This window comes from Melospiza melodia, chromosome Z (genome assembly GCF_035770615.1).
Source record: "Melospiza melodia melodia isolate bMelMel2 chromosome Z, bMelMel2.pri, whole genome shotgun sequence".
Classification (NCBI taxonomy): Eukaryota; Metazoa; Chordata; class Aves; order Passeriformes; family Passerellidae; genus Melospiza; species Melospiza melodia.
Genome location: NC_086226.1, coordinates 81,644,531 through 81,714,717, shown reverse-complemented (window position 1 = coordinate 81,714,717; position 70,187 = coordinate 81,644,531). Strand labels below are relative to the sequence as shown.

Sequence of the window (70,187 nt, the reverse complement as noted above, 5' to 3'; positions counted from 1 at the left end):
GCAGCTTTTTCTCAGCTGCTTCACAGCTGGTGCTACATTCTTCTATTTAAAAATCTGTTTAAAATTCTTCCAGTACAAACTTTTATAAGTGAGTTTACCTCCCAACATTTTTATGGATGGAACTTGTTTGATTTTTAAACTTTTCAATTAAAAAATAAGAAACCAAACCCACAGCAGACTGATGTTGTGGCACAGTCCTCTGGTACCTGTTGGGAATGCAATCTGGGTTTTTCATCAGCCTGCCAAGTAGACGAAAGTGACTCTGTCTGCCTACAGCTCCCTCTTGATTGGAAATTCAGTTTCAAATAGGATGAATTTCTCATCGTTCTCTACACTCAAGTCTCAAGTCAGTAGCCTGAACAGGCTGAAAATCAAATTTATTTCACTTAAGAAGGAGCCAGGTTCTGGTGATGCCCACTGACAGTGATTTGTCTAAGACATGAATAAATTCTCATTTACATATTCAGCTTTTCTCTGGAACTTGGAGGCAAAATCAGCTCAGTGCAAGCTCCAAGGCAGTGATCACCCCTTGCTGTCACCAACCTCAGAAGATGCAGCTGAGGACCCTCAGCCACATGCAGGATCTGTAATGTTCTTGTGTGCACAGCAAACTGAATTCCAGGCCATCAATGTAATAAATATGTGGGTTTTCCTCCACTTGCAGGGTAATATCAGCATAAAGACAGGTTCTGTATATCACTCATCATGCTGCCTAATCTCCATTTGCAGAAAGACAGGAGGAACTGCAGTGGAGCTGAGTTCCTAATTCAGTAATGCCTGTTATACTACTCTAGGAAATGGGGTGGGGATAATAAGTGAATTACAGCTTGGGTAGAATCTCATTCCAGTCATTTACATGCACCAGCAATGACATCTGAAATGCATTTTCTTCCCAGACAAAAGCACTCATGGACAAGCTTCAGAAGACTGTGTCATCTGAGGGAAGATTTAAAAACCTGAGAGAAATGCTCAAAAAGTAAGCCTCCCTACAGTGTACAACTGTGTTTTGTTATAAACAGAGGATAGTTCATGGTAAAGATCAATTGGCTGTGATTAGGCTTTAATTTTTTTTTTCCTAATAACCTTTTAAATTCTAGGTTGGTTCTATTTGGCAATATGGTTTTGCTGCATATGCTGTGATTTAATACCCCTGATGGGTAAACATAGTAGCTCCAGAGAATTACTGAAACAAATTAAACTATTTTTCTGTCTGAACATTCCCTGTTGGGGTTTCACTTACACTGATAAACTCTCTCAATAAGTGTAAAGCCAGCTTTATAAATTGAAGTTTTTATGAAAAACAGAATTGTTCTAGTTAAGAATTTTAGGGTTTGGTACTAAGCCTGTGTCAGGTCACAGACTCATTCCTATGACAATAAATTATGATTCTGACAAAACATTATGAGAGGAACATAGAGATAGGACAAAGGCACAGGGATATTTCTTCTGCTGTGGCCTTCCAGCCTGCTGCAAAAACAGCCTGCTGCTTTTGTGCAGCAGTCCTTGAACATTGTTTTCTTTAATTGCTTTGCTGGATTGTGTTTGACATTCTGTAATTTTGGTATCCAGAATATTCCATGCCGAGTGTTCTACAGTTTATGTAGAACTGATTTCAGCCATACAAAAACCTGGATTTTTGTGAGCTTTGTAATTGGGAGCAGGCTTTTCAGAATTGAGTGGCATAAGTACCTCAAGTGATCTTGAGAGGAGCTGAGAACTGAACAGCCAGAATAATTAATGGCCTATTTTAAAGATGCCATTAATATTAGATATTGGGCAGAATGCATTCAATTTATCACAGGCAGATCAAACAGAACTCAGGCAGAGCCAGAGGAGCTGTTTGTCCTGGAAAGGAATACAACCCATGGAGTAGAACTGGGCAAATAATAAAGAGTTTGTGCAAGTTAGAGAAAAATTTGCAAATGTAGCTGCAGGCAAATAAGCTGGTTTGTTGGTTTACAGCTGTAACCCACCTGCTGTTCCCTACCTTGGGATGTACCTGACTGACCTGGCATTTATTGAGGAAGGAACACCCAACTTCACTGAAGAAGGCCTTGTCAATTTCTCCAAAATGAGAATGGTAATTTTCAGTTTCCTACATGCTTCGCCAACAGGTGTTTAATTGCATGAGTTAATTACTGATTTCACTGCAACTCCTCTGAATTTCCCTTTGGAGAAGCTGCTTTGGTGCTGTGCGCTAGAGGCAGCTGGGAGAGCAATTACTCGACCCAGTCTTCTATCCCCACCTTCTGGCAGGCTGGGTGCTTTCACGGGCTGAATCTGTCCCCGGTTCACTTTCTCAGAAAGGACAGCAAAAGCAGCTGCCTGGAGCTCGTGGTGGAGCAAGAAAAAGCTTTTTTAAATAACCAGAATTAGAGGAATGCAGTGATTCACCAGGAAGCAGTAATCACAATGTTCCTTTCAGAGTGTGCTCTGGTCTATCTGAAAAGCGCTTTAAAGTTGATGTCTCTCCCAGTGCCGTGTAATGCTGTTTTGTAACAGCTCCTCGGAGGGAGGCATGGAAATTTCTCCTCTAATCTCAGCTTAATGCCCATCTTAGGGCTACACTGCAGCAGTCACTCGAGGCAAAGAATGGGGAGGTTTCATTATGGGCAGAGTGTTTGCTCACTCGGGGCTGGCTGGGGAATAAATGTTTTCTTTGGGAAAGTGAAGTCCCGGGGAGCTGCTGGGAGATGATCTCTACCCTTCCCTTCTCCTGACAGAGGAGGAGTTAGCAGAGGCTAGCAGAGACAGAGTAAAGTCTTGCCAGGAATGAAGTGTTGTGGCTGTAATTGTGACAGGCAGCGATCTCTACCAGGTCTACAAGTAAATAAATGTGTACGCTTCTATAATGAAGTTATATTTTTAAATATGTAAGTTGAAGTTATATATTTATATATATATATATATATATATATTAGTTGAGTGGAATAATTTGGTGCAGAATTGTTGCTTTGTGTAGCTTAGCTGAAGCAGAGCTGTGCTTGAGCTGACGTGCTCGTGTTCTTTTGAAAGATCTCGCACATCATCAGGGAAATCCGCCAGTTCCAGCAGACCTCCTACCGCATCGAGCACCAGCAGAAGGTGAGGCTCCTGCTGCTCCTGAAATCAGGCTGTGGCAGCAGTGACTTGGGAGCCACAGCTGCCCCTGAGAGCTCAGCCTGGTGTCTTCTGCTCCCACGCGTGGAGGAGAGGACAGACAGACAGACGGACGTGTCCTTGGGGTGGTGAGACCCCCACCCCGCAGGACCTCTTTGTCTGATGCCTTCTAAAGAAGTGTTTTGCTCCTTTGGGAGGTCCCTGGGGATTGCAGCCTTGGAGGGTGTGAGGGGTTCAGAGGGAGGTGTGTTCCCCCTGCCCTGAGATCCTGGGATGAGGGTCAGGAGGTGCCCCAAGCATCTGCTGGGGCATCCTGCAATTCCCTGTCCCTTTGCCCTTCTTGGGGGTGATGCAGCTGTTACCAAAGCTGGTCAGTGCCTTCACAGAAGGCTCATCTCAGACTCCAAAAGAGCAGTTTGGGCTGAGGTAACCTGACAAAGGATTTGCTCATTCTTAAGAGGAATTAATCCTAATTAATTCTGGGGTACTGCAGGTGCATCTTCATGCCAGCAGCATTCCAAGCTGGCTTGCCCAAGGAAACAACACAAGGTCAGGACCCAAAATGTGCTGAAAGGGAAGGAAAGCTGCGAGGTTTCTGTGCCAGTTGCATGCAGCCTGTCCCTCTGTGTTTCCCCACAGGTCACTCACTACCTGCTGGACAAGACCCTCATCATGGACGAGGACACGCTGTACGAGCTGTCCCTGAAGATCGAGCCGCGGCTCCCGGCCTGAGCCCTGCCCAGCCCTGCACACAGCTCCGGGGGGAGCCGCGCCTGCCACCGCCCAAACACAGCCAGAGACACTCCTACCAGAGCGCCAGCTCTCTTTCCAATAAGAGTCTCACAGCCTTTCCCTCTCAGGCAACACAACACCTGTGTTGGAGGTGAAAGGCAAAGACCCTTCCTACCCGGCTTAAGCGATTTCTGCTTTGCAAAGATCATGTGTGGCACTAGGGACCATGATTTTCCTGGAAAACAGGAGACTTTCCTGTGAACAGGCACTCACTGCAGCCATCTCATGTGGCAAATCAAGGGTACAGATTTAAATGGTGGTAATGGACTCAGGTGTGTTAGGATAAATAAGCAAAGTGAGGTGGCTGGGTTGATGGCTAACTATGTGTTCACTGAGGCAGTAATGGCTGTGGTGTTCTCATTGTGTTAATTTCATTGAAAATGCAGGATTTTAGCACTCATCTACTGCTTTGGAGTGATATTAAGACAGCATCTAGTAACTTCAGATCTGCAGTTGTTCAAAACACCTGCTGTACATTTCATGCTACTCATTACAAAACATTTTCTTCTTTAAATGTCTCATCAGCCTTTTCTAAGGTGACTGATTGTATCTATAAAAAGTATTTGTAAATATGTTTTCCATCAGTGAGAGTATTTGCAGCATGGGAAGCAAATGGACTGGTGGAATAGTTGTAAATAGTTGCCAGCTGGGAGGGTGAGGGACCCAGAGGAGTGGTGCAGGGGATGGGGAGCACACAGCTCTGGAAGAGGCACTTTATTTTCCTGCACCTCCTGCAGCTTCTCTGACAAGTCAGGCTACAGGGCACATTCTGGACACACTGTGCAGAGAAATACTTGTCTGTCTGGCAGCAGGTGGTGATCAGCAGTGAACACTTGGAGCTGCAGTGGCAGTTTTGTTTTACGTGGAATCAGTGGTGTGAAAGATGTCTTTTTTGGGGTCGTTTTTGAGGGGGTTTTTTTTTGTTTTTTTGGGTTTTTTTCGTTCAGCCATTTGGCGATGACTTAGCTGTAAAACTGAACGTGTCAGTGGCAAACATTGAACGCCAGCATACACAAAGTATGTGTTTTTATCTGAGCTGGTAATTATCACTTGCTTTTGTTTGAGAAAATGTGCTATTTGTAAATGTTTTCAGAGCCTCTGGTTTTGTGACGTACCGGGTGGACAGATGTCATTTCTACAGTAGTTGTTGTACTTCTTGTATTTTCCTCATCAAGAGTGGCCTGTTGTATCTGCATGGGAAGTGAGCTCAAATGCTGTAAAGGGCATCATAGTATAAAACACAGGTGTTAGCACTGTCGAAAACAAAAATTGGCTGGAAAAGTGTCCTTACTTTTCCAATGATACTCAGCCAGTTGAAGAAATAGGGCTATATCACCGTATACCTCCCTTAAATCCTCTCAGGGAGACAGATGTTTAAAACAGATTGTGACTTAGGCCTATTTGATCTGACATCTCTTACACAGTCGTGATGCTTCTTAACGCTGGCCATGAACAATGGACCTGCCTGGCTTGTGGTTGTTGTCTTTATTTGCACTTTAATTACATTGCTGGCCCAGCCCAGAGCTGCACAACGAGTTCCATTTGTTCTGTCTGAGTGTGAGCGGCCAGCATCTACAAATGTACCTTAGCAACTGTAAATTTCATTAAGGTCCTTCTCCACAAGGACCATCTCCTTGTAAATAACTGCATGGGGAGGTGTCGAAGGGACTGGAAAATTCCTCCATTAGAAAAGCAGACAGCAGGAGAGAAGGACATGCTAGGAACACTTTAAATAGTTCTGGCTGATGGTTGCTGTAGAAATGTTACTTATAGAAGCTTTTTGTTGTTAAAAAATGTGTTTGTTTCTTCTGACTAATGATCGACAAGAAGCTGATTGCATCCCAATGCATGATATGAGGAGAAAAAAATCGAGCATGGTTTATTTGGACCACAAAACCAACTGACTGTGGATTCTCTGTGCAAAAGCAGTTACCATTCAGCAGTTCGATGAAACGCTTTGAAGTAATGGAGCAGCAGGGAAAACGTGGTCCAAAAAGTGATTTCTTAATGTTGTTTCTGTTGTTTCTCTGTTAACAAGGAAAACGTGTAACAGCGGTCAGTGTGAATGGGCATCTCTGTTGTACGCTGTGAAGTGCTGCTTTATCTGCCTGTACCCGGTTTTACCAAATCTCGATGTTCTTAGGGTTACAGGGTCCGAATGCTCGTCGTGCTCGTGTCCGAGTTCTTGCTGTGTGCTTCTCACGCTGCTCCGTGCATCAGCGCTGGCTCGCAGGGCTGGGCTGGAAATCGCTGCAAGCCGCTCGTTCAGCCCCTCGGGGAAAGCACGTCCCGCTCCTATGCCAAAGGTTGCCTCTTGCCCCGGTGGCCGGTTTGGGTCAGAATCGGGAGAGTTGGATGCTTGATCTGTGTTCGTAGCAGCAGCAGCAGCAGAATTGTTTAAAAATTGTCGTGGTTACGGTAATGTTTGACTTGCTGATGGCTTCACGTCGATGTTTTCGCTTGGGGATACAATGCTTTTGTTAAAGCACAGGGAGAAGCGAGGATGCGCCTCGTCGCCCACGGCCCCTGCCGGGGCTGCAGCGGTGAGCGCGGCTGGAAGCAGCTGTTAGCAGCTGTTAGCAGCTGGAAGCAGCTGCTCCGCAGCCCCCGCGGCCGGGCCTGGGCTCGGCGCTGCCCCCGGAGCGGCCCGAGTGCCTCAGCCGCGCCCGGGCTCCGGCCGTGCTGGGCGGGCGGCGGCAGCGCCCGCTCCGTGCGGGGCTCGCCCGGGGCCGGCGCAGCGCTCGGGGGGACGGGTCTCGCCCGCCGCGCCCTCCTGGCCCCGCCGCTCCGCTGGGGACTCCGTCTGTCTCTGGGCTCCCTCGGGCCCCGCGCAGCGTTCGGCCGCGGGAGCGTCCCAGCGCCTCTCCTGTTGCCTTCAGAGCCGCCAGCGTGCCCGGGGCTGCTGCGGGCCGGGCGGCGATGGGGATAACGCGCTGCCCGCCCGCGCCCGGAGCCGCACGGACACGGCCCCGAGCGCTGCCCGCACGCTGACGCTGGGTCAGAGTTGCCTTCACCCCCAGCCTTCACCCCTGCCCCGCCGCGTTAGTGACCGGGCGCTCGCGGTGCCGGCGCAAAGCCGCGGAGCTCTCAGCGGCAGCGTGTGCCCGTGCCGTGCCGTCCCTGGGCGACAAGCGGCACCGATCGCCCCGTCCTCTTTCTGCTTTCCTAGTTTTTAATACTGGTTATTGTTCTGTAGGGTAAAAAGGAACTTGATTATTTTAATTATTTATTAACTTAAACCGTGTTGATTTTGATTTCAGAACATGTTAATTATCCCAAATTTCCCTTCATGTGTATTATTTATTTTAAGGGTTTTACAAAGACGTTGTTTTGTTTGTATGGACATTCAGTCTTTCATCCTTTCGCTCTTAGCAACAACACTAAACCCCGATGATTTAAAACTCTCACCCACTGTGGCATTTTTACCCGCTCATAATTTCACTCACCAAGGGCAAAACCCTTCAGACCTCATTCTGATAATACCTTAGGCTTCACCGAGAGCTTTTCATAAGTCTTTGGGGATCTGGCTCTCAGCTATTTGCCTGTTACAGTTTTTGCCTCCAAAGGTCAAATGTCTCTGTCTAGGATGCTTCATGTCCAAAATGCTGCTCAGTGATGGTTGTTCTGTTGTACCTGAGGTAGTCTCTGAAGTTGTGTTTACCTAGGGCAGTAGATGTGTGTTTATTTGACAGATGTACCTATATGGAACGTGTTGCTTAGTGCACAATCCAGATGTTTCTGCATGTATTGCAACTTCTCTTCTGGCCCGAGGTTATTGCTTTGTATTGTTAGTAAGGCATACCAGGCAAGCTGTTGTGCCTGTGTGCTAATAAACATCCTTTTCTTTCCTGAGTTTCAAGAGTCCTCACTGGAATTTATTATTTTACCCCTCGTCATGAAAAATCCAATCTACTCCTTCTGAACTACCGAGTCTTTTAGAAAAACAAGTCATTAAAGGGGAAAAAAAGTGAAAATTTTGGGTCTGTAATGGGAAAGAATGGTTTGAATTACTGTGTTTTACTCTTCTTTTTCACTCATGATGCCTTGCATCACTGCCATGGACATCACTGGTAATAACTGACATTGGGTTTGGGCTTGTGTCTACACATCCCTTGCTTTCTCTGGGCTGCTGTCCTGCCCTGGATTTAAAAGAACAGTAAAAAAAACATATTTTATACACAGAAAGGGCAGAAAACACAGTGGTTTGTGAGTAGGTCCTGACCCTCCTCTTGTGATACAGGAAAACAAGTCACATGGAGAAAAAATAAGTTGCAAATTGAAGAAAATACTTGACAGAGGTTGGGAGTTCAAAACCAGGTCTCCAGCTGGTGTTACATGCTTCAATCACTGGTTACAGCTCTTCTGTGTTGAACTCAGTAATTTCACGAAAGCAGAAAGGTTCCTTTTAAACTCGTTTAAAGAATTAACATTTTAAATAAGTAAACAGCAATGGCATAGCAGGTCTGTGCGAGAAGGAGATACAGAAACTGACATAATAAAATCAACTTCTATTCAGCACTTTGTGACCTTGTGGCCACATCTTCTCCATTCTGCTTACATTTTTGGTGTTTCACATAAAAACTGAAATTAACTGAGAGAGCCAACGCTGTCGGCTACTGTCAATGGAAGAAAATAAATTATAATACTTCCCAAGCAGCCTTGTTTGTAAGTGCTGCAGGATAATTTAATTTCAAGTTGTTTTCCCAACACTTTAAACCATACATTTCACTTATGCCAAGCAGTTGGCTGATTTACATGTTTATTTTAAGGCCATCGTTGTAGGATCACAGATTGGTTTGGGTGGGAAAGGACCTTAAATCCCACCCAGTGGCACCCCAGTGCCATGGCAGGGACACCTTCCCCTGTCCCAGTGTCCAGCCTGGCCTTGGGCACTGCCAGGGATGTGGGAATCCCATCCTAGCCCCTCCCAGGATGAGGGGACAGATGATGAGGATCTGACTCCTTGTTTCAGAAGGCTGATTTAGTATTTTATGAGATATATACATTATATTAAAACTATGCTAAAAGTAGGGAAGAAAGGATTTCATCAGAAGGCTGGAAAGGAAAGAAGTGGAATGATAATAAAATCTTGGGACTGACCAGAGAGCCCTAGACAACAGACTGTGATTGGCCATTAATTAGAAACAACAACATGAGACCAATCACAGATGCACCTGTTGCATCCCACAGCAGCAGATAACCATTGTTTGCATTTTGTTCCTTCTCAGGAGGAAAAATCCTAAGGAAAGGATTTTCCATAAAAGCTGTCTGTGACAAATAAGAGTTGTGAAGACCGAATAATGTCTTGAGGGCTACACCCCAGTATTCTGGCCCCACTCCTGTTTAGCCTTAAAAGAAGGAAAATTGGAGAAGACCACATTTTTGCTTGAAATTTCCAGTTTCAAAGAGGGCTGAAGCAGTGACTGGCGCTTGTTCCAGCCCCTGGCTGCTTGACACAACTCTGTGCAGGGGTTTGGCAGAGGTAGGGGCAGCAGAACCACTTCAAGTTTGTTTTCTCAGAGGTGGCACCTCCACTGTGAGACACTCTGGGCCAGGTGGATGGGCAAGAAACACTGACGGAATTATTGCTAAAAACTTATCTTCCATCACCCTACCCTCCCTGGAAGTTTATAGCATTGGGGACATATGTACATATCACATCTAGATCCTTGACCTGTTTCGTGCAGAGCAAACCCAGAACTTTTCCAGACAGAGAAGACGCAACCTCTTATCAGCACCTCGTATTCCATTTGAAATAGTAATATTTTGTTAATTCCATCTTGTTTGCTGTGATAATTTCATATCCAATGGGAAAACCACCTGAAAAGAGAGCACTTTTTAAATTTTCTAGCCATTCCTCCCTGGGTTTCCACAACAAAGAAATGCTGGAACACCACGGTGGAAAGAGAAGGTGTCCAGAGTTCAAGATACCTGAACTCTGTGGTTCTTGTGACACCTTGTCAGCTGAGGTTTTCTGGTCACTGCTGGTTTGAATCCCCTGACAATCAACACCTCAGAACCGATTCACTTGTGTCTGCAATGCAGCTGGGAAAAAAAAAAAAAAAAAAAAAAAAAAAAAAAAAAGAAAAGGAAAGAAAAGAAAAAGGGCCACTTTTTTGATTTTAGAGATTCCTGCTTTTCCAAAGGGTCATTTCCATGTGTAGCAAAACCTTTTCTCCTCCCTTTAGCCAGAAAACACCCCGCTAATTATAGACAGCCTTTCCTCCAGTGGATGTCCTGTGAAGAGCAGCTTTAATGAGTTAAAAATAGCTGGGGTTATTTATAAAACGTCGGTTGGGCCTCGTTGAGCTCTTTATTTAGTGGAGATGCATTATCACCTTGGGGAGGCTTTCTCTGGAGGAGTCTCCAGTGAGGGACGGCTGCTCTGTCCCCTTGGCCAGCGTGTGCCCGTGGCTGGCACCCGGGGCTGGCTGTGCTCCCCAGCCCCTGTGTGGGGATGCAGGGCTCGGATCCCCCCAAAAAAGGGATTTTTTCCCCAGCCTGAGCCCCGGGAGGCTGCACGGTGTAAGGGGATCTTGAGCATCCACAGTCACGAGGAATTCTCGGGGAGAGGTCAGGGTGACCCTGGGTGTCAGCTGTGCTCGCTCTGCGCCTCTGCCTTGCTCTGAATCCCAGGAATCTCAGACCCACGGAGCTGGAAAACCAGGAATTGCCATTACCCTGAGGGACAGCCCAGCCTCCAGGACAGAAGGACATTGTGTCCAGGGGCTTTTTGCTGCTCTAATTTAGCAGAGCTCTGACTTTGGCTGCAGGAGAGACGCTGATCTGCGTGTCCTTGCAAAGCTCAGGACGCACACAGCCCCCTCCAATCCCTAATTCCACACACAGGATTTGTGAGAGCAGCTCAGCCCACCACTTCTGTCCTGACTCCTTTCGCTGCTAAGAAATTATGCCCTGCACACAGAAACTCGACTTCAAATAAATTCTCTTCTAAATCACTGTGGCAACCAGAAAGGCCCTTCCATGGAACCTTTGCCTTGCAGTGACTGCCCTGCCCAGCAGCTCCCACACCAAACTCCAGGCGCTGTGCAGGGGCACAGGGATTGGTGTGAGCTGCAGCTGAATTAACCCTCAGCTCTGCTGCTTCCCCAGTACCAGCAATGAAACCACAGCCGCTGGTAGGTAATTGTATTGGAGATGAAAATAGGGGCTTATTTATGGATGATCCTTGGCATCCCAACTGTTCCAGCAGCTGAGTTTCTCACTAAATAGACTACACACCAGCAGTAAAGCCAAACTATTTTTTAAGTATTAATGATATATTCTTCAGAAATCATTAGGGAACTTGCTAACAATGTTTTCCCTGGTGTTTGTGCTGTAAATTCACAGTATGGGGCTTGTTTGCATCTCCTGTTCTCTCAGGCTCTCAGCTGGCACAATGGCTGGAACCTGTGCATAATCCAGGCAGCCCTTCCTGCCATGCCCTGCTTCCAGGGGAACTCCTGCTCTCTTCAAGGCCTTCATGAAAAAGAGGTGAAAAATGAAAAGTAGCTGTGTGCCTCCATCACGAGCCATGGATTTCCTTGCTATTGCCATTTCCTTACTCACGTTACCTCAAGAGATCCACAGTTGGTTTTTTCCTCTATCAGCACCAGGAACACACTGCGGGGTTGGTGGAGAACTGGTGTGCCTAACAGGCTGTTTCCAGATGCATTGATCTGGAATGACTGCTTTGGTTTTAATTATTGAGGGTGTGCATGGCTCCCATGAGCCCAAACCAGGCATGACATTTTGGGAGACAGATGTCTGTGCTTTGCAAAGTTTCAAAATTCTGAAACGCGGGTTTACGAAAATCCTGTGTGAAATTGAAAGAATATTAAATGTACAAAAGGAAAATTATTTTTTTTTTTTAAGCTGCACAGTGCTGGCCTCTGTGCTCCTCTATCAGCCTCGACACATGCTGAGCTCTGGTGGGAGCACAGCCAGGTTAGAGAAGCTGATTATTCTTTCATGGTTTCCGAACCATTGTGTGTTATTTCCTACTGTAATTCACTGCTACAGAGCTATAGAGATACAGCAATTCTAAATGCAATATAGTAATATAATAACAGTAATTCTACACGAGAGGCTTCAGAGGCCACTTCACACTTCTCTGCCTTACAAACACTCAGGAATTAATGCCATGAATTAAAAAGTGAGGGGGAGGAAAAACAACCCCAAATTCCCTGCTGTGACCTCAGCTCAGCTCCCTGCCCTGACCCGTTCCCACTGGGATGGGAGTGAGCAATTCTGGCATTGCCCTGCCCTGGTGTCCCTCTGGGCAATTGTGGGCAGGACTGACCTTTCCCTTTCCCTTTCCCTTTCCCTTTCCCTTTCCCTTTCCCTTTCCCTTTCCCTTTCCCTTTCCCTTTCCCTTTCCCTTTCCCTTTCCCTTTCCCTTTCCCTTTCCCTTTCCCTTTCCCTTTCCCTTTCCTTTTCCTTTTCCTTTTCCCTTTCCTTTTTTTCCCTTCCCTTTTCCCTTTCCTTTTCCCTTTCCTTTTCCCTTTCCCTTTCCCTTTCCCTTTCCCTTTCCCTTTCCCTTTCCCTTTCCCTTTCCCTTTCCCTTTCCCTTTCCCTTTCCCTTTCCCTTTCCCTTTCCCTTTCCCTTTCCCTTTCCCTTCTGGCTGCTTCTGAGCAGCTCCTGACCTCCCTGCCCGTGTCCATCCGTGTCCATCCCTGCCGGTGTCCGTCTGTCTGTCCGTGCACAGAGAGGCATTTGGGGGAGGATGTTTGTGGAAAACGCCCATCACTTGTTTTCAAAATTTTAAAATTTTAATAGTAATAAAATGGTTATAAATATAGTAATACAATTAGAGTAATAATAATTTGGACTATTTGGATTAGGACAATACGAGAAACAAAGAGTTACAGATGGTCTGGGTGCCTCTTTCTGGGCAAAATAAGCCTGAAAAAAGCCCCACGTTAACAGAGGATTAACCCTTAAAAGCAACAGCCTGTTGCATATTCATACACCTCATCCATGATGCATAAATTCCATTCAAACACAGGATTCTGTCTGGGCAGTGTCAGCTGCTTCCTCTGAATCCTGACAGCATCTTCAGGGCTGAGTGAGGCAGGAATAAGTTGGTTCCTCCTGATAACGGGGCAATAAATTCTCCTTCTCTGAAAGATTCAGGTGTCCTGTGGCTGCTGTCTCACTGCAAGTCCTTTCTTTAGAAAAAGTATCCTACATAGCATAGTTTCTATTTTAACATTTTGTTATAACCGAAAACTGTATTTAACACACTACTTAAGAGAATTAATACAGCATCACTTTCTAACATAACACAGACAATATTTATTTTAATATTTGCCAAAAGCCAATCACAGAATACACATTTTTCACGATGTTGCTGCCACATCCTGCTGACGCCCTCAAGGGCACCCCTGCCCAGGCAAATGCCACTCACGTAACCCAGCTGGGCAGGATTGGCCCCTGCAGCAATTATTTTGGTTTCCTCACCTCCTCCTGCCCCTCTCAGATTTCCTGGGCTCCTGTCCGTGCCCAGCTCCTGCTCCCTTCACACTCTGGGCTCGCTGCAGGCAGCAGGACGTCCCTACCTCCAGCTCCAAGGTCAGTGACACTGCACATATATTGCTTTTCTACCCTCAAACTGTAGTTGCCAGTGCGAGGGGTTGCTAAAAAGTGATTCAAAGCACCGCAGGATGGTGGTGTTAATTTGGTGGTAATTTATTGATTTGTGCAAGTACTTAGGTGCAGGGAAGTACGTGCCAGCCCCCACTATGCAGCTGCTTCAAATAATCTAATGACAGAATTATTAAGGTTTGGAAAAGACCTCTAGGACCATAAAGCCCAGACATTAATGCTGACCCTTAAGTAACAATTTTAGCTAGAGAAAGATAAGTCTCTTTGCAGATGAGTGCCTAGTTCAGAGAAAATGTGTCTAACTACATGAGTTTTTTGTGGTTTTGATTGTAGCTCTCTGCACTGCGAAGATGAGAGGTTTATACTGCACAATGGCACCAGATTGGCTCAGGAGGGTGAGCGGTGCCTGCACCTTGGCTGGGCTTTGGCAGGAGAATTTGGGCACCTGGGTCTCACCTGGTCGGGCCCGACCAGCCAGACCTTCAGCTGACAGGAACCCAAAGTCATGGTGGTACCAAGGGGTTGGTGTCTGAGCTGTGAAGAGTTGCCATGCCTGCTCTACCCACACACATCGGGCCACAGCTGCATAGTTTGGAATTTTATCCTTTTTTCTTCTTCTTCTTTTTTTTTTTTTTTTCCTTTTTCCCCCCCTCCAAATTAGTAAGTCCTTATAACCTTTTGCTGTCCCTCTGGAATGACGGGGAGGAGGACGCTGAGACGTGGTTGATGTTTTTTGGTAGAAATGCTGCCCGCTGTGATTAGGGCACTGTCAGAGCCCTGCCTGCGCTTGGTGCTGTTTCTGCACTTGGGAGGCTGCGTCCCAAAGCCCGGATGAGTCAAAGGGGTTTGAGCGATGCCGAGGGTGAGCGGGGAGAAACCGCCAACAAAAATCCCCAATATCGCTTTCCGGGCTGGGCTGCTTTGCTGTGCGTCGTGCTCTCTGAGCTGCGGGGCCACGCAGCAAACCAGGAGGGACATAAACTGAATTCTGGGTGTCTAAAAATGGCCTCTGAGCCATGCAGTGACTCGTGACAGCGGCTGCAGATGCTGCTGAGGCTCCAGAACCTTCCATGGACGGGCGGGGGGAAAAACTTTCCACTGCCCTCCGTAGGTTTAGCTGGAGCTGGGGATGGCTTGGAGGAACTGCTGCCCCCGTGGAAAAGGCCAGGCTCCGTGCGCCTGCAGCACGTGGGACACAGGGATGGCCCGGCCGGGGGCTTTTGGGCTGGGATTTGGTTTTGCACACACACAAATGCAGAGCCCTCGGTGGGAACCTGAGCTGTGGCTCTGCCATTCCTCCCAAATGTCACTCAGCATCACATGGCACGGCAATTAATGCCACCCAGGACACGGCTCAAGTATTTAATCTGCCTCTATTTCTAGAAATGTCACTGTAACCCTGGCACCTTCCTTCCCTCCGGGCAAGTGTGAAATACTGGATGACCTATACCTGCTTGAAAGCACCCGGGGGAGGGTGGAGCAGGAAACTTCCTCCTCAAGAGAGGTTCAAGAAAGTGAAGAATTAACAGGAAAAACTCTTTTTAATGTTATTTTAAAAGAAATCTTAGAATTTAAAAGAAATATTAGAATTTTAACTTTTAATGCTATTTAAAAAAATATTTCTAATAATTTCTAATAATTCTGCCAGAGTTATTTCTCATAATTCTGCCAGAATTAGAAATATTAGAAGTTTTGAGGTTTCTGAGGCTCAAGCTGGGGTTACAAAGGAATCCTCCACCTGAAGTGACTCCTGCAATCCTTTGGGCTGAAGCAAAGTGAAAATTTTCCAGGATAGAAATCCATTTTAATTTAGGTGAAATGTACATTTTTGAGTGGAGTCTGCGGTTAGAAACCATAGTTATTTAGCCACACTGCAAGGCCTAAGCTCAGTGAAGGACAGAGATGAAGGGGGGTAGACAGAAGATGATAGAGAGTGACAGGGACTGCTGTAAGGGCACGTCAGCCTGACCTCGGAATTCTTTCTGATAAAAAGGAACTAGTGGTAAAAGTCACACAAAACCCATAAAAATTAATATGTATGAACCTATTGTGAATACTGTACGCAGATGTATTTGTGAGAGAGATAAAAAGGGACCTGAAGTTCTCAGAGGCACGCATGCCTTTTTTGAGGAGAGCAGGTTTGTGGCTCGGACAGAGTCCGAGCCAGGTGACTGTGACTGGCCATTAATTAGAAACAGCCACATGAGCCCAATCACAGATGGCACAAGGGCATCCCCAGCAGGAGTCTGGGGCACGGCAGGCTGAGGTGAAAGGGGGAAATGCACAAGGCAAGCCCTGTAAGCATTTTGGCAGGCTCACTATAGGACATGAATTACACAAGTGTGCACCGCTCTTCTCAAGGTGAAGGAAAAAAGGGAAGTTTGTTTCCTGCCTCCAACATTTATAGATTTCCAAAAGTGGCAGTGGATTGGAGGGTGATAGTGCCACCTCTCCAATGACACTGGACAAACCAACAGTGCATCAACTCTCTCCTCCTCCATAAAGGAATGGAAAACAATGAGTTATTTACAGAAACTGCGTGAGAAAGCTCGCTACAAGAACGCAAACATCAGAAGGCTTAGAAAATCTTAAAAAACCAGAGTGACAGGCTCACACAGCCTAAAACACCTTGGAAGGAAAAGCTTGAGGAATAGGAGGAAAACCCAACCCCAGCTCTACCTGTAGGAAACACACCTGGTGCAGAAAATGGGCCGGGACACAAAATCTGAGCGTCCATCCCCAGCAGGTAAAGGGGGAACTGCTGAGGGCTGGCAGGACAGGAGCACAGGGAGGCTGCAGGGCACAGCAGAGCAGCAGATTCCAACCGGAACAGCCCAGCGTGGGTCACACCTCTGAGCATTTCTCACACGCCAAAATATCCGCATCGTCAAACTGCTCCTGAAGGGGCTGCCTCTTGGTGTGCTCACCCATCACGCTTTGGAGAAAGAGTTTTATTGCTGCTGAGCATTTCCTGAGTGATTGCATGACTGAGGCCTCGCGCCCGGAATCCTGAGAGGCTTGTTAAAAATCTAAAAAATAAAATTGTTACGGTTTATACCCAAAAGAGGTGTTGTATCTAATCACATAACAATCAGATCTCTCATGGACAAATGACACAGTAATAATCAGTTCATGATTTAGCTAAAATAAAGCCCAAATTCTCATGGAGCTTGTGGTGGACTGAAAGATTTTGAAACTTAGGGAAGGTTGGTGCAATTAACGAACCACTTACCGCAGATAAAATTTAAAGCAGAAATCAATAAATCATTATCAAGAGCCCCGTAAGAATTTTTTGTCAGTGCCTTCAGAATCCTCCTGAAGAGAAGAAAACTCCTTTGCTCATGAGGAGCCATTCCAGTTTAAGGAGGAAATGAAAGTAATGGTAACAAAAAACCTTGGTGGGACTGAGAGGGCTGCAGACAACCCCATCACAGACCATTGATTCAAGCTGAACAGATATGCAGGCCAGGATTTAGAGGGTTTTGGGTTTTTTTTTAACCTCGGGTTGATTAACCCTTAGAATTTATTTCTCTTCTCCAGACCACACCGTCTCTGCATGGTTTTGAACACAGAGCAGATGCTTTCCTAAGGGAGGTGTTCTCCTTCACTCAGTTCCTCCCCAAGGGCTGAAACTGACGCCTCAGAAATTGTTCTGGCCATGAAACATCGCTCTTTCCCCTTCCCAGCTGTGCTGTGGCACCACCACAGACACTCACAACAACGTGGGTTTTCTATCATGAGCACCAGGGAAGGCGCTCAGCAAAGCCCTGCAAGAGGAAAATATGTGCAGTTTCGATTTTTGGGCTGTGCAGTGGTGAAATTACCCAGATGAAAGTGAAATCCGTGCAGTGGATTGGTCTGTGGTGAAACCTGAATGGCAGCACAGCAATTCTGGCAAAGTGCTCCTGGGGAAAGCAGACCCCTTTAATCAGAGGTAATGACGGTGCAAACCTGCTGCAGGGGCAGGCTGACCATTTCTGTGGGGAAAGAAGAGCTGGAGTTATTAATGATCTGAGGTCAGGCTTCACAAAACCAGCTCTGATGAGGATCTTTCCTTACTTTGGGGCCATTCCAGTCAGACTCTCTGCAAATGAATCTTTCAAAAATGTTGGTTTTGAAGCAATGCACTGCTTCAAAGTCACGCTATCTTTTGAAGAACGGACCACACCCCCCACCACCCAAATGACATTGTTTCTTGTCAAATAGATCATTTTATTCATTTTGTGCCCTCGTTTTGTAAAAAACTGTCTTGGCTGAGCTGTGCACCGTGCTTTTGTGCAGTTTTTGCGCAGCTTTTGCACTGGTTTTGTGCAGTTTTTGTGCAGTATTTGCGGCACTGCCTGGGCTGCAGGACATTCTCAGGACTAGAGCCCACCCGTGTGGCCAAAGCTGAGAGCAGGAGCCACAGCCCTGGGCTGGAAAGGGTCACACTCCCTTTCCCACTGGCATGAATAAGAAGCTTGGCTAGGCCAATATTCCAGCAGCAATCAATGTATTAATTAATTAATATGGTAAAGAATGAGCAAGACAGCGCTGGGCACAGTGGGGGAAGTTTTCCCTCCCACTGCACACCGATAGGTGAGGCTTGCAGGTATTTATAGGGGTACTCATCAGCTTTCTCAGCAGTTTCTATTCTCATTTTTACTCATCAGCAGTTTCTATTCCCAATTTTTACATCACAATTCTACACACTACTAAACTGTGGTTTAGTTTTTCTCAGGATGCATCCCAAAAGGATTATCCCATATGGTGGGGGGCCGGTTTCCGAAAGAAGGAAGACAAATCTCATCTGGAGAAGTCCAGCTCTCCAGATTGGGTCCACCTTTTAGTTGCAGAGACTATAAATCTCATAAAATGAGACCAATATATCTCATAGTGATGTCCAGCTTCCCTTGGTTGAAACCATAGATCCTTGAGGTGATGTTCATCTTCCTTTCTCAAGCTGTTTTTCTCTGCTTCAATAGGGTGTGAGATAAGCATGTTTCCTTTATATATATTCCAAAGCTATCATTTCAAGGGTACAAGCAATATTCTAAAATTATACTTCAAAAAGTTATTATTGCAGAACTCTTTAAGGATTAACTGCAAGCAAAAAGCAACATCCTTAAGGTTTTAATTCCAATGCCCCTAAACCAACCAGGGTTACTTGCAAACAAAGGATAGGTTCAAAGGCCTTCTTCCATGCTTTACTTTCCTCAGTTATTATTAGAATTCGCAAGTGTCCCATGGTGGGTCTCCACACATATCACAATCACACATACACACGTTGCCTGTATGTACCTGACACCAAACACAGCGTGGTATTTCACACCACAGCACTCCAGGTGATGTTTTCCTTATCCTTCCACCTTCCCCTGGGCACCAGACCGTCACAAACTGGCAATTCCCTGCTGCCATCAGCAGGCTACACCTTCCACTCTCAGAAGAGATGTGTTGTTGACTGTGACCGTGTTCACAGGGGTCTTATGCTGAAGGAAGAGATGAGGATCTGACTCCACGTTTCAGAAGGCTGATTTATTATTTTATGATATATATTACGTTAAAACTATACTAAAAGAATAGAAGAAAGGATTTCATCAGAAGGCCTGCTAAGAATAGAAAAAGAAGGAATGATAACAAAGGCTTGTGTCTCAGTCTGAGTCAGCTGACTGGCCATTAATTATAAACAACCCCATGAGCTCAATCACAGATGCACCTGTTGCATTCCACAGCAGCAGATAACCATTGTTTGCATTTTGTTCCTGAGGCCTCTCAGCTTCTCAGGAGGAAAAAATCCTATGGAAAGGATTTTCATGAAAAGATGTCTGTGACAGTTAACCACTGTGCTGTATTTTTTTTTTTTTTAAATCCCGTTTTACTCTGTTTTATGTTTTTTTAGGTAGACAACCTGCGCAGTCTGTGGCGTCTCCGGTGTGGGAGGCTTCTGAGAGCTGCCAGAGAAGTGTCTGTCAGGTAAGGCAGAGCCTCCTGAGGGCCAGGAGCACCCTCCCTGAGGGCCAGGGATGAGCCTGCAGCCCCAGGGGACGCACCTGGGCTCTGGCGCATTGCAGAGCGATAAATCAATCTCAGCTGTGGGGATCAAAGCTCAGTGAGAGTCGGAGTGAGGAGGGGTCCTCAGCTCCCTCAGCAGCACAGCCACAGCCTCCCACACACAGCCTGCACCCTCTGGCTCACCAAGGAGGTCTCTTTGCCTTTTTGGAAATAGACCCTTCCCTCCTTTCGGCTGTTAACCGAAAGGTTGGTGGTTCGTGCCCACCCAGGGACGCCAAATATTGGAATAAGGCTCCCAATATTACCAGTTAGATTGTGCCTGGGCCAGTCTGACCCTCGCTGCCGGGCCAAAGGCAGCAACTGCGGTGTATCACCCCAGAGATACCTTGGCTTGCTGGAGATTGCAGCTGGGCACTGAACAAGTCCAGGCTTGTTAGGAACCCCGTTTACCTCAGGAGGAATAGCTTCAGGCGATGGTGAAGAGAAAAAGGAGAGGATTCTGCTGGAGGGTTTAATGTCCAGAGGTTTATTCCATGGTTACAGAGGTCTGAACGTGAGCAACTGCTCCAACAGAACCCGGCCGCATGGTCTCATTCACCTTTTAAGCTCAGGGACAGGGGGAGGGAAGGGGCAGGTGAGCCACCAACCAGGTGAGAGGGTAGGGTCTCAGGGGAAGATGACACCCAGACAGGCCAATGACCCCTGGGCATAGGGGCATCCTTTGAACTTGACCAACCACACGACGCCTTGCTGGAATGTTCAGCCTGATTGACAGGACTCACTCAGCATGGGGGCAAGGGGGAAGGGAGAGAGGTATAGGCACACTTGGGGAAATGACCTGGAAGTCCAAAATGGGACATTACAGCACACCACAACATCGGCTCATCTCTCCCTTCTCCCAGGTGCTTCCTCTCCCTGTGTGCTGACAGGTTCTGGTTTGTGCTGGCACCCCGTGCCCCACAGTGCAGCTCAGCAGAGCTCAGAGGGCACAGACCCAGCCCCTGCAACCTCCTCACTTTTCTTCTGAAGGTTATGCCAAACTCCTCAAAGCATTTGATTGTGCTTCTAGTGAGCAAATTCCCAATGACTTCCTTACAGATTTGGGTTGGAGCTGCTCTGGGGATTCCAGGTCACAATCAACCCTGCTGTGCCTCTCACTCCTTCCTGAGCACACCCTGCACCTGATTCCTCTGATTTAATCACACGTGCGGACCATATTTGTCCTCTGAACAGCACAGGGCTCAGAAGCCCCCCAAAAACTCCACGCTGGTGGGTGCCTGGGGCTGTTCAAGTCACAATATCATCATATCATATATCATAAATCTGCGCTGGGATTCTGATATGGCTGGCAGTTTTCAGGACGGGTTTCTGACTGCCAGCCAGCTCCTGGCAATGGTGAAACAGAGCTATGAACACACAGAGCTGTTGTGACAACACACACGGCGCCTCACAGGTGTGACAACAATGGTTCTGCGCGGATTAGTCATCAGGAAATATTTCCAGAGTGTGGGATGAGGGTGCTATGCCGTGAAAAGGCGCAAGAACGATCTGCCAAACACACAGGAAAGAAGTCATCAGAAAAATCTCCACCAGAAACCTCTCACTTGATCTTTATTTGCAGCCAAACATGCTCATACTGCGTTTTGGGAGGGAAAATCCTGTTGCAGTCACAAAAGCCTGTCCTGAAGCTCACCTCAACAAACTCCCAGATCCAGGGAGAATCTTTCTGTGAAAAATACTGAAATTTCTGTCAAACAATCAGCACCTTTCTCTGGAAATGCAGTTATATTAACTGGATACTGTGTTTCAAAGGCATGGAGGAGATAGAATAAAAAGATTCTGGTAAAAAATTGCCAAAAAATTGAAGCACAACAGAGGACATGAAACAAATTATTCCAAACATGGAACACGTCGTGTTACTCATCTCACAAATGTGACTGGTGTAGAAAGAAAACACTGGCTTGCAGCATAAAAATATGCAAGCACAAATTAAAATATAGAACCAAAATAGAAATAAAAATATGCAAGCACAAAAAGAAGAACTTTTTACCAAGTGAGAAGGTAAAGGTGCAACATTGCATCTGTCTGGGCAAGAGAGAGAAAGACAAAGAAGTAAAGGGTTTGGGTGTCACTAACCCAAATCTACAAGAAAATTATTGGGAATTATTTGCTCACTAAAAATAAAATCAAATGCTTTGAGGAGTATAACCTCCAAAAGAATGGTGGAGAGGTTGCATGAAAAATAACACTTGGAAAAACTTTTTGTAAAACAACTGAAACAGCAGATCCTGGGAGAAATGTCATGGGTTTCTTGCAAACCTTCCATGCTCATTTCCCAAAGGTGATTCACCAGAGTTCAGCTTGAAGAAAAAGCTCCTGTCAGCTACACAAATTAGAATTTAGATACATGGAATTTTCCTTTATTTGGACAGGAGTTGGATCTTCCTAAGGAGATCACACCCACCAGCAATCCTCATCCAAATCTGATTCCTGTAAGGAAAAAACACTCCCTGCCTCCTTCAGACCCCCACATGCCAATACATAATCTAATCTAATATAATCTAATATAATATAATATGACATAATACAATACAATATAATATGACATAATACAATACAATACAATATAACATAACATGACATAATATAATACAATACAATATAACATAACATAACATTACAAACATTATAATTATATACTATTTCACACAATTATCCAAAATATTCTCAGCATTGTCAGTTTGTGACACAAACAAAGGCATTAACTACTTCTACAACAGTTAATGTTATAATACACAGCACACAGTCTCTATTTTGATATTTTGAGAGAGCCTAAACCACAATATATTTATCACACTAAAACATATAATCCGCACAGGATTAACAAATTACACTACATCAAAAGTAGATAAAAAGTGATTACAAACTGTTATAAATGAATTAGCCAATTTGATTAATGAGGAGAATTTATTCCATAATTAAAATACAATTATAAAAAGGCCACAAGCAAAGCTCAGACCAGGCTAACAGCGTTGGGTGGGATAGGTGGGGCACTCTGGCTCCTCTCCTCTGTACATCACAAAGACACAGCCCTCACAAAGTCTTTTTTATACATTTCTAGGCTCCAAGGGTTGCCAGGGAGGGTTTCTTGCTTTCCTATCATTGATCCTATCCTTTTAGTATATTCATGTAGTTTTTCCTTTCTTGCTGCCGCTCTTGCTAAGAGTTTCCTGAAACTGAAAAATTATTCACTTTGTTAGAGGTAAATAATTGCTAAATAACTCACTTTGTTAGAGGAAAATCTCCTGCAATATCCATTCTAGGAGACACACATTTATCTTATGGATGATGCATATCAGATGCATATTGCTGGGATTTGGTCAAAGCAATAATCCTCTGGAATCAAAATTTCTGGAGATGAATATTCCTGGGCTGGGATTTTGGTGCGTATCACTGTAATCTCATCAGAGGGAATTTTCCAGAACCCTCCTTTGGCATGCCAGCATTTCCATCAGGTGAGATTACTGTAGCCTCAGCACGAATTTATGCACATCATCTGTGGTGGTGTTCGCAGGGGTCCCAGGACGAGGGAAGAGATGAGAATCTCGACTCCATGTTTCAGAAGGCTGATTTATTATTTTATATTACATTACATTATATTATATTACATTATATTATATTATATTATATTATATTATATTATATTATATTATATTATATTATATTATATTATATTATATTATATTATATTATATTATATTATATTATATTATATTATATTATATTATATTATATTATATTATATTATATTATATTATATTATATTATATTATATTATATTATATTGTATTGTATTGTATTGTATTGTATTGCATTGTATTGTATTGCATTGCATTGCATTGCATTATATACTAAGACTATACTAAAAGAGAAAAGAGACATCAGAGAGCTATCAAAAGAAAATAACAGAATGACCATAAAATCTTTTAATCTCATTAATAATAAAATCTGACTGCTCACAGCCTCGACACAGGTGGCTGTCATTGGTCATCAAGTAAAAACAATTCACGTGCCAAGTAAACAATTCTCCAGATCACATTCTAGAGCAGCAAAACATGGAGAAGCTGAAGCTTCCCAGCTTCTCAAGAGAAAAGATCCCGGCAAAAACATTTTTCATAAAATATGTTGTCTTGGTTTGGAAAGACAGGAGCCTGCTAAGGAAAGCAGGAGCCTCCCCTGAAATGGACACTGTAAACCCTCCCCACCCCTCCCAATTGCTATAAATTTTAAATTAAGGGGCTCTCGGGCAAAAATATGGGAGCAGGAAATAACAGTTCTTGAATAGGGAAAGGAAACAAATAAAAGGATAAAATGAACAATGCAGTACACTAGAGCAACACTGCCAGAGTCAGAACCCAACCTGACTCCCTGTGGGTCAGGGTGTTGGTGGCACTCCCATTGGAAACGTGGCTCAGCCCTCCTCCAGTGCCAGGGGTGGTTCTGCTGGAGCAGGGAGATCTGTAGAGAAGGATGTATTCTTCCTCTGAAGATCCAGTGGGAGACGAGACAGCTGCTGTTCCTCTGGGGAATCCCTTGCAGAAAGCTGTGCTGGTGTCTCAAAAACCTCTGGATTATATCTGGGCAGCAATGCTTGGCCCCTCCCTCTGGGTTATATCTGGACAGCAATGCTTGGCCCCTCCCCCTGGATTATATCTGGGTAGCAATGCTTGGCCCCTCCCCCTGGATTATATCTGGGTAGCAATGCTTGGCTCCTCCCCCTGGGTTATATCTGGGCAGCAATGCTTGGCCCCTCCCCCTGGATTATATCTGGGTAGCAATGCTTGGCTCCTCCCCCTGGGTTATATCTGGGCAGCAATGCTTGGCCCCTCCCCCTGGATTATATCTGGGCAGCAATGCTTGGCCCCTCCCCCTGGATTATATCTGGGCAGCAATGCTTGGCTCCTCCCCCTGGATTATATCTGGGTAGCAATGCTTGGCTCCTCCCCCTGGGTTATATCTGGGCAGCAATGCTTGGCTCCTCCCTCTGGGCTCACATCTCCCAATGGGATGCTGCAGTTCTTATCAGCCATGCAGGGACGTTCAATAGGTGTGAATGTGGTCACTCAAAGAGAGAGATAAGGCAAACTGCCCACTTGGCAAAGGTAATCTGCCGTACAGATGGTAATGGAAAACATCTTGCATTGCAATCTGGAACACATGTCTGTGCCAACCACCCATTACCCAAACCACACCACATTAGAATAACACCCAGAAGCGCTGACAACGCTCAGGGAGCGGTTCCCGGCCGGGCTGACCGTGTCTGTGCTCCTTGCAGAGAGGAATGGCTGGCACCTTCTGCCGTCTGCTGGCGGGGCGCGCGGCGCCCGCGCTGTTCGCCGCCGCGGGCACGGGCGTGCTGGCCACGGGCTACCTGCTGGGCCAGCACAACTCCGTCAGCGCCGCCGTGCAGGAGAAGAGGAAGCTCTTCCCCCCCAGGTAAGCAGCGCAGGTGGGCAGGGACGGGGTGCCACCACAGCCCCCCAGCCGCGGGTGTGGGATGCAGAGCTGACAGCACCTCTGAAATAAACACAGGAGGAGATTTTTCTCCTTGTTAGTGACTTTATTTAAAGCAGTCAGCTCGGGTGGGGAGAACCGCACTCACGCCACGACTGCTCCTAGGAGGGACTCCTCCGGACCAGGGGGCAAAGCCGCGTTCTTCTTTGTCCCAGCTTTGTCCCATGGTCTGTAAGCAGAGTTGGAGGTTCCATCCTCATGAAAGCATTGGAATAACACCTTGTTCTTTTAGTTTGGCCTGCAGGGTCCTGCCTCTAGCCAAGGTCCTCGTGGAGAGGGGCAAAAAAGGTCTCAGCATCTCTGCAGGCTCTGGGCTTCGTTCCTCACGTCCAGACATCACTTTGATTCGTCAATTTTGTCTAGGCCTGCTGTTTTAGGGGTTTTTGGCTAGGTTTGGTGAGGGGTCTCTCCCACTGCATGCTGGATCCGGTGTCATTTGCATGTTGACTCAATGCCCTTCCCCTCCACCTGTTTTGTGGAGAAAAGAAAAAGTACTCCACAACTTTGTGAAAGTTGTAAAGCCAGTATGTTTATTACAGTGCTGGACACATGTGGGAATTGTTCCCCTAAAATGACATGCGTACCTCTGGAAACTCCAGGTGCCTTTTTATCCTCCTCTCAAATAGATCTGCATACAGTTTCACAATAGGTTCATACATGGTCATTTTTATGGATTTCGCATGACATTTACCGCTAGTTCTTTTTGTCAGAAAGAATTCCGAGGTCAGGCTGACTTGCCCTTACAGCAATCCCTGTCTCTCTTTATCATCTTCTGTCTCCCCCACTTTATCTCTGTCCTTCACTGAGCTTAGACCTTGCAGTGTGGCTAAATAACTATGGTTACTAACCACAGACTCAACTCAAAAATGTACATTTCACCTAAATTAAAATGTATTTCTATCCTGGAAAATTTTCCCTTAGCCTCACACCATCTGGGTGCCATGTCCCAGGAAGCAGCAGGGTGTCACTTGACAAAAGGTGTAATTCTTAACCAGGTATCATCAACAACAGGTAGTTAACGAAAACGACCAGTGATTACAATAACAAACAGTTAGAACTCCACCCTGGCAGCAACCCGCCCAACCTCTGAACTCTGCAACCTTTTAAAAAAAATAGGCAGCTGTTTGTACTTATAACAACCTCCAGGTCCAGGCGGCTCCAGCCTGCCTGGGATGTGAGGATGCCTTGGAGTGGCTGCCTAGAACAGAGGCAAGATCAAGATAATAAAGTGGGTATTTATTAAAGGCCTTCAAAAGGAACACCTTGGGCTGTCAGAAGCCTCCCAGAGGCTGCACCCAAAATGGATTTTAAAAAACGGTCACAAATTTTTCACGCAATTATTCGTTTGGTCCATTTGCATTCCAGGGGTTAATCTTCCAATTACATCTTCAGGTAATGAAGTAATTTACCCCCCAACTCATTTTTGCTTTTACTTTCAGGGCCTGAGGCTTCAGGCCCAGAGGAATAGTTTTGTCTGATTAAAATGTGAAGACACTAATTCACACTCTATAACTCTTGAGCTCTATGGAGCGCAGTTATACCCTAAAGCAGCACAGGATTTGAAAAATATAAAAGCTACAATCCTAAGGCATCACTGAGATAATATCAGCTCTCAAAAAATGCCCCCAAACTAACCAAAACCAACACTGCTGAATGACAACAAGCTCAATATATGCCTCAAGTTTAGTACTATATCATTACATTTAACTCATCACCAACCAACAGCTTTGCAGGTCCAACTATTAGATCTGCTGATTGTATCAACCCTGCTACAGGAAAATGTGAAAATATTTTCTCCATGCAAGCAGTAGTAATGCTTTGTGTTACTGCTGTACTGGAAATACTCCTAATTCTCTTACAAACCGACTGGCTGATGGTTAGAAATTAATTACAGGCCTTTTTTTCCATAGATTGACTTTGCCAAAGGTAATGCGGATCATGCTCTGACAGACTTCTTTTGTTATTTAAGTAATTTATACAATCCTAGCTGAAATATATTCTTAGAGAAGCACCACAGTTGTACATAAAGCAAATCACTGCCAGTACAAGGTAGCTGGGGACTGACAGAGTTGAAAAATCCCTTGCTGAAGCCTAACATCTTTATTTTCCCTGGCTTCATTCACCTTGCAGCTTTCTGGAAATAATAACGCCAAATTAAACCAAGCCCTGATATTTCAGAAGAGGCATTGCCCAGCGGGCAGGTCACACTCTGATCTCCACGAGGCTGTGAGAGCACCTGGGGCTGTGAACTACAGAGCACCTCTTCATCTGAACTTAAATCTCTGTCTGGCTGAACAAATCAGTGCTGGGGCTCTTTCCTGCCTGGCTGAGATGTGCCACTGGGGCTCGGTGCCCTCTCTTTGTGCCCCATTTCCCTGATGGCCCCACAGCACAAAGCACAGAACAATGCAGGGTACGCTCAGCACCCGCACCTTCCTTCCCTCCTGAAACCCAATGCAGCAAGCAGACCAAGGATAATCACACTTTCAGCTTCACAAAGTGCCCAGGGTGATGTCACTATCTGTCCTTACGAATGGGATTTGTGATGGTTGCTTCATTGATCTCAGGGTGCAAAAACCGACACTGCGCAGGGGTTTGCAGTGATAATCAAAATCAAATGCACCTTTATTGAATGACTACAGCAAACGCATTAAGGGGAATGGGGGGAAAAGGGAAAAAGTAGGGAAAAGAGAGGGAGGAAGAGAAAGGAAGGCATACAGCTACCAAATGTAGAACAACAAAGTCCTTCGAAGTCCAGTCAATGAAGTTTGTCCGGTCATGTCAGGGGAGATCTCAAAGACACTGCTCAAGCCTTTATAGGCTCTTTATAGTCAGCAGTAGGTGAGAACCATTGTCTTCTTGGTCCACTGGCCACACCTGCAGGCAAACGTCTGGCTTTGGTCAGGTTGGCTCCCCCACACACCTCACCAGGTGAGGGGTTTCAGTCCCACTCTTTGGGAGGAGGGGGAGCTTCTCCATTTAGGGGTTTCATGTCTCAGTCCTTGAGAGAGAGGCTTCTCCCATCTCAGTCTGTCTGTCACGATGGTCTTATGTGGGGACCATGAAAAGTTACCCCAGAAAAGTCCAACCAGGCCGAAAGGTAGGGAAATTCCAGGCTATTGTTGCCAAAAGCAGGTGCAGGGGAAGAAGGGCAAGGTGCCCCTTCTCCTTTCACTGGGTTCAGTGTTGCATACAGCAAACACACCTGCAAACAGTAGCTTGGCAGGCCAGAAGCTCTGCTCAGGCCTCAGGATCTTGGTGAGCAACCATCTCCAGCAAAGCCAGGATTCCCACCAGGGCCTCTGTGGTGCTCCCAGTTTCTGTCCTTTCACAGATCATGAGGCAGATGAGAGAAACTTCAGACAGAAGTTTCTCTTTGACTGTCCAGGGCACACAGTAATGCCTTGGTATTGGAAAAATACCAATATGGCTGGATGGGATGTGCCTTGGCTTGTCTGGCCCTTGCTGCTTGACCAAACAGCAGCAGCTGTGGTGTTTCACCCCACAGACACCTTTGGCTGTGGGTGTGTGGTGTTTCACCCCACAGACACCTTTGGCTGGTGGGTGTGTGGTGTTTCACCCCACAGACACCTTTGGCTGGTGGGTGTGTGGTGTTTCACCCCACAGACACCTTTGGCTGTGGGTGTGTGGTGTTTCACCCCACAGACACCTTTGGCTGGTGGGTGTGTGGTGTTTCACCCCACAGACACCTTTGGCTGGTGGGTGTGTGGTGTTTCACCCCACAGACACCTTTGGCTGGTGGGTGTGTGGTGTTTCACCCCACAGACACCTTTGGCTGCTGCGTGTGTGGTGTTTCACCCCACAGACACCTTTGGCTGGCTGGGTGTGTGGTGTTTCACCCCACAGACACCTTTGGCTGGTGGGTGTGTGGTGTTTCACCCCACAGACACCTTTGGCTGGTGGGTGTGTGGTGTTTCACCCCACAGACACCTTTGGCTGTGGGTGTGTGGTGTTTCACCCCACAGACACCTTTGGCTGGCTGGGTGTGTGGTGTTTCACCCCACAGACACCTTTGGCTGGCTGGGTGTGTGGTGTTTCACCCCACAGACACCTTTGGCTGGCTGGGTGTGTGGTGTTTCACCCCACAGACACCTGGCTGGCTGGATGCTGCAGCTGAGCACGTGGAGACAAGTCCAGGCTTGAGGAGCTCAGGTTTCCCTTGGTGGAGAAGCTTTAAGGCGATGGTGAAGGAAAGGAGTCGGTTCTGATGGAGGGTTTGGATCCAGAGCTTTGTTCTGGCCCACAGGCCTCTGAATGCAGCAGCTCCTCCAACAGAACTCCCTGGGCCCGTGGTTGCTGCTCCTTTAACCCTGGGCAGAGGGGCAGGGAAGGGGCAGGGAGCCACCAAGCAGGGACAGGAGGGGAGGGACAAAGGGACAAAGGACACCTGGATGGCCCAACGTCCTCCAGGGGTGGAGGGCATCTTTGGAATTCAACGCCCGTCTGGAATGCCAGGAGTGACAGACAGCGCTGGGAGGGGAAAGGAGAGGCTGACACACCTGGGGAAGGAATCTTCATGGAGAAACCCGGGGTGTGTGAGGCAAACCATGGCATCACACTCTCCTGTGCTCTGTCCCTGCAGCGCTGACTACCCCGACCTGCGCAAGCACAACAACTGCATGGCCGAGTGCCTGACCCCGGGCATCTACTCCCGCCTCAGGGACAAGATGACCCCCAACGGGTACACCCTGGACCAGTGCATCCAGACTGGGGTGGACAACCCTGGCCACCCCTTCATCAAGACCGTGGGCATGGTGGCTGGGGACGAGGAGTCCTATGAGGTGAGAGGATTCCGCGGGACTGGCCGGGCCTGTGCTCGTGGTGTCGTTCCCATCACAGATTCCCAGGATGGAGCATGTTCCTAAGACAAGTTGTGTCCCTGAGGGTACACTGGGGGCAGGCTTGTTTTCCCTATTTCTCCCTACTTTTCCACATTAGGAAAAGCAGGAACATGTGGTATTACCACAGGTGCCCCCTCTGCTGTAGCTGAAGGTAATAAAATGTACCTGCTTGGCAGCAGCTGCTCCCTGCCTCCAGCAGCTCTCCTCCTTCCTGAAACTAAACCCAATTTATCGGAAAACTGTCCAACTCTGAGGCACACCAAATGAACCTAATGTGGAAATCACATTGTGAAGCAGCAGAGGCAGAAGCAAGCAGAAATGTCTTCTGGGCAGTGCCAGGCATCACTTTGGAAACGAGGAATACTGAAGACAAACAGCATCAGGGCGGACAGGTCATTGAGCTCCGCAATGAGAAGTGGAAAACAAAAGAAAGATCTCCTTGTTACTGACCCTGTGGTCTGCTTCCTTGCTGCCTGTTCCTCTGCAGCATCACCCATGTCCTGTGAGGAGGGCCTGGGACATTTGCCCCTCCAGACTCGCTGGGTTTGGGGTGCCTGTGCAGATGTGCCACTGCCGCTCCCCTGCAGGGGCTCTGCTGGGGCACGCCTGAGCCCAGGGGCTCAAACCACAACTGCCCCCACAGCAGGGAAGACTCAGGGCACTCCTGCATGGCTTAGAGCCAAGAGCCAAGAGGCTGGGGGGCTCTGGGTGTGTGTTGTGGTTGGCAATGCACCCCAAACCCCAGCCTGGCTGCTGGGTCCCTGTCTGTGGTGACTGCAGACAGGAACTTCTGCCTGCCTGCAGCTGCTCTGAGCATGTTCCTGTGATGCTGCAGACTCTCTCTATATTCTCTTGCCTCCTCAGGTGTTTGCTGAGATTTTTGATCCTGTCATTAAAGCTAGGCACAATGGCTACGATCCACGGACAATGAGGCATCACACGGACCTGGATGCATCCAAGGTAGGACTGAAATAAATCAACGAGACAGGAAAGGCTCTGAGATGCTTATTCCAGTGATGGTGCTGTGTGCAACAGCACTTTCATTTTTTCTTGATCCAGCCGTGGAGACCCAGTTTTAAGTTTAGGGAAATTGGGATGCCAGTCGTGGCCCTGTCAGCTGCATCCCTTGTTCTCAGCAGGGAACTCCTTTGTTCAACCTCTTCACACTCCAGCTTGTCTGCATGACATGCTGCGTGCCAGGTCAATATATTTTATTTCTTCTTGTGTCTCCATCCTGCTCTTTCACATCCTCTGATAAGGGTTTGGTACGTCCTCCTTAAATTTAACACGGTATTCCCTAATTGTCCTCCAGTGCTCTGGTTTGTGTCACAGTTTTATACATAATATAATATATATAATATCACTTGGACAGGTTGGTCAGCGGATGGTCTTACACTATTTTTAGTTACACAAAAGCCTTTTTTACATCTGATGTTTTGCTAAGGTCTATAACACAGCGTTGGAATGCCAGGCTCTTTCTTGCACCAAGGTCAGGGGTGAATAATGCTCAGGAAATGTTTTTGCAGTCTCGCTCTGAAGTTTGCTATCCTTATCTATTACAAACTCACAAGATGTGAGCTCTCCCTAAAAAGTCCAGAAAGTGCCCCAAAACGGCGTCTGTTCAAGGCTACTTAAGTCCCAATTACCTAATAATAATAATAATAATAATAAATTATTGATAATTAGCCAATAAACAGTTGACATCCATATTATTTATGCTTCTAACCCAGCTGTGATCACTCAAAACCCACAATGCAGATATCTTTCACCCTGTTAGAGAAAACCACCCAGATTCATGAAGAGGAAGGACGAAGAAGGTGCAAAAAAGATAGCTAGTCCACACCCAAAATTCTCCATCTTGGCTCCCATATACTAAAACCCCAAATATAAGTTTTTTCACCCTGTGAGATCACACATTTCTAACCAAATACACACCTGTGCTATTAATCAATTTTGGAAGCCTTTTCACAGCCTCAGGTCAAATGCAGTGTTCCTTTGTGGGTCTGTGCCTTTCAGCACAGAAAATTTAAAATTCTCAGCATCCAGGGTTCCAACAACACAGAAAATTCCTCACACTATTATTTCCATAAGCAATACATAGATATTGTTAGAGATGCATATTATATGGTTGGCTCTTCACAGATATTAAAATGAATACTATATGTGTTATGTTGGGAAGTTATGCTGTATTAATCTCTTTTAAGTAGGGCTGTATTACTCTCTTTTTGTGTGGTAAATGTACTTTTTAGACTATAGCATAATATTAAAATAGAAACCATGTGATGTTTGTAACTAGCTCAAGGAATGGAAAAGATAACCAAGAACTTCTTTGCATTATCCTAACTGGTAGAGATAACAAAACCAGACACCAAGATCCCAAGAAAAGAATTATTGCCTCCTTATTGGGAAAGTTCAGACTTTGAGGAACCAAGAAGGTTGATTTACAAGATGGGGGGAAGCTGAAATTAAGCAGAAATACCCTGTTTTGAAAGGAATGTTTGAATCATGTATGAAATATATGAATATGCAAAAGGCTACAGCTTTTATGGGGTAATCCTTTGTTAGCAAGGTGTGCTCTGTGGCAGAGTACCAGGCACCCAGACATCTGTAATTCTTTTTTATTGTCTCTTATTGTCCTAATTTTTGTTACTATTTTCATTACTGCTTTCATTACTATTAAACTTCTAAAATTTTAACACAAGTGAATTTCATTTTTCCCAGATATTGTATTCATTACACTATTATTTCGACAAGCCACACAGTGCACACTTAAGCTGATAGATTATATTTTTCACACTAACATGCAGATAGAAAAAGTTATAATTGATAATATCTCTAAAGAGTTTTAATCACTAACAACATGCATAGGCCAATACATGTTATGAATGAGGACCCTATATGTCTAATTTCATAAACCACAAAATTAAAATTTAGCAGCAATTTTGACTGAGCAGCAATTTTATATAAAACAATATAATCAAATATAATCAAGCAGATAGATACAAAAAGAAATTTGGCAGTGGTTTGGATAAAACATAAGCAAAACTGATTGATCAGGGTGTGGGGGAGAGCTTTTCTCACTCTGCCTCATGTACAAAAGGCAAAAGGATCCAAACACAACTTATCTACTGTATGCTAATATATATTCATCAATATTCTCCTGTAAATCTCCTCCTCCTATTTTTGGTTCTTGAAATCTGTGTCACCATACTGCACAGCACATGCTCCCCTTAGTTGTTGCTAAGGGGTCTTTTGGCTCTTCTGATGAAGGCTTCTCCTCATCATCACTGTCCTTTGAACAACCCCTCCGGCTGCACATGTGCCCCAAGTCTTGTGTCATAGAAGCCAGCATTATATTCCAAAAATAAGCCTTATTATTTCATAGATACCTGGAATCATCCCAATTTTGTCCATCTCAAGGCCGACTAATTATCCCGAGGCCTATTCCATTTGGGATGTTACTTATCTCAAACTACATCCTGCCTCCTATTTTCCCCTGAACATCTGAAAACATCTGTTTCATGGCACTAATTACATCTCCTGTTCCTCTATTACTTTTTTATTGTATTTGCCAGGAATGATGAATCTGACTCCATGTTCTCAGAAGGCTAATTTATTATTTTAAGATACTATATAATATTAAAGAATACTAAACTATACTATACTAAAGAATACAGAAAGGATGCAGACAGAATGCTAAAAAGATAACAGTGAAAACTCGTGACTCTCTCCAGAGTCCCGACACAGCTTGGCACAGATTGGCCAAAGAGTGAAAACAACTCACAGCAGGATCCAATGGAACAGCCACCTGTGGGTAAACAATCTCCAAACACATTCCACACGAGCACAACACAGGAGAAGCAAATGAGATAAGAATTGTTTTCCTTTTTCTCTGAGGCTTCTCAGCTTCCCAGGAGAAAAATCCTGTGCGGAGGGTGTCACTGTAGGACACGAAATAACACAACACACACACACTGCTGTTCTCAAGGCAAAAAAGGGAAGAGTTTAATTCTGACTCCAACATTTATAGATTTCCCCAAAAGTGACAGTGGATTGGAGGATGACAGTACTACTCCTCCAATGACACTGGACAAACCAACAGTCCATCAAATTTCTCCTTCTGTATAAAAGAATGCAAAACAATAAGTTATTTACATAAAGTGCGCAAGAAAGTTCATTACAAGAATGTTAACATCAGAAGGCTTAGAAAAATCAGGGTGACAGAAGGGATTTTTTCAGAAAATGCGAATGCCAGACTTTAAAACAAATATTTTCTAAAATATATAACCGATATAGTTACAATGGTTAGCAAGAATCACACTAGTTTATCACACACATAAACTACTATTGGGTCGTTTTCCACTGCAGATTTATCACACACATGTTATGTTTGCCCAATCATCCCATCATCAAAAAAACCAAAAAATATTAAAAGTAGCAGCAATTTTAATTGAATAGCTTAGAATATCTAAAATCGGATACACTTGAAATATTGACAACATAATTTGGTTAAAATAAGGGGTAATTTGGTTCCAATAATAGAGCATAAACCAAAAAAATAACCGTGGGGTACGGAGTGCAGGGTCCTTGGAGCCCTGCCACCTCAAATACAAGCATGTCAAGCAAAAATTCCCCCTTTTGTGCCATCGATGCCATCTCCTCCCATTTTCGATTCATCACACTTCCACCTCTGCCCTCATCACCACCTTTACCACACGTTCTCCACCACTGGTTTTGGTGGTCGCACCACTCTTTGGGGGTCATCACTGATGAAGGCCTCTCCTCTTCCTCGATGTCCTTTAATTCACCCTTGGCTTACACATGTGCATCAAGCTATTATAATGTAAGCCAAAACTAACATAATATAAGATATTATTATATTTAAGCATCAAAGCAATAAATTTCATATAATTAACATTTTCCTGGGACCCAACCAGATTTTCCTTTCTTTTCGTTAATTTTTAGTAACTGTTATCCCTTGCTTTTTCCTGCCTTGAACATCTGCAGGAAAAGGGGTGGGGTGGGGGGTGGGGATGTATGTGTGGGGAACGCCCTCCTCTCCCTTTCTTTCTTGGCATTACACCTTTTAACTGTTTAATTATTTCCAAATATTAATTACTGTTTCAATTTTGTCAGCACTAAGTTTTTCACAGAAAGAGTGGTAAAACACTGGAATCATCTACCTAGGGAGGTGGTGGAGTCGCCATCCCTCGATGTGTTTAAGGGAAGACTGGATGTGGCACTTGATCTAGTTGAAGTGTTAGAACATGGGTTGGACTCGATGATCTTAAATGCCTCTTCCAACCTAAAAATTCCGTGATTCTGCGATTCTGTGATACCTATTTACCACGTAACCGATATAGCCACAAGGATTAGCGCAAACCACGCGGGTTTATCGCGCACATGAACGCGAAAGCCAATACCATCGGGTCATTTTCCGCCACGGACTTATCGCACGCATAAATCCAAAAGCCAATACCATCGTTGTGGTTGTTTCCCCCCCGCAGATCACGCACGGGCAGTTCGACGAGCGCTACGTGCTGTCGTCGCGGGTGCGCACGGGGCGCAGCATCCGCGGGCTGAGCCTGCCGCCCGCGTGCAGCCGCGCCGAGCGCCGCGAGGTGGAGAACGTCGTGGTTACCGCACTCTCCGGCCTGCGCGGCGACCTGGCCGGCAAGTACTACAGCCTCACCAGCATGACCGAGCGCGAGCAGCAGCAGCTCATCGATGTAAGTCCGCCGGCGTAGGATTGATGGGGTAGCACGGTCAGGATGAACGGGGATGGGAGATCTCTGAAGCCAGGTCAGGAATTTGGGGGTTATTGCACAGGGCCTGGGTGCAGGGCCCTGCTGGGAGCTGCCAGACACAGCTCAGGGCAGGCCCCAGAGAAGAGAGGGGTAGAGAGGATGAGAGGGTAAGAGAGTAAAAGGGTAAGAGAGTAAAAGGGTAAGAGAGTAAAAGGGGTAAGAGCGTAAAAGGCAAGAGCTAAGAGACAAGAGGTTAAGAGACAAGAGGTAAGAGTAAGAGTAAGAGTAAGAATGAGAGGTTCCCATTACAATACCATAAATCTTCTTCTGTGTTGAATATTCTGATTCTCACTAACCAATCTAGTACAACACACAAATCCTATAGCATTTCCATACAGCCTATAAGAATCATTACATTACCATCCTGTGTTACATGTTAAACCCTACAAACTCCTCTTTGGCCCCTTCTGCCAAGCTGTAGGGTCTGCTCTGAGCCTTGGAGCTGTCTGCAAGCAGAGGGTGTTGTTCCATCAATAGGGGATCACCTTCAGCCAGCCACACCATTGTTTTCCAGTTGTTCAGTAACTGAGGCACCTCAAAGCTTGCTTTCATTTCCATCTCGCTTATAGTTTCCATATTCCCAAAATCTTTTGCCAGGCAATCATATTTGTAAGGCTTTCCTGTCTCATCTTCCCCAACACGCCAGCAGCGCCTGCGTAGGCTCCGGTTTAGTTCAATCTCTGCTTTGCCCGCGGGCGCACACTGCCCGGCGGGATAGCAGCATCATTAACCTGTGCCTAACGGGCTGTCAAGGCTTGTAATTTAGCAAGCCGCCCAGGGTCTGTACTTCTGTTAAGTACACCACTGTGCGGGTCTGAGGCGTGGATTTATATGCCAGAGAGTGAGGCCTGTGTCAAATCAAATCCACATGGCTGCTGCCACCTCTGTGGACAACTAAAGAGGTAAATTCAGGACCCTTCCTTGGTCGTCTCCTTGAGCAAACGGTGAGACTTTCTGTATTAATGATTCTAACTAAAAGTGTTGCACTGAGATAGGTTTTACATGGGATCTCTACTCCATTCTGTGGCGGTGGGGGGCTTTGCTTGTGATTTCTCTACATCAAAATGATGCTAATTCTAATTTGCCAAAACTTGGCTGTAATTTCATAAGTGAACACTACACAAATTCTAATTTTCCAAAAGTAGCTGTAGCCTATTGCACCCAGGTGACCTTTTCCCAGCCCTGAAATGAAGGCCTGAAGGACCAGGCCCACAACAAGAGTTTTCATTGTCACACAGATGGAAAGACATGGATTTCACCATGGATTTTGTCACAGCATGTGACGTGTCAAACAAAGATTGAATGTGCATTTTAAGTGTCCAAAGGAATGGCTGTACCCTCTTAGCTATACTCATGGCACATTATTCCATAACATCAACCAAAGGGGAGCTGATGAAGTAACATAACTATTTATAACCCTGGAACCAGGTGTCTGGATTAACCAGGAGTTAAGAATTTATGTAAGGTCAGTATTGAATGTCTGTGGTGATATGATTATTAACAAGATGTTGATGACCTGTTGCAGGTTTTATTTTCAGCAGGAGACAGCTCTTCAGGATGTAGAGGTTGAAACGGGAATGTGGAAAATGTAATTCCTTCATGGTTTAAGGCTAAATCCTGTGGGAAGTGGAATAGGCTTCACTGAAACAGCATTTTATCTCGTTTTCTTTTGTTTCATGATTGATAACACAAATTTGCAGGGATCAGACACTGATGTTGTGGCCTGAGATTCATTTCTCACCTCACAGCAGTGCTCACCCCTCCAGCAGCTCAGACCTGGCCCCTCTGTGGGATCAGGTTTCCTGCCAGCCTGCAAAGGCTCCATCTCAGCCCTGCAAGAGCAGGGTTTATTTCAGTGAGATAAATCAGGGCTACGTGAACTGCACTCGGCACATTTGGCGATTTGCAGATTTGGGCCATATGCTCATGAGGAAAAGTAACATCTCTTTTCTTGCAAAAAAAGGGGGGTTTTTGTTTCAAGGAAAGTGTCAAGTGGAGCAAGCTGAGGAAGGGAATTTGGTGTCCCTCTGACGAACAGAGAGAACTCAACACCTTTTCTTCCTGCACGGTTGGGGTTCTGCACGCATCGTGTCCATTGCAAACAATTCAAAGACGAAAACCTAAGTGAAATGAGGAAAATAATGATTTCATTCTTCATTAAGGGAAAAATTAACTAAAGCACATCAATGTGTCTACCACGCCATATGCCTTCTGGATAGATTGCCTCACTATTTCTAGTTAAGCTCTAGGTTTAAAAAAAAAAGGAATAAAATCAACAACACTGTCAGCAAAAAGCCCTCGACATTTGATATGGCAGTGTTGAAGGAATTAAGAAATACAATTTTTTTTGGCACGCACATGAAAATCAATATAAAATACGTATTTTCTTGGGGGGGGGGGGGGTGGAACCCGAAGCAAATTGTTTAAAAAATTCTAAACTAGTAGGCATGGGGCAAGCTGGTGGCACAGCATGTGCTACATTTATTATGTCACAAACAGCATCTCTGTTAAGGAATATAACGAGCCTATGATTCCAAAGGCTTGAGATTAGCATTGATTCAATTCCTACCTTGAGTTCATGCTCAGAATAAATATCTAATTCTCCATGCTGGAGAAGTATCTTTTCAGAACTAGCTCTTGTTATTGTCTGGTTTTTGTTGTTTCCTTTTTCCCAATTTCTCTAAGAGCTCGTTGACTTCTCCTATGCTGAAATGTGTCTGAATGCAGAGGAGATCTCTGGAGCCAGGTCCTCCAGAGCATCCTTTGCTGTGTCCATGTGGATTTAGACCCCAGCACCCACCCCTCCCTGCATTTGAAAAATGTTTTTGGCAAAACATATCAGCCAGCATCTGTGAGAGTTGAGAAAATCTCCCGGGTAAAGAGATTTTAATTTCCAGCAGAGGAACCAGGTTCCCAGGCTGCACTGTGCGATTCGCTTGCGCTTCCACTGCCCTCACAAGCATGCACTGGACAGGGTTACGGTGCCTCCTGGATAAACTGGAGCTGTGCTCTGTTTTCTCTGTCTCCCGTGCCCAGGATCACTTTCTCTTCGACAAGCCCGTGTCCCCGCTGCTGACATGTGCTGGCATGGCCCGTGACTGGCCGGACGCCAGGGGCATCTGGTAGGTGCTGTGACCCGCAGGCTCCCGTCTCCTGCCCCAGGATTGTCTTACAAACCTCCTTTCTGGTCCTAACCCTGCACGAACCCGGGCCCCGCGCTCACAGCATGCCCAGCTTGCTTCAAAAAGAGAAATGCTTGAACTCCCGGGGCTGAAAGCGCCCCTTTCCTTCCAAATGAGCTGGATGAAAAGGAGACGGGGAAGCTGGATCTCCTGCTGTGTTCTAGGTCTGTTTCTACTGCCCCAACACACTTGATTTTGGGCCCAAATACAATATCTGCTGTGGAGATGAAGGGGTAGCAGCTCTGAGAGCCCAAACCAACAGCAGAGGATGGGGCAGCTGTGCAGTGCATCCATCCTGCTGCACTGCAGGCATTTCCAGATGCTTTAACCCTGGAAAAACAGGCAAAAAGCATTCTGAGGAATCACCTAGTGTGACACCTGATCACCCCCAAACCCAGCGACCTGCTGGAAAACTGTGAGGATTTTTTAATTTCAACAAGCTTCCTATGAGATTCAACAAGCTGCAGGTTCTTTGGTCCCAATGGAAGTTTGAGGAAAAGGATAAAGCTTGAGGCATCCATTCATTGTCTCTACAAACAGAAGTACCAGCAGCATAATTGCTATCCAGGGATTTCCTGAATAAAACAGACCTGGGTTTTGGCTTCTTTTACATGTGACATACCAGGGAGAATGGAAGGAAAAAAATTAGTGTGATTGGAAAGTACTTCAGTAAGCTGTATCTTGAAAATCTGCCTTTCTCTTGCAAAAAAAATTGCTGTCAAAAAGCATGTACATTGTGGAAATAATTTTGCTTTTGATGATCCTTCCTTGTCATGGGCTGCAGACCATTTCCACCAACAGCACTGTCAGCAATGGCACGGTTTAAGTGCATGGTCCTGACAGCAGTGGGGACAATCACTGAACTGAAAGGGGAGGGGAGTTAGGCCAAGCTCAGGCTATTTATAAAATCCTCCCTCAGCATTTGAGCATGACTGAAGAGGAGGTGGCTGGACCTGGCCTGACCCCAGTGTCAGGACACAGGATGTGTACCCTGCTCAGCACTGCCCTGGCCAGATCCAAATGCAAGAAGCAAAAGGAGATGTGGCAAAAGACCAGCTGAAAGTCAGGCTCTCAGTGATCCTGAGCTTTCACTTTCATGTGCCTCAAGCCTGGTGGTATTTCACTGCTGGCACAAATGAGTCTGATCCCATCCATCACCCTCTACGTGCTGTAGGAAGGTGTCAGGAGCCAGGACATCCCTCTGTCTGTCCCGAGCAGCCCAGACCCTGCCAGGGGGCTCAGAGCCCTGGCACTCACAGAGCCCAAAATGCCCCTGTGGGTTTGATTATGACCCGTGGAGCAAGTTACCAACCTCAGATAAAGATCTGCAAGCCACAACAAATGAAGTAGAATGATAGTGAATTTATCACAGGGTGAAAAATAGATTTTGGCATTTTTAGAATGGGGGTTCAGGGGGAAAGATGGAGGGATCTGGGCGTGTCCAGCCTTTCTCCTCCTTCTTCTTCTTGGCCTCCATCTTCTGGGTGATGTTGGCACTTTGGGATTGGTTTAGAGTAGAAGCTCAGTGTCTAACACAGGTGATGGGTATTGGGCAGTAACTGTAAATATTGCACACGCAGTTTTTAGTACAAAAAGATAACACTGCCCTGGGGCAGGCAAAGTGCCTTAGATTTTCTTGCTGAGTGGACCTGGGCAGGGCAGAAGAAAGAATTTTATAGGTAAGGAACAACAAACAACCTTGAGACTGAGAAATGAAGATCTCTGAGTCCTTCCTCAAGTGCCAGGCTGGGAAAAGAGACTTTTAACATTTCTTGGGGCCACCGTGACTAGCTAGAGAGCCCAACAGGAAGGCAGGAGTAGGAGAGCGGCCAAGCAGAGGAAAGGCCAGGAGAAGTGACCCAGCACCTGACAGCCAGCCCTGACTGCCTGTTTGAGGCAGGAGTGGGTGCTCAGTGGTTCTGTCCTTTCTGGCTGAGCAGAAAGGACAGAATGAAGGCACATGAAGGATCCCAGACACATCCCTTGAGGGATGCAGACACACAGTGCTCCCAGGGACACTCGGGCTTGAGGCAGGGGAGAACAAAATTAAATTAAATTAAAAATTAACTAAGTGCACATTGCTTGGCTCCCAACAGCATGCATGTGTTTGGGTTTTCTGGGAGGGGGCAGAGCTTGGCTTCTCCCCTGGCTGCATCCCCAGCTGTGCTCCTGAGGGAGGGCCACAGCAGCACAAAGCCCTCCCCACACTGTGCCCCGGAGCCCCCGCAATGCCACGGGGATGCATGGGGGATCCCGTGGTGGAACCAGCCCCCATCCCTCACAGCAGCTCCATTGTGGCACTTTAACATCTCTGCTGCTTGGGAAGACTGTGATAAAGTTAAGGATGCTGACAGTTATTTCTCAGGGCTTGCCTTTTTAAAGATATTAATATTTTTTTTCCTCCCCTCTTGACTAGGCACAACAATGAGAAGACATTTCTCATTTGGATTAATGAAGAGGACCACACCAGGGTGATCTCCATGGAGAAGGGTGGCAACATGAAGCGTGTCTTTGAAAGGTTCTGCCGTGGATTAAAAGAGGTAGTGTCTCAGTGAGCTCATCATTCCTGCTTGTTCACTGCTGTCAGCCCTGCCCACTGTGGTTCCCACTCAGCTGACATCTCCAGGGGCAATGAAATGAAGAAATGAAGTCACATCAGTCCACGCAACACCCCACACCAACACAGCTAAAGCAGGAAACACGGGCAGATTAATAGCTGAATTGTAGGGGAAAATAAATAAATATGCCGCAGTGTCAGGCCCCCAGCTGGGTAAAAATTAGCATTGACTCCATGATGCTCAGAAGGCTGATCAGTCTTTTATTATACCACAATTATTAAGAAACTCCTTGCCCTTATAGACAGTCATGATACAACACGGGACCCAATTGATCCTTGAATCCAAACACCATCACCATTGTCTAATTAGGAAACCACCCTTTGGTAAACAAATCTCCATAACACATTCCACATGTGCACACCAACAGGTGCAGCAAGTGAAGATAAGAATTGTTTCTCATTATTTTCTCTGATCTTCTCACAGCCTTCCCAAGGACAATGCCTGGGAAAGTTGTGCACTGCTCTTTGTGGCCAGAGAGCTGCTGCCACAATATACCTTTTTTCTTTTTCTTTTTCTTTTTCTTTTTCTTTTTCTTTTTCTTTTTCTTTTTCTTTTTCTTTTTCTTTTTCTTTTTCCCTTTTCTTTTCTTTTTTCTTCTGTGGGAAATCATAAATGAAGCACTATGTTTGGGTTGTTTGATTTGCTTGATTGAAGACTTTATTTGGCCCATCCTCCTGGTTCTTGTTTCTAAGGCCTGGAGCAGAGTGGGAGCTGCTGAGGTTGTGCACAGCACTGAGGGTTTAGCACCCACTATTTTGGGGAGATATGGGGGTTTGTGATTAAAATACTGAGAACTCATAGTCAGGGCTCCTGGGTATTATTTCAGTCTTGCTAATCACAGTGATAAGAAAGGCTTCCTGGGACAGGGTATGGGTTAAAACAGTTTTGCCCAGATGATCTAGGTATGACTCAGGTTGGGTCTGGGCTCAGTACAGCCCTCTCACCTGCTCTGGCACCAAAAAACAGTTGATTTACCAGAGAAATAGGTATTACTGTGTCCCACAGGCAATATCAAGGAACCCTGGCATGGTTTGGGTCAGAGTTAGGGTTTGCAGTGGGTTTTGGGGCACAGAAAAACAAAGCCATCTGAGCTATGCTCTGCTGGCACCAAGGTGGTTACTGAGAGTTTACAGGGTGGGATTCCAGTGAGACCAGCACTGCACAGGTGGTGACAGCCCCCAGGTGCTGTCCCCAGGTTTGCCCCTCGTGCCAGCCTGTGGATGTGGGCATGGAAAGTGGTGGGGCAGCTCTAGGGAGCTGTGCCCTCGGCAGGTGTGTGGGGCAGAAAATCACGTCTAGTTTCCCACCACCCATTGTGTGACCCTCACAAAACACAGACATTATCCTAGGAGAGTAATTTATTCTGTATCCTCCTGCAGACCTGAAGTGTTCAGCTGTATTCATAGGAGTCCTGCGAGCATGAGCTGATTTATGCATCCAGTTCTCCTCAGGGGGAGATGAGAACCGACCTGAGATGGTATTGGGTTTGCACAAGCACAGAGGGGTGAACAGAGTATCCAACAGGTTATCCAAATGGCAGTAGACCCTTGTGGTGTTCCTGCTGGTAATTATTTCACTCTCCTGTCAATTCTGGTCACAGACCTACTAATTAGAAGTCTTACCTACAGGCTGTGTTGTCTCCTTATAATGGAAGCATGGCACTTAAGAGGCCAAATGTTCTTTTCAAGGAGTCATGACATCAGCTAGAAAACAACACAAAACCCATGTTCAGGTCCCTCTGTTTGCTTCATAGTGTTTGAGTCCTTTGGGGACCTGTATTGCAAACCTGGTTCAAAATGACTGATTTATAAACAAATGGCAAAAGCCACAACTCTTAAGTGAAATCCCACCTGGCTCCATAGGCCGAGGCTTTACCAAAACACCACAACAGGGAGTTCTCTGATGAAGTGGCCAAGAGCCTGCAAGGTAATTTCTTGGATTATACTTTTTTCTGACCCAGAGATGGGGCAACTGAGAGGTGTTTTCAAAATGTTGATTCCATTTGAGAAGAGTGAGACAGTGCAGATGTTATAAATCACTCCATCACAATCAGAAGTTAACTATTTGTTAATTGCAGTACTCTGTAAGAGTTTCTTAGCCTGTCAGCTTTAGCCACACTGTGCTGTAGATGCCTTAAAGCCAATTATCTAAAATTACCCCTTGTGGGTCCCACTACAGTGCATCTTTCACAGTTCTGTTTCCCCACAGTATCCAGTCTTATTTACAAGGCCATCCTTTGTAACTTGTTTCTGGCTCCATTTCTCTCTCGGCAATGTCTGTCCATTCCAGGGCATTTCTAAGCCAGCATTTCTTTTCTCAAGGTTTGCACGCTGTGTGAGCCTTCTGCCAGGCCCTTAGAACTCTATCAATCCATTTCCCACATCAGTGGTCATGAGGAGGCAGTGAATAAATCCTTCTGGTTACCTGAGGAGCGCCAACATTTGTACCACACCTGGACCAGACTGCACCCAGCCGCAAACTCCTGCCACTGCACTGGCACCTGGCAATCAGGCCCTTGTAAACCTTGTAAACCCTTTTTGTTTTGTTCCTGTGCCCACCCAGGTGGAAAGGCTGATCAAGGAGCGGGGCTGGGAGTTCATGTGGAACGAGCGCCTGGGCTACGTGCTGACCTGTCCCTCCAACCTGGGCACGGGGCTGCGGGCAGGGGTCCACGTCAAGCTGCCCAGGCTCAGCAAGGTACGCGGCACTGGAACGGGGCAAGGGGACACAAATGTGACATGGTTTAAACGTGACACGGGCCAGCTCTCCTGTGTGTAACAAGGTCTGGGGATAGGGCATGGCTGAAGGAGCGTGCTGTAACGCTGCAAATTGCTGTATTTGTTGTGGAAATCAATCTGCCCAGCGGGAAGGCACAAAGAGGGGCTGTACCACAAGGAGTGAGAGAACTCTCCCCCTCTGGCTGTCCTTGTGGCAGCGCTGTGAGGGTCGCAGCACCGCGGTGACTCTGCTCATGCACACAGTGGGAGGCACAGTGGAAACCCAAGGCTGTTTCTCCTGGCAGGACCCCAGGTTCTCCAAAATCCTGGAGAACCTGCGGCTGCAGAAGCGCGGCACCGGCGGCGTGGACACGGCAGCTGTGGCTGACATCTACGACATCTCCAACCTGGACCGCCTCGGGCGCTCGGAGGTAAGCTGCTCCTCGTGGGGATTCCTTCTGTTTGGAGTTTCCTCCCTGCTTTTGAGCTGAGATCTGTGCTGACAATGACCCGTGTCCCTCTGCTGAGCCCACTGGATCCGTGGCTGTGACAGTGTTCACAGGGGTCTGAGGGTGAGGGAAGAGACGAGGATCTGACCCCATGTTTCAGATGGCTTGATTTATTTTTTTATGATAGGTATTACATTAAAACCATACTAAAAGAATAGAAGGCTTTCATCAGAAGGCTAGCTAAGAATAAAAAAAGAAGGAATGATAACAAAGGCTTGTGGCTCGGACAGAGTCTGAGCCAGCTGACTGTGATTGGCCATTAATTAGAAACAACCACATGAGACCAATCCCAGATGCACCTGTTGCATTCCACAGCAGCAGATAATCAATGTTTACATTTTGCTCCTGAGGCCTCTCAGCTTCTCAGGAGGAAAAATCCTAAGGAAAGGATTTTCCATAAAAGATGTCTGTGACACCATGGCAGTTTTTACTCCTCGTGAATCTGGTCCAGTGGAAATGCTCACTGAAAGGAGAACTGATAACGTGCATGAAGTGCTTGGTAAATGCTCCTGTCCTGGCAGTGCAAAAACCGACCCCGAGCAAACTGCACAAATATGACCATGTGCTGAGGATCCCCATGAGGGTATGCAGGTGCTGGAAGCAAGCAGGCACGGAGTCCTAACCCACCCAGGGACTCAGGCCCTAAAGCAAGACTTGGTGAAGGCTGTTGTGTTCCTTTCACTGCTGAGTCACACACTTCCTCCAGGGTTACACAGCAGCACAATGCTTCCACCCACAGGGACTGAGGAGCTGGGGCTGTTCTCACATGTCCTCTGAGAGCTGTGTTGTCTTAGTGTGAGCTGGCAGGTGTCTGCTAAGAAAGGCAGGAGCCTCCCCTGAAACGGAAAATGCAAAACCCCTCCCTCTGATTTATTGTAATTTTGAAATTAAGGGTCTCTCAGGCAAAGATATGGGAGCAGGAATAACAGTTCTGTACCAGGAAAATTAACAATACAAATGCAATAGCACAGAACAGCCCACAGCCAGAGTGCTCACAGTCCCTGCCCCTGAGTGCCAGGGGGTGCCCCAGCCCCATCCCAGGGGGGCTCAGCCCTCCTGCAGCCCCAGCTGTGGCTCTGCTGCAGCAGGGACCCTGCACAAGGGGGGAGTTTCCTCTGCAGCTCCAGGGCTGCTGCAGATGGGCCTGGGCTCCCTCTGGCCATGCAGGGCAGCAGAAAGCTGCTCCTCTGGCAGTGCAGGGGGCAGAGGCTGCTGGGGTGTCCCAAAGCTCAGATTGGATCCAGGCAGGAATGCTTGGCTCCTCCCCTGGGCGGGGCATCTCCCCGTGGGATGGTGGGATTGGCTCAGCCCTGCAGGGACACTCCCTGGCCATGGACAGGAGACGATGAATAATGAATGGACCGATGACAGAAGGTGATTAATAATGAATGGGCCATGGACAGAAGGTGATTAATAATGAATGGGCCATGGACAGCAGAGAGCTCCTGGAGGGAGGATTGGCTGTGGGAGAGATAAAGAACAACTGCCCCACCTGAGTTTAACAGATGGTGGCAGAATACACACTTCTGCTTACACCTTGCATTGCAACATAAAACATGTGTTTGAACCAGAGATTGAAATCCATTAATGATAAAAAACAGGATTACACAGCATGATGAATTGAGTCCTGCTGACAGACAGCCTAAGCCTACACATTTTTGCTTACATGAAGAGTTCCACTGAAGTCAGTGATGCCTCCTACAGCAAGGATCCAAAGGATTAAGGCAACAGATAAAACACAAGCCCTACCTTGGAGACTCTGAAATCTAAATAAGACAAGACATACCCAAGGGGATAAGAAAAGTTTTATTATAGGATAAATTTTTTCAGTACATAATTAAATAAATGCCATTATGTGGTAAATGTGTTTGCAGAACTGAATTATGCTCCCAAAGGTGCAAGATAAAACTGTTTGTATTCCTGCTCTGTTTCAGTTACTGGTCAATGCAAACTTAATATGAAATCGGTTTTCTTATGGAGGCTGCAAATTCAGACCTCTGAATTCCCAACACAGCTAGTCTGTAAAAGACAATAAAATAAACCGCTAAGCCACTGAAATGCTTTATAGTAAAAACAAATCCCTTGAAAATCAGCAACTGCCACAATAAAGAGACAATGGGATTTAGTCTTCACACTTGGTTTCAACAAGCCAGTTATTAAAAGTTGCTAATGAACCACTTCATGGAGATTAAGAAATACCAGCTTTATCTTGCTGCCTCACAGTGCCACAGGGTCTGTGGTCCTTAAGTGTCACCTGTCTGCTGGGGACAGGGCCCTTGTTGGAACAGGTTATGAAGATACCACCACGCCTTGCCATGCAGAATTTTGAATTTTGGTGCTGCTCTGGGCCTGGAGTGCATCCCACCCCTGGCAGTGTCACTCTGATGCTTGGAGTGGCTGCCTAGAACAGGGGCTAGACAAGATTAAGGGAATAAAAGCAGGTATTTATTAGAGGCCTTCAATGGGTACAGTCCGGGCTGTCAAAAGCCTCCGATGGACTACACCCAAGGTGGTTGATGGTCATGAGTTTTTCATAAAGGTAAAAGTTTGGTCCACTTGCATTTCAGGGGTTAATCCTCCAATTACAGCTTCAGGTAATGAAGTCATTCTTTCCAGGTGTGCCCCTCTTAATTCACTGCTGTTTGCATCTGAGACAATAAGGTGTCCTTGAGTTTCAGGCCTAGAGAGGAATTGTTTTGTCTGAATAAAATGGGAAAACAGTAGGGAAAACAGGGTAGGGAGTTTAGAGTTACACACTAAAGCAGTACAGGGTATAAAAAAATATAAAACTTAGATCCCAAGGCATGAAGTGAGGAGTGCTGGGTGCAGGATGATTCCTGAGCTGCAGGATGGGCAGGCTGCTCTCCCCAGGGCAAGGACACAGCCGGGCTTCGTGAGCCCCCTCAGGCACTGCCAATGTCCCTGCCCTCCTGCCAGTCCCAGGCACATCAGGGACACCCACCTTGAGCCCCCTGCAGCATTCAGGGCTGCTGTGAACCAGGACAAGCCTCCTGTGTGCTCTCCTTGCACCAGTATCCCCCCCAGTCTACTTCCACGCCTCTGTGCTCACACGTCCCGCAAGCACGGGGTGTTTGGGGCTTGGGAGCTGGGGAGACACAGCAAGGGCTTCAGTGCTTCATCAGGCACTGCCTGGCAGGGCTCAGCACTCACAGCACAGCGGCTCTGTGCCCTCAGCCCCTCGTGCAGAGTGGGGAACACTGGGCCAGGCCGCTCTGCTCCGCAACACCCCGCACCCTCTCAGGGCTCATGGTTGAAACAGGCCCCTCAGCTCCTGCCTGATCACCTTGTATGGGGACTTCTGCCTGGCTGGTTTGTTCCTCTGGGAGCACAGTTTGGTGGAAATAGCTTCGTGGACCTAACTGAAAGTTTCTGCTGTTCAGGGCAAGCAGAAGGGAATTACTGTGGCTTTGCACAGTGTGTACTCCCTGAGCCAGAGGAGGTGTGAAGTCTGTGACCCTCCTCACTTTCAGCTTTGTCTGCTGTGGTGACAGCACAGGCCAACTTCCCCCTCTGCTATTAACAGATGAGTTAAACTCTCTGCTACTACAATTCTCCTCTTGCTATTGCAGGTGGAGCTGGTCCAGATTGTCATCGATGGGGTCAATTACCTGGTTGACTGCGAGAAGAAGCTGGAAAGAGGCCAAGACATCAAGGTGCCACCCCCCCTGCCCCAGTTTGGCAGGAGATGAAGTTGCTGGTGATGGCCGCAGCTGAGGCCAAACGTGGCTGCCTTTGTGCTGGAAAGGCACCCCTGTACATCTCTGTATAAATGCATTGTGTAATAAAACACTGCCTGACACCTCAGGTCTCCTCCATGCCTGCCTGCACTGGCACAAAGTGCTCTGGGTGCAGCTCTATTGGGGTGCACCCACACAACCACCTTGGGATGCTTTTTTGGGGGGACTGCTTCCCTTTCTTGGCTGGTGGTAAGAAAAGTACCACTTCAGCTGTGCAAGGATCACAAATCTCTAATTCTGTGCAGCACTTGTGCACGTATTTACAACGCCATCCTGCTCGTTTCTGCCCCGTGCCCCTGGGCTGCAGCAACCAGGCCCCAAAACCAGCAGGCAAATCAGTTTGTTGATATTGTGCATCTCACCTAAACCTGCCCAGCTCCAGTGCCCCCGTGCAGCTCTCAGCTCCAGAGGGGACAGGGTCTGGCTCAGCTGCCGCTCCCCAGAGCCCCTGAGGATGTGCTCCCACTCCAAGGGACATCTCCATGCTCACCATGGTCCACGTGCTCAGCAGCACAGCGGGAAGGAAAAAACCAGCAAGCGCTGACAATCCCACTGATTGCTGCTTTTCTGCATATGGAAACTCAGTGTTTCACAGCCAGAACACCAGTTCCCAGGCAGGTCCCTGGGTGAGTCATATCTGCAGAGCTGTGGCTGGATAGCTGGCCCATAACTGGCTACAGACATTTTAAAGTCACAATTGGAAGCTAATTGAGAGCTGGATGGTGAATTAGCTGCTCTTGAAAATCAGCAGCAGGGTGTGCTGGCTCAGAAGGAGAGCTGCAGAGTGTGGAGCTTCCATGTGATTACTGTTACTTCCTCGTCTATGCTGGGCACATTCCCTGGCATTTTGCTGCTGGCTTTCCAAATGCTGGTTAATAACAGTAATTCTGCGGGAGGGAATCAGACTATTGCTGATTCTACATAGAAGGCAAATAAGCAAAACTGGAAAGGCTCCACTGTTAGCCCTCCAAAACTCTCAGGTCAACACAAAACCCAGCTGTGGGCCAAGTATCCTCAGATTTTAGCCTGTATTTTGCTTTTCTCCTGCTGATGGGCAGCAGCACAACGTCCAGTGGGCTGCCCCTTGCTAACAGCAATCCTGAGGGGCTGCTGTGGGGCTGCTGGCTCTTTCAGTGCCCTTAACAGCCTGGAGGATGAGGTGCATCACTCACCAGCCAGTCCCCTGATGGAACTATGGGGTGGTTTGCAGGGCTCCCAGGACCAGGGAGGAGAAGAGAATCTTGGCTCCACGTTTCAGAAGGCTGGTTTATTATGTTATGATATATATTATATTAAAAGAAAATGATATATTAGAACTATACTAAAAGAATGGAAGAAAGGATTTCATCAGAAGGAAGGAAAGGAGAAGGAGAAGGAGAAGGAGAAGGAGAAGGAGAAGGAGAAGGAGAAGGAGAAGGAGAAGGAGAAGGAGAAGGAGAAGGAGAAGGAGAAGGAGAAGGAGGAGAAGGAGAAGGAGAAGGAGAAGGAGAAGGAGAAGGAGGAGAAGGAGAAGGAGAAGGAGAAGGAGAAGGAGAAGGAGAAGGAGAAGGAGAAGGAGAAGGAGAAGGAGGAGAAGGAGGAGAAGGAGAAGGCACTGCTCCAACTGTGGCATTCTGTTTTGTTGGCTTCCAAGCATGTCCCTCACAACCAGAACACTCCTCCTCACACGGCTTATTTTGCAAAGGCTTGTTGTCACCCACATTTTCCATTCTGTGACCTTTCTCTCTCCCCATGATCTCTATACAGCCAGCAAGGGCAACTCAGCTGCTACACACGAATGGTGTGTTTTCATTCTTCATGCCACATCCCTAATTAATGTTTTAAATTAAATTTGGACAGCAACTAGTCAATGCAGGATGTCTTTGCTCAGTCTTCCTCCCTCAGGACGATGCTCAGGGCAGTGTTCTGTGTGCTTGGAGCCCAGCCTGGGGATGGGGTGTGGGCAGCAGGCTCTGTGCCCCTCAGGGCCTTCAGGGGCAGCTGGAGGGTGGCTGCTCTGCCCCACAGGGGCATCTTCAGCTGAACCAACTTATCCTTGTGGAGCACAGCAACGAGCACAGTTTGTTTCCTGCTGCTCCTTGAATGCTGCAGCAGGGAACAAACAACCTGAAAGGCTGTGCGCCCACACAAAGGAAGGAAAGCATGCAGATAATCGCTCAACAAGAAAATATTAAAGGTTCAAAAGCTGGGTTTGTGCACCAACTCTTGACATAAAATGCTACTTCTTGTTTGTCATTTTTATTTTCCCCATGCCACAAGTACTGCACTGCTGAGACCCTTTTCTGCCAATAAACTCTTTGCTGGTAGACTCTGATTCTCTATAAATCTTTGAAATTTATTTGATTAAGTGCCCCAGGAGCTATGTGCCATGCCTCAAGCACTTCTCTAATGCTCTTGACAAAGCAGCTAAGGACCAGCAGAAATAATCTCTCAGGTCAAGCTCCATCAGAGCCCAAGTGCATCAAAGCCCACCTGGAGCCCACTGCTCCATTAGGCAGTTCATGGAGGGTGAGAAGTGGGCAGGAATTTCCCATTACAAGGCCAGAGAAAACAGCCACTTGAGGTGAGGTACTCGGAAGAAATTGTTCCCTGGCAGGGTGGGCAGCCCTGGCACAGGGTGCCCAGAGCAGCTGGGGCTGCCCCTGCACCCCTGGCACTGCCCGAGGCCAGGCTGGACACTGGGACAGGGGAAGGTGTCCCCAGCCAGGGTCTCTGTACAGACCACAAACAGGACAGGGCTGTTGGGAACTGCCTTGAGCTGTTTGATTTTCCAGCATCACTCTCACTCCATGGCTATGGCAATGGAAGGTGCCAGCAGCTCACATCCCAGGCAGCAGACACAGAACTCAATGTCACACCTCACTTTATGAGTTTTGTGACCAATCACACAAAGCAAAAGCACACTGACAGTATTTATATCTGTACAGTGTATATTCTATATTGACAGTAGTTCTGTCCAACCACTATGAGCACAGGTACCTTTGGTTAAACAGTGCTGGCTTATTTCAAATGCAATGCCTGCTTGTGAGCCTTCAAACACAATGCACACAGCTCCATTATTAAGCTTCAACCTTCCTAATACCTTGCTAGATAAACTTTTCTGCAGCTTAGGGAGTTATTCTAGACAAGCATTAATACACAGATTATTGCTCTGTTTGCCCTTGCTTTTCTACAGTTTAAATAATTTTCCTGCTGCCCAATCTCATGGCTGCTGCTTGGCTCCCGTCACAGTTCTGCTGTCTCTGGGGCCTTTTGCAGCTTTCCCAAACCCCTCTGATTCTGTGCATTCCCACAGAAGGTGTCCCTGCCATGGCAGGGGTGGCACTGGTGGGATTCAGGGTCCCTCCCAACCCAAACCAGCCTGTACCTGCAGCAGGTGCCCCTGGTCTCACCTGTGACACCTCACACCTGCAATCCTTGGCTGCCCCAGCAAAACTGACAATGGGCTCTGCACGTTCATGATTCTGTCACTCCTGCAGGATCAATGCACACCTGAGCATGCCTGATAGAATGTTTCTCTGGAAACATCAAACCCAAAAGGGAGCACATAACACCAGGAATAACTTACAGCTAATATTTATATGCAGAATTACTTTACTAATGACATTTGCTGGAATGCAATTCAAGAGTTGCATGCTCATCTCTCTCCTGCAATGCCTCTTACAGTCTGCCTTCAGCCTGAGGTTTCATTAAGAGATTAAAGGCTTAAACGGTCACTTCTTTTGCCTGCAAAAATGCCTGTGGGAAAGCCCAAAATGCACTGCATATGGCACAGAATCTTACCAAGCCAAATCTCCCAAGAGGGCACAGAGTCACCCACTGCCCAGCCTGGTGCTGATGACTGATGACACATTTTTAATTCACTCTTAATTACTACACAAAAGTATTGAGCTCCTAATAAGAAAATATCAGCTATATTACAGTAATAAGTCTATCAGTAAACAAGGGTAATGAAAGTATGTTTTTAATCTACCCACTGTTCAGGGACCTTAGGTGGACCCAGTAGGGAGGAAAGAAAGAGGAAAGAAAGCTGATAAATTATGCCAGTTAATTTTTATCTATTTTATGTCTACTCTGTTTTGAATATGCTGTAAGTTTTCAGTGTACACCTTTAAGAGGTATCTGTCCCAGCTCTCATTCTCTCATTCCAGTTTCATGCTCTGCTTTCTGAACCAGCATTTGGGCCTCAAAATTACTGGTACTTGGCCATAACTGCATGAACTACTGGCATATTTCTCAAAATTTATTTGTATTTATTTTGATTTTTCTGTAGAAATGAGGAATTTATCCTTTTCTTGAGCAAGAGGACTATAAGCAATTAGTAAGACTGAAAAGACTGGAGCACTCTCCCTTGCCGATCCCTCTGCTGCTGCCTGCAGTTTCAGCCTGTTCCTTCTCCTTTTCTCTGTGAAATGCAGCAGTTTTCCAAAATACAGCCAATCCTGCAGAAAAGGATTGTATCCAAACACAGGAGGGTAACCCATTCCTCCTTTGTTCATCCACACCTTCAACCCTAGAAATTACAACTTTGTGATCTGAAGAGACAAGCTTAAGCTAAGTGCTGTGCAAATCCAGTTTAAATTAATTCATCTCCTCGCTGTGGGTTTCTGGAAAAAACAAAATTACATTCTCCTGTGAGAAAACAGTGTTTTCTGCTCAACAGGCAGCCACCTAAAGCTGAGATAAGGGAAAATTCTTGTGCTATCCTAACAGTGACTGTCTAACATTCCAACTCGAGCCAGTTTCTCAGATTGTCATTTTGATACAAGGATAACAAACAGCAGCTTTGCAGTGTAAAACAGCGCAATAAAATAACTGACCACAGACCTTAACCTTCAAAGGCCTCAGTTCATCCAGGCGTTTGAACATTTCCCTGAACATAAACCAATAAATATCTGTGCTGACCCAGCAACAAAAGTTAACGGAGCAACTTATTTAAATATGGTTGTTAAGTGTCCTGAAAGGGTCACAGCTGTGAGCAGCACAGCCCGGTGGAAATGACATCCAGGGCTGGTCAGCTGAGCAGGCTCGCTGAAGGGGATGCTGCCCTGGCTGTAGCCATCAAAATCCATAAATATTTAAGATTAAATGTAGCCTCTGGTGCCCCTTCAGCAGACAAACCCTCCTGTGTGGGGTGTGAGCATTATGAATGCATGAACACTGTGCTGTGTTCACACAACTTGCTGCTTCTTGGGAAAAACTTTAAAAACTAATAAAAAAGAAGTTACAATTATTTGCACCGCTGCTGGCTTGCTCACAACTCACCTGGGGAGCTCCCAGCCCAGTAAATGTCAGCCTGGAACAAATCCCACACCAGTGCAAAATAAAACAGGTGTGGCCTCTGCCAAACAGGTGATATTGGAGGTAGATGCTGTCTGGCTGATTGAGCAGGAAGGTGTCCACAAAGCTGGATCTTAAGGGTGGCTGATCCTGTCTAGATACACGCACATATAAAATTCCAGGCTGGGAAAGAGAGGACAGCACATTTAGGACTTCATCAGAGCAGAAAGCAAGCAAGCTGCAGGAGCAACAGGGACCTCATGCTGTGGCTGAGCTCTAACTACACCAGCAAAGGAGGTGGTTTTAATTTCAAGAAGACAGACTGGTCCCTTCTGGTTTTATTTCCTGGCTCTTACACGGCATTCATAAATAATTCTTTTATCAGCAGTCAGCGCTAATTGCTCTTAAACTCGGGCCTGTCCTGCCAGGCAGCGGTGCCGTGCGGGGAACTCTTTGTGCACATCTCCCTCTAGTGGGCTCAAAACCCCCGAAAATCGGCAAAATCCGCCAATTCCTCCGGGGAGACTCCAGTGTTCGGGAGAACTACTAGGGGAAGTGTAATGTCCTTTATAGGTTTTATATAGCGTATGTATATTGCATATACCTTTATAACACCAACCAGGAAGCGTCACGGGTGTGAAAAATGCATATTTTATGATTGGCTTTTCGCAAATATTACAAGGAATATTACATGTGTTGTGTTAGAAAATAATGCTGTATTAATTCTCCTAAGTAGTGTGCTAAACATAAATTTAGGTTATAAAAAATATTAAAATATAAACTATGCTATGTAGGATACTTTTTTAAAGAAAGGACTGGCAGCCAGATAGCAGCCACAGGACATCTGAATATTTCAGAGAAAGAGAATTTATTGCCCCATTATCAGGAGAAATGAACTTCTTCCCGCGTCAAAGGTGCTGTCAGGATTAAGAGAAAGAAGTTGAAGATGACCAGAGAGAATCCTGTGTTTGAATGAGATTTGTGCATCATGGATGAGGTGTATGAATATGCAACAGGCATTAAAGGGTTAATCCTCTGTTAACGTGGGGCCTTTTTTGGACGCATGCTGCCCAGAAAAGGTACCCAGACTGTCTGTAACTCTTTCTTTCTATTGTCTCATATTGTCCCAGTCCAAATTATTATTACTGTAATTGTATTACTATATTTATAACCATTTTATTACTATTAAACTTTTGAAATTTGAAAAACAAGTGACTGACATTTTTCACAATGGAGATCCAGTAAAATGCTAAAAACACAAGAGGCAGTAGCCTAACCTGAGGCAAGAGGGAAGCATTATTTGACTTATCAACATTAATTTCAGCTGTGGAGTGGCCTCCTCTGATAACAAAGCCGGGGATTTACTGGGCCACCCCTCACTGTCCCCGGGTGAGACCCCACCTGTAGAGCTGCCCAGCCCTGGAGGAGCCCTGGGGCTGCTGTGGGGCAGGGCTGGGACCCCAGAGCCCAGAGACGAGCCCGGAGCCCAGAGCCCCGAGCCCAGAGCCCAGAGCCCCGAGCCCCGAGCCCAGAGCCCAGAGCCCCGAGCCCCGAGCCCAGAGCCCGGAGCCCAGAGCCCCGAGCCCCGAGCCCAGAGCCCCGTGCTGGGCCCAGAGCTCAGAGCCCAGAGCCCCGAGCCCCGTCCAGAGCCCCGAGCCCAGAGCCCAGAGCCCCGTGCCGGGCCCAGAGCCCCGAGCCCGGCCCAGCCCAGCGGGGGCAGCAGGGCCGAGGCCATTCTGCCCCTCTGCCCCTCAGGCAGAGCCCACCTGCAGAGCTGCCCCAGCCCCGGGCCGGCCCAGCAAGGAGCCGCAGCTGCCGCAGCCGGGCCAGAGGAGGCTCCGGCACGGGCACGGGGATGGAGCAGCTCTGCCGGCAGCAAAGGCCGCCACGGCTGCCATCGCTCACCCGGGCACCAGAAGCTTCGGCCCGAGCTCGGGGCGGCCTCGCGGGGCCCGGAGGGGCCGCGGCAAAGATGGACACGGACAATTGCCGAGGGCCGCGGGGACGGCGGCCGGGGAATGGCTCCCGGGGCCGGAGGGCAGGGCCGGCCGGGATCTTGGCAATGAGGAATTGTGCCCTGGCAGGGTGGGCAGGCCCTGGCACAGGGTGCCCAGAGCAGCTGGGGCTGCCCCTGCATCCCCGGCACTGCCCGAGGCCAGGCTTGGAGCAGCCTGGGGCAGTGGAAGGCGTCCCTGCCATGCCGGGTTCCCACAGCCCCTCCCGCCCAGCTCCCGGCTCCGCCTGCTCCTGCTCCTTCTCCTGCTCCTGCTCCCGCTCCTCCTCTTCCTCCTCCTCTTCCCGTCCGTCATCAGCCTGCGCGGTCCGGCCGTGCCCGAGCCCGTGTCGGAGCCTTTTGCGGGGCCTTTTGCGGAGCCTTTTGCGGACCATGACCCGCTGGGCCCGGCGCAGCGCCCCGCCCGGGGCCCGGGCTCTGTCCGCCACCCCTTGGGAGCAGCTGGCGCCGGGCGCGCAGCCGGAGCCGCCGCCGCCAGCCCGGAGCAGGAGGAGGAAGCTGTACGAGAACCAGGACGTGAACGGGTTCGCGGCACACCGCGGGGAGCAGCAGCAGCAGCAGGAGGAGGAGGAGGCGCGGAGGAAGGACAGGCGGCGGGAGAGCAGGAGGCTGAGGAGGCAGGAGAGGAAGAAGAACGCCATGGTGAGTCCTGCCCTGCGAGCGCGGGAGAAAAGGGAGAAACCCTTTCTGCTCGGCGTCTGGGGAGTGTGTCAGCCTGCATGAACAGTGAGCACAGTTACACCCTTTGTAATGAAATGTGTCGGGTTAAGGCTGGGGCGGATGCCTGTGATAGCTTGTCCAAAGTAATCTGATCAAAGCAACACAATTGCAAGCTCTAATTCCTAGTGAAGCTCACACAGAGCACGGTCCTCACTCTGTGGGGAAGAGGCAGTAGGTTCAGCGCATCCCACAGCTTACGATGCAATCTTTCCAAACTTCTCCCTGCTCCTGACCCACTTTTATACCGTTTCTTTGCTTTCAGGTGGAGATTCAGCGATTTCAGTCACACATCTTAGTTAGGGGTGGTTGTACCTGGGGAGTGGGTTGCTCAGGGTCACCCTGGGCTGGGATGGGGTCACAACAAACACAGGGATTCCACCCCAGCTGCCGATCCCACAGAGCATCCTCCCTTACCTCCCTTGCCTTTCAGCTGCTGTGTGGGATCAGCTGCAAGGTTCCTTCCTCGGCAAGGATTTTGGCACGGCTGTGGGGTCTCTGCCCCGCTCCCATTAGTCCTGCCTGGATTGTGCTCTGTGTGGGGATCCCATCCAGGGAGCAGCCACTGCATTTTCCCCTGAAATGTCCCCTTTTAACTCCCAGTCATTTTCCCACAGCATTGTTAAAAGAGGTGCAGCTCTCTCTGTATTTCCCTGTGCTGGTGCTGCTGTGGGGCTCAGCAAGAGCTCAGCCCTCCCCTGCCACAGGCACAGCGTGTTTCAGGTGAAAGATGTGAAGTTTGGAACAAAAGGAGGCTCTCAGGTCCAGTTGTAGCCTTTGGCATGGCTCTCCTGGCTCACTACTATCTTTGAGGAGTTCCCAGCCCCTCTTGGTTCCTGGCTGAAACGAAATCATGCAGCTTCAGTGTGTGATTCATCAAACTGTGTGTTGCTGGTTAAAGGAGAAAAATGTCCATGTTTTGTGGTTTGATGGCAGAGCATAAAGTCTCTTCCTGGCTGCTTTTTCCTGGGGACAAAATGGTGTTTGCCCTTTAGGCCCTGGGATTTCCATGTTTTCAGCGCCGCTCACGGAATTCATCACTGGATTTTGCTCTTCCAAGGTGTGTTTCCACTGCAGAGAGCCTGGCCACGGCGTGGCTGATTGTCCTGCAGTGCTGGAGAGCCAGGACATGGGGACGGGGATTTGCTACCGCTGCGGATCCACGGAGCACGACCTCAGCCAGTGCAGAGCCAAGGTGGATCCAGCTGCTGGTGGGTCTCAGGAAGTTTTGCTGTGTGTGAAATGCTCGGCTCTGAGCTGTCCCAGTGCTGACCCTGAAGCTTTGTGTGCTAGAAATCTAACTTTTCCAGTATTAGCAGGGAGCCTGGCAGTAATTTATAGCATGAAGTGATGAAAATATTGTCATGGCACCGTGTTGGGTCTGTGACTTCACCAGGGTTTTGATGTGGACCATAAACCCTGTTGTGGAATTTTGCAGGGCCATTTCCATATGCAAAGTGTTTCATCTGTGGTGAGATGGGACATCTGTCGAGGTCGTGTCCGGATAATCCCAAGGGGTTGTATGCTGAAGGTGAGTGTTCTGATTCACTAAATTTAGTGAAATTGAAATTTCTGTGTCCTTCCTACCTGACACAGAGCAAAGTAGCTCTGCAAGAGAATGAGAATGTGGCTAAAAGGAATTGCTGTGTATCTTTCAGTAAAAGCAGAGTTAATTCTGGGGAATTCCTTGTCAAATAAATTACCTGGGGATTTCTAATTTAAGGGTGGGTTTAGTATTAAATGACAGGATGAGGTGCAAAGTGTGGGACTTTGCTTGTGCCTCAGCATCAGGACATGCACCAAGGAACAAAATCCTGTGTGAATGTAGGCAGTGTGTATTTACATGCACCCAAGTAGGTGGTAGGAACATTCTTACACATTAGCTTAAAATTCTGGGAATTACAAAACACAGGCTGCCACTAAAGGGAGAGCATCTTCAGCCTGAGTAACTTTAATGAGAATTGGGGTCTAACTGAAGGTTTCACTCTTCCATTGGCTCCAACAATCAGCATTCCCTGTCCTGGAGTTTCCCTGCACAAACATGGGGCCTTGGCAAGCTCCAGAGGGTGATCTTGCAGCACAGCTGGAGTGGAACAAAAATCACCTTGCTTTCAAGTGTTTGTATTGTGGGATTTCGTGTTGTGTCGAATTTCACCTCTCAGTACCTGCAGCTGGATTACCTGCCTCTCAGGAGCCCCCGTCACTTTCATAAGTTGCTTTGAGTGTGTGTTTCAGCAGAATTCAGCCTGTTTCTCAAAAACAGAGCTTCCAGCACATCAGAAATACCCAGTGAGCAGTGGCTGGAGTCTGTGGTGTGTGGTGCTGTACAGATCCCAAACAGCTGTGTCCCTCACAGACACAGGCAGGGAATTTGGTTGGGTGTTTTCTGGGTGTTTTGTGGTGTTTTTTCCCCTAGATGAGTAACAGCTTTCTGTGTGAACAGGTGGGGGCTGCAAGCTGTGTGGCTCTGTGGAGCACTTCAAAAAGGACTGCCCGGAGAAGCAGAACGCAGGTGAGCTGCAGGGCTGTGGGGTGGCTGTGGGCCCAGCAGGGTCCAGCTGCTGCTCCGTGTGGCTCTGGGAAGAGGGTTGGAAGCAGCAGAGGTGCCCTTTTGTTGGGGCAGCAGCTGGGAGGGTTCCTTCTCAGGGAGGGTGTGGAGGAGGCAGTAAGTTGTGGTGCAAATCTAAGGCAATTCATTTTTTTGTTAAAACAGAAAATTCATCTTGTGTGTATCTGAAGGCCATATGAAATAATCTGTAATTTTTTTTGGCCAGTAACTGTGCTGCTGTTCACAGTCTGGCAGAACTGGCTGCTGCTTGTTGCAGATTTCAGTGTGGAGTGGTGGGGCTGAACGCAGTGCCAGGTGCAGGGTGCTGGTGTGTGCAGGCAGCTGTGTCAGGCACCCAGGGCAGGGACAAGGAAGGTCTGTCCTGCTGGATTCACAGCTCAGGAACTGCTTCCTTACATGTTCCTCTGCTTTCCATGTGGGGGGAAAGATTAAAGGAGGTACCCCAAGCCCCCACTGTCCTACAGGAGGCAAAGCATCCCAAAAGGGTTTGAAGAATGATCCTGTTACTGGGGTGGTGGCACACTTGGGCATTTTTCTACTTAGTTTCTATGACACTTAGTTATTGTGCCCCTTAATAATAAGCCACTTTGGTGAAATTTGTGTAAGAATTATTTATGGCATTCTCTATATCTGATCTTACATTAATGATATTTTTAGGTCTGAGACCCTATGTAGGATTCTAGGTATGTAATGCTTTGCCAGTTTAGAATGGGTCAGATTCAGTCTGAGTGTAAACTTCTAGTATGACAGAAGTTTATGACACCAAAAGACTCTGAAATTGCCCCAAACTCATGAGCAAGTAGCAAGGCTGTCCCCACCTGAGTGTTAGAAGCCTGTAACGATTTTTTCTATATTTTTTCTGGTAAGTTTAGCATCCATGAGGACTGCAAGTGCTGTTTATTTTCCCAAGGAACTTCTTTCAAAACTAGCACCGCTGGTTAAAAGCAGTTGAGTTACTTGGAGCTGTGACACCATTGGTGAGAATTGTGATATTTAAGCTGGTGTGTGCATTGTGCAGGGTATGGTCAGGTACAGGAGGACAGCTGAGAGCTGGCAAAGGAGTTCAGGCACTGCAGATGCCAGTTTCCTCAGGCAGATGGGGCCAGCCTCAGTGCCCAGAGGCTGATATGGATTCCCGTGGCATTCCCCATGGGCAGCAAGGCAGAATCCCCCCTGCCCTGCTGCCCGCGCTGCGCTCTGGGCCCAGCCCAGGCTCTGGGGTGCCAGCCCTGCCCCACAGCAGCCCCAGGGCTCCTCCAGGGCTGGGCAGCTCTGCAGGTGGGGTCTCACCTGGGGACAGTGAGGGGTGACCCGGTAAATCTCCAGCTGTGTTCTCAGAGCAGGCCGCTGCGCAGGTGAATTGTTGCTGAGCCAATGCGTGCAGCGCTGGGTGTGCTGCCCTGCTGGGGCTCAGCCCAGGCCGTGCAGGGGCAGGGCTGGCCTGGCACTGCTCTCCTGTGCCCTGCAGAGCAGGTGACTGTCGGGCGCTGGATGCCCGGCCTGAGCGCGGACCACGAGGACGTCGCGGCCGCGCCGGCGCCGCAGAGAGCGCGGCCCCAGCGACCCAAGGTTGTCACTTTCTGAAGGCTCCAGCCTCTCAAGGAGTTCTCCTGTGCTGCTGCGCTCCAGTGCTGACGACAGAGAGCGGATCCAGAAAATCAGGCGAGCTGCAGAGGAACTGTTGGTTTTCTGTCTCCCCTCATTTTCCCGGTTTGCCTCCCAAACTTGCCTGGCACGCTGTAAAGCTGGGAACAACAGGAGCACAGCAAGTGGCTGCTTTATTAAAGGAATTGTGGGTGTTTTCTAAAGGCTCTCGTTGGATTCTGGTTTGGTTTGGACTTTTCCTTTTAGGAATAATGAACTTATTCCTCCATATGTTCCAGCCTGAGCAGTCTTGTGGTGAAGCTTCAGATCAGCCCTGTGGGCTGCTGGGCTTGGGGAGCAGTTCCTGATGGTTGTGGTGGTAATTATCTGCCATTAACCTGGTTGGTCGTGCACACTGGGTCATTTCAGTGTGTTCACTAACAGAATCCAGCCCTTCCTCTGAAACCTCTGGTGAAACACAGCCCTAAGGAATTGCAGAGCAAGTGAGGAGCTTTCTTAGTTTATTTACTTATTTTTCAAAGAAAATGCTCAAAAATCTGCAGTGTTTCCATGCCTTGGTGAGCTGGGAGTAAACTTTTCTTTGTAAAAGAAAAAACCTGGTGGATATTAAACAGAAAAATTAAGAAACCAACTCCAAACAGAGTTCCTGCATCCACCAGTATTACTGGAGAAGCGCACCCTGACCTTCCCTCACATAATTTTCTTGCAGCAAAAAACAAATATGGGGAATTAAATTTTGTGGGGATATTTTATATTTGTACAGGTGATTATTTTTAATAAAATATTGCTAAAGAATACAGTGGTTAGAGGTCATATTTTAGATTCCTTGGTGCTGCTGTGGAGACTGAGCTAAGGGGTGTATGTTCAGTTAGTAATAATCAGAGCACATTTTTAAATGGGGAAGAGGAGTGGATGTGAATGAAACCAAGGATTGATTATGGAGTTTTAGTTAACTGTTGGTAACAGCTCAAAGCTATCAGTTTAATGTGGACATTTGGCAACAGACAGTTACAGCAGCTTAAGAAGCATTTCCCTTTCTATTTTACGAATTAAGTGCATTGTTTAAAAAGCGTATTTTTAGATAATTTCCCAGCTCCTTGGCTTTGTGATGTGTTCCTGCAGCCCTGGGGCCGTGGCCTTGGCCTGTCCTGGTGGTGCCAATGCTGCCCAGTGAGGGCTGGTGCGGGCTGTGGTTGTGCAGCTCCCGAGGAGGGGCTGATCTCCAGCTCCTGCAGAGCAATCTGAGCTGTTGGTACTGGACAAAACCACTGGCTAGGGGCAGCCGGTGCTGTTTCACAGAGGCATGCGTGGCTGCAGGAGGCTGTTTGGAAAGCACCTGCAGAAGGTGCTGCTTGTCAAGGTGTCAGTCCATGAATTCACAGTGCTGGGTGCAGCAGCTTCTGGGCTGGCTGTGTCCAGAGCCAACATCAGGGGTCTCTCTTGAGCAGCGCTGGGAGCCCGGGTTACCTGTGCAGCGCAGGCGGCTCTGCCATCTCCTGCACGCCGGGGAGAGCCCCGCTGCCGGCAGGGAGCTGGGAGGCGGCACCCACCGCCTCGGGGCCTTCTGTGCTCGGAAGGGAATGCCTGGGCTCCCAGCGTGAGCTGCTGCACTTTATCCACGTGAAGGAAATGCTGACCTAGAATGAGATCTGGATCTGGATCTGTGAGCCAGAGGCCTGGAGCTGTGTGTCTCCCCACATTCCTGGTGAAGCACAGCCCGGTGGGGTGGCCCAGCAGGCAGAGCTGTGCCCAAAGGGAGGCACAGGCCAGGGGACACCGGAGAGGTGACACCCGCAGGGCTCCCCTTGGTGCCTCCCCTGCCGCCCTTCTCATGGTGTGGCTGGTGGGTTCCGTAAATCCCTGCAGCAGGCTCTGCTCGGGCTGCAGGGCACGCTGAAGGTGTGTCCAGTGCCAGTCCTGAGAGCCCTGGCCCTGGCGGCGGTGGCACTGCAGTGACACAGAGTGGCAGTGCTGGCCCTCACCAGGATGCAATGGCTGGTGCCACCCTCGCTGCTCTGAAGGGCCTCTCTGAGCTCAAAGAGAGCAGCACACGAGGCAGACACAGCTCAGCCCAGCTTGCTGGGGAGGAGGGCACCCAGGAGTTGCTGCTGCGTGTTTGTCTCTCCAGCCTGGCACAGCTGGAGCTCAGGGCTCTCCTGCAGAACCCACCAGCACTGCAGGGCAGCCTTCTGCACATACTGGGATGAAAACTGTGGTGAAACTGGCAAAGCTCCTCAGTAGCACTGGTTTCTGCAGATTACAAGGGGTGTGTCAGGGTCCCTCCTAGTGAACGGATGACCTGATGGTTCGTAGGGGTGATCTCAGGGGGCAAAAACCAACACGGTACAAGGGGGTTTGCAGTAATAATCAAATTAAATGCAGTTTTATTGAAATAACCACAGCAAAAATGCGATGGAGGCATTAAAAGGAAGAAAAAGAGAGAGAAAGAAATAGGAGAGAGAGAGGCAAGGAGAGGGGATATAGCTACCAACGCAGAGACGGAGTCCTTTGGTCCAGTCCAGCCAAGGGTCCGCCTGCTGCGCTTGGGAGATCTCAAAGGCTCTAGCTAACTCAGAGGTTTTTATTACTGAAAACTGTGAGGGGGACGAAACAGATACAATAGGGAACAGATGTAACAGGTAGTCCATGTTCTCAGCAGTAAATGAGAGGCATTGTTTTCTTGCTCCAGTGGTCACAATCTGCAGGCAAACATCTTGCTTTGGTCAGCTTGCCTCCCCACACACCTCCCCCGGGCTGGGGGTTTCAGTCCCAGTCCTTGGAAGGAGCAGAGGAGCCTTTTAGGAGTTTCATGTCTCAGTCCCTGGGACTGCGCCCAAGGGCTGAATCCCGATTTTGGTGAGTTTTGTCAGAAAAAACATCTCCATGAGGGGAGACCCCCAGTTCCTGAGGGGAGACACCCCCAGGATCAGGCCCAATGACTAAATCATGATTTTTGGGGATTTTCCAGGGGAATATCTGTGTGTTTTGTGTGAAGGGAGACCGCCCAGGACTGCCCCTGAGGGCTAAATCCCATTTTGGTGGGTTTTGTTAGGGAAACATATGCATGTTCTGTGTGAGGGGAGACCCCCGGTTCCTGAGGGGATACACACCTGGGATTAGGCCCAAAGAATAAATCTCGATTTTTTGAGGGTTTTCCAGAGAAATATCCATGTGTTCTGCATGAGGGGAGATCCCCAGGACTGCCTCTCATGGCTGAATCCTGATTTTGTGGGGTTTATCAGGGAAACATCTGCGTGTTCTGCGTGAGGGGAGACCCCCAGTTCCTGAGGGGAGAGACCCCCAGGACTGGGCCCACTTAATGTTTTGGTGTTTTCCAGGGGAATGCCTGCATGTTCATGTGAGGGGAGACCACCAGTATAGTAAACCCCTCGGGTTTAGCCAGGGCCCCTTGAAGAATAGAATGCTGACACAGCGGCAGAGAAGTTTCCTGTCTCCAGGGACATCCGCCTTGTACCTTATCCCTCTAGCCATATAAGGCAATATGTTGTTAACCCTACTATTGGTCACTTATGGTCACTCTAACACCTTTGCCATTGGTCAAGATTGGATCTGGGCCAAGGGTATAAAAGTAGCATACTGTACCCCTACTAACTGGGAAGAAGAAGAGCTGAGACCCTTCACGGACCCTCCAATAAAGCCATACTCGTGGAACAGTCGGCGTCTTCTGCTTCTCCTCTCTCTACTGTCTGCTGGAGCCTTAAGCCAAGGGAAAAGCTACCTAGCTGTCCTGGGGTGACGTTATGATGCTTGTATCCCCATTCATCTGTTCTGTGCCTTTAAGACCGGCTCTGAAGAGTGGAAGTTTTGTTTGGGTTTCTCTTATCAGGGACACAGAGACGGGCAGTACAGAGGGATGTTTTGGCTTCTTGCTTTTCAGCTTGCTGCTTTGCTTGCTCGCTTTTCTGCTCTTGCTTCTGCTCTCGCTTTTGCTTCTGCTTATTAGCTAGTTTAGCTAAACAGTCCAAATTCCTTCCTGGACTGTTTCTCCTCCTCTCCTGTTTCTGTGACCATCTCGAGCCTGCTCTGGATTGGGACTGAGAACACCGAGGATTCACACCATTTGGCTGCAGCAGCTACCCCAGCGCCAGAGGGACTGAGAACAGAGCAACCACCCCCGAAAGAGACTTCCTGATTTTGTCACCTTTCTCAGAGCGGTGTCAGCTGGTATTGTTCATTTTGTGTGCTGGGGGGTGCTGGGCCAGTCAAATAAACAGGTTCTTTCCACCTCTCTCCAAGGAATTTTTTCCCGAACCGGTTGGGGGGAGGGGCCGTGTGGGTTTTGCTTTCTGAAGGGGCCCTCCTTTGCAGATTCTTTAACAAATTTGCCCGAAACCAGGACAAAATATTGGCGCCCAACGTGGGGCGCAAGAGAGAGTGGAAAAACCCTGTTTTGAATGCACTTTGGTTGCTATTACTCTGTGTTCATTTAAATCAGCTAATAGCCATGCTTTTTGAATTCATAATGTCTGTTGGGATGAAGGTTTGCATGCATTTCTGGTCTCTAGGGTTTTTTGAGATTTTAATACCTCTCTGGTCCCTAGGTTTATTTTATTATCCAGAAATAGCTTTAGTATTGTCCCTCATCGTAACTTTTCATCTGAGGAGTAGCTATCCTGCTGGGCTTGGTGGCAATGATGTGCAAGAAGTTTATAAACATGCTAGTGTCTGCTCCAGGTATGAATGGTTCATGGTTATGGTTATGCATCCAGTTTGTTGCAAGAGGAGCAGGAGGGAATGAGGTTTTTCAGCCTCTGCTTTCCTTCTTCTCCTATGAATCAGTTGCATCACTAGTGAAGGATGGTCAGTTTCCCCTCAATGTTAAAGAAACCATCTTCCTGGTATTCAATCTGGTAACCTTCCTCTATACAGCCTGCTGCTTCTCTAGAATGAGGGCTGAGATTTCTAGAGGGGCTGATGAGACCCCTGCCTCAGGAGTAAACCCCGGTGTGGAAAATCCTAAGTGGTGTGGGAAATGGGAGGATATGGGCCAAATCCTGAAGGAGTCCAGGCTGCCTCGGAGGTAATAGGCACTGAAGCACAACTCCTCCTGGCATCCCGACTACCGGTGCTGGGGTGGATGTTCAAAGGCAAGGTTCCTTCCACTCACCATGCCACCAGTGCTACATGGAGCAAGTGGATCGCTCTCATCACTCGGCGCGCCCGTACAGGTAAACTGAATCGCCCTGGGATTTTGGAGGTCATTACAAATTGGCCTGAAGGTGAGAATTTTGGTGTCACAGATGAAGAGGAACAAGAATCGGTGACACGTGCTGAAGAGGCTCCTCCCTATAACCAACTGCCACCAGAGGAAACACGCTACGCTCTTTTCACTGACGGTTCCTGTCGCAAGGTAGGGATGAACCGGAAGTGGAAAACAGCCGTATGGAGCCCCACACGAGAGGCTGCACAAGCTACCAAAGGAGAAGGTGGATCAAGCCAACTTGCTGAACTCAAAGTTGTTCAACTGGCCCTGGACATTGCTGAGAGAGAGAAGTGGCCAAAGCTCTACCTCTACACTGATTCATCGATGGTAGCCAATGCTCTGTGGGGATGGCTGGAGAGGTGGAAAAAGGCTAACTGGCAACGTAGAGGGAAACCAATTTGGGCTGCTGATGAGTGGAAAGACATTGCTACCAGGGTAGGGAGGCTACCTGTGTGTAGCAGATAGGGTCAGGTGCTAGGAAAATCTTGCAATGTCACGGAAAGCAGCAGGATTCCTCTCCCCGTAATGCCTAGTGATAAGGGATCACCCAAGAATGTAGACCCCCCTTACATTAGTAACTTTCAACTCCTTATTAACCAATTACAGTAAGGTAAGACCCCCTGACGTAGAGAAAAACCTTCCCGAGTATAAAACCCAACAAGACGGGACAATAAAGGCCTTTGAACCGTCCACCACATTGGTGCCTGCGTGTGTTCTTGGCCCAAGTGACCCTGGAAAGTTTGGGTCGCCGTGCCGTTTCCTCAGAACCAGGTCGCCTTGCCTTGCATCAGAAGGCAACAACTGGTGCCGAAACCCGGGAAGCCGATTAGCGCCCGGGGAACGGGGATTCGCTTGGACAGAGAACGGCGGCTGCACAGCTGGTCTAGTGCAGTGGAGGGGACGCCCTCGAATCATGGAAGCTATAGCAAAGGTCGTAAGTCAGGCTCATGAGCAATGGGGAATTAAAGGTGAGCTCAGGAATTCTAATCTTGCTATTGCAAGGCTCCTAGAGCTCGGGACGATCGGATGTCTGGTAAATATATTATATTCGGAAGCGCGGGAGAAGTGCACTGCCGCCTCAGCAGAGGACTCTAAGTCCGCAGGCAGTGGTAAAAACCTCAAAGCGTGGGGGAAAGTAGAAGAGGCCCTACGCAAGATGTTAGTAGAACAGGAGACATGGAAAGCCGGGTGTACACGTTTATTAGCTACACCAAAGCTGGGGGCGGGGGCCGCGACACAGACCGCCTCTGAGAACGATTGGATTGAAGGCGGGAATATGCGGGGGCCGGGCGTGTTCCACCCCTTCCCGAGCCCAAGCCCAGAGCCCCTGGAGCCCCCAGGAGACATCCCGGAGCCCCCAGGGGACCCCCTGGAACACCCAGGGGACCCCCCAATCCTCCCACGGAGCCCGCCGGGTCCCAGTTCCCCCGCGGAACCATCTGAAAAATCCGCGGTTTCTCTATCCGTCCCTTCCCCGCCGGTTGCCGATCCGGCGCAGGAGGCAGAGCAGCGCGCGCGACGCTTCTGGCAGGGACTCGCGGAGAAGGCGCGGAACGCGACCAGATTGTCGGATCCTGCCGGGATCGGTAAAACCTCGCCCCCACCATGTGCGTTTAATGGCGCCGAACCACATGGCGAGGGCGGAAGGGAAGAGGCAGGGGGCGGAAATGCAGTCAGCCTGCTTAACAACGCATGCACGGGCGAGCGGGGAGAAGGGGCGGTCCCTGCGGAGGCGCGTAAAACCAATCAGAGCGCTCTATTCAAATTAGGTCCTTGTAGGGTAAGGACCTCCCCCAGCAGGAGGCGGGGGGAGCCCAGGGAGAGGGAGCGGCACCACCCCGGAAGGGGGAAGCGAAGCCGAAGCCGAACAAAACGGCGCGGAGCGCCGGAAGTGTACCGGCAGTCAGCTTCCGGCTCAGAGTCAAGTAACAGCTGCTCAGACAGCTCGGAAGAGCCGACCGAGTCCGGCTGGGACTCGGAAACCAAGAGAGCAGAATTAATGTGGTTTCGAGCGAAACCGAATAAAGCTTTAAACAATATCGGGAAACAATCGCAACACAAACTCACCAATTGGGGGAAAATAAAAATAGCTTGTGCAGACCGGGCACCGGCAGCCACGATACACGCTTTCCCGGCAAGGGTCACCGGAGCGCGGGGGAACCAACAAAGGGCATATGTCGCCCTGGTTTTCTAAGATTTTCTAAGCCTTCTGATGTTGACATTCTTGTAGTGAACTTTCCCATACACTTTCTGTAGACGTCGCGGACCGACACGAAAGAACACAAGCACACCACCGCTTTCAGGTGAAAGGAAAAAAGGGAAGTTTTATTCTCTGACTCCACTATTTATAGTTTTACAAGAGTGACAGTGGATTGGAAGGTGACAGTGACACCTCTGCAATGCCACAGGTCAAACCAACAGTCCATCAACTCTCTCCTCCTCCATAAAGGAATGAAAAACAATGAGTTATTTACAAAAAGTGTGTGGGAAAGTTCACTACAAGAATGTCAACATCAGAAGGCTTAGAAAATCTTAGAAAACCAGGGCGACAGGGCATATACCCCAGTTAACCCAAAAGAAGCCAAAGCGATTTCAGAAAAAGGGGTCAACTCAGCTGTAGTACCCACTCTTGTGGACGACCATTCTAGCAATAACGATCTACTCACTTTTGATATTACGCAAATAAGCCGCATGCTTTTTCATGGGGCGGGGCGGATTGTATCTAAGCAGGAGAGGCAGGACGACCGCGTTAGCCCAGGCTTCTAGGGAAGGGCAGCAACTCAGCGAGCTGTCTCCAGCCGGCACAGCTTTCCCTGGCAGCACCCTCACTCCAAGCACACCCGAGAGGGATCTGTAGGAGCTGTGGGAAGATACCTCGCTAGGGACAGTAGATCCCGGCCCCAGGGAAACGGGAGAGGGAGGGGGCGCGCGGGCCATGCTCAGCCTCCTCCCGCTGCGAATGCAAGACGTCCCATCTATGCCAACCCCCAGTGGGGCAGGGGACCCTCATACCCCATGTGTTGTGGTGTTTAAGTTTCTCAGTTTGCTCCCTCATTTTATCCATGTTCTCCCTTTGTTCTCCATAAATGGTTCCTCTCTTCCCAGTTTTCCCGCCACTATTGCCCTGACAGTTGAATTACTATGGTTACCCCTGCCCCCGTTAGCTGTCAATCTCCCAAGTTACATAACTGCTCCTCCCTTATCCCACCATATAAGTAAAGTTTTCCTCCCCCCTGGGCCCAGTCAATCACCCCCCACTCCTCCCTGCTTTCGAGAACATTCTTCTCTCTGGGGGTTGTGGTTGGCTGGCGTCCCGGGGCCCCTCCTTTGTTCTATGCTTATTGGATAAGTTCTTGTGTCAGTTTTCTTATGTACCGCCCCACATGTTCCCCTATTGGTTAGCTGGGCTTCCCCTCCCTTCTCCACCCCTTCCCTGTAAAAACTCTGTCTCCCCCCGTGTTCGGGGCCATTTGCTGTGGGTTTTTCCACCTGTTGGTTGCCCTTTTTGCTGCCTGTGGGCTCTTCAATAAACTGACATTTTACCCCCAGCAAGTGGTCACCTCCTCACTCGTCTCGTCCTGTGTGAACCCAAGTCCGCAATCCAGCCCAGCCTGAGGCCAGGACGCCAAGGGGAGCTGGCTTCTGATGCGCAGGGGCGTCGGCCGCATCTCCCCTTTTGCTAGCCGGACTTAGGGCCGCGTATGCCCTCGGGCAGTCTGGCGCCCAACGTAGGGGCTGACGAAGTGGACATTTGACCACGGACCGGACCCTGCGGAATTGGGATTTACTTACCCTCTGGACGCCGGACTACCCCAGGTGGTAGCAGGCCCCGTTATAGGGGCAGCGCTCCCTGGGGACCGGAGTCGGGACTCCTCGCATCCTCAGAGGACGACTCCCGAGACGAGGACGCTCGCCTGGTTTTTCGTTGTCGCCGCTGCAGGATTGGTAAGTTCGGGCCCCGACCTGGGGACTCTCCGGTTTTCCCCCTGCCTTTTTAACCTTCCCTACGGGTATATGCCCTGCGTTGGGGACCTACCCTCTGCCTTCTCTCCTTGAGGTTTTTCCTCACCCCCGTGCCGTTTTTGTTTTCTCTTCCCTGTGGGTGCCGGATTTCCCCAGACGTGGGGCCGGACCCATCACCCAATCTCCTTCTTTCCCTCCAGCTGTAAACCCAGACTTTGGGGCGGTGGGGGGAGCAGGGGCCGGCAGCGGGCGGCTCATTGTTTAAGTTCTCGTTGTTTCCCAGGCGTGCGGTTGCGTCA

General features: G+C 48.0%; 3 protein-coding genes and 1 long non-coding RNA gene across 7 annotated transcripts in view; all 4 read left to right on the top strand.

Moving 5' to 3' along the window:
• Window positions 1–6,562, top strand: part of RASGRF2 (Ras protein specific guanine nucleotide releasing factor 2) — a 123,377-nt gene extending 116,815 nt beyond the window's left edge. For all 4 annotated transcript variants that reach the window (XM_063179710.1, XM_063179709.1, XM_063179708.1 and 1 more), the window contains exons 24-27: window positions 897–976; window positions 1,963–2,080; window positions 3,016–3,084; window positions 3,739–6,562. In XM_063179710.1, the coding sequence (XP_063035780.1) occupies window positions 897–976; window positions 1,963–2,080; window positions 3,016–3,084; window positions 3,739–3,831 (360 nt within the window). In that variant the 3' untranslated portion in view covers window positions 3,832–6,562. The remainder of the gene's footprint in view (window positions 1–896; window positions 977–1,962; window positions 2,081–3,015; window positions 3,085–3,738) is intronic.
• A 6,753-nt stretch (window positions 6,563–13,315) lies between these two features.
• On the top strand, window positions 13,316–48,578 carry CKMT2 (creatine kinase, mitochondrial 2). Its single transcript, XM_063179674.1, has 11 exons — window positions 13,316–13,465; window positions 19,377–19,450; window positions 24,825–24,985; window positions 29,667–29,865; window positions 30,790–30,885; window positions 35,433–35,654; window positions 38,769–38,854; window positions 41,331–41,454; window positions 44,095–44,229; window positions 44,555–44,680; window positions 48,349–48,578. The coding sequence occupies exons 3-11, from the start codon at window positions 24,831–24,833 to the stop codon at window positions 48,466–48,468; spliced, it is 1,263 nt and encodes a 420-aa protein (XP_063035744.1). The 5' UTR covers window positions 13,316–13,465; window positions 19,377–19,450; window positions 24,825–24,830; the 3' UTR covers window positions 48,469–48,578.
• LOC134431629 (uncharacterized) lies at window positions 30,892–32,631 on the top strand. The gene is made up of 2 exons (XR_010031035.1): window positions 30,892–31,421; window positions 32,276–32,631. It is a non-coding gene; the product is annotated as an uncharacterized LOC134431629 (long non-coding RNA).
• Window positions 48,579–56,182: 7,604 nt separating the features above from the next.
• ZCCHC9 (zinc finger CCHC-type containing 9) lies at window positions 56,183–61,496 on the top strand. Its single transcript, XM_063181168.1, has 5 exons — window positions 56,183–56,452; window positions 57,588–57,738; window positions 57,966–58,058; window positions 58,971–59,039; window positions 60,565–61,496. Exons 1-5 carry the CDS (start codon window positions 56,183–56,185, stop codon window positions 60,678–60,680), a joined length of 699 nt encoding a protein of 232 aa, XP_063037238.1. The 3' UTR covers window positions 60,681–61,496.
• The last annotated feature ends 8,691 nt before the right edge of the window (window positions 61,497–70,187 follow it).

Bases quoted from the DNA above. Each gene is read 5' to 3' on its own strand.
- CKMT2 (XM_063179674.1), top strand. From the start codon at position 24,831: ATGGCTGGCACCTTCTGCCGTCTGCTGGCGGGGCGCGCGGCGCCCGCG. The intron at 35,655-38,768 runs GTAAGTCCGCCG...TCCCGTGCCCAG, and splicing joins AGCAGCAGCAGCTCATCGAT to GATCACTTTCTCTTCGACAA. The intron at 44,681-48,348 runs GTAAGCTGCTCC...TTGCTATTGCAG, and splicing joins ACCGCCTCGGGCGCTCGGAG to GTGGAGCTGGTCCAGATTGT.
- ZCCHC9 (XM_063181168.1), top strand. From the start codon at position 56,183: ATGACCCGCTGGGCCCGGCGCAGCGCCCCGCCCGGGGCCCGGGCTCTG. The intron at 56,453-57,587 runs GTGAGTCCTGCC...TGCTCTTCCAAG, and splicing joins AGAGGAAGAAGAACGCCATG to GTGTGTTTCCACTGCAGAGA. The intron at 59,040-60,564 runs GTGAGCTGCAGG...TGTGCCCTGCAG, and splicing joins CCCGGAGAAGCAGAACGCAG to AGCAGGTGACTGTCGGGCGC.